Source organism: Pleurodeles waltl, chromosome 4_1, assembly GCF_031143425.1.
Source record: "Pleurodeles waltl isolate 20211129_DDA chromosome 4_1, aPleWal1.hap1.20221129, whole genome shotgun sequence".
NCBI classification, from domain to species: Eukaryota; Metazoa; Chordata; class Amphibia; order Caudata; family Salamandridae; genus Pleurodeles; species Pleurodeles waltl.
Window position 1 is genome coordinate 756313693 of NC_090442.1, and position 72089 is coordinate 756385781.

Genomic DNA, 72089 nt, shown 5'->3' on the forward strand with positions numbered 1-72089 from the left:
AATCTTAGGGGAAAGACAGGGGGACAGCCTGGCCCAATGAGCTGCAGGGTGCCACCCCAAAGCATAGCATCTTCCTCCAAAGTGTGGCATTTTCTTGTCCCCATAAAGCACTGCACTTTAACATTCCAAGATGGACAATTTTCTTCCAGAGGAGCAATACCTGGTTAAACCAACCCACTGATGTGGCTCATTTTTCATTAACACCCCCCTCTGGACATTTGCACATTTCTTTTTTGTGCCTGCTATCTATCTCTGAGGTACAGGGTAAGAGGACAGACTTGCTGGGATTCTTTTCTGACATGCTTCTTTTGAAGCCCATTTTGATTTACCCTGCCCCCTTCGTGGCCTGGCTTCAGCATCTGCAACCTTCCCACATCAGATAGCCTTTTATCAGTGCAGGCCATGTATCACTTCATCAAAGCAGCCTGGCTACTCTTGCTAAGGCTGACCAATCAGGCGATGCCACTAGCAGACTGGAATTTGGCTTACAGAAAAGGAAGCTGATGACTTATTTTCTGTATTAGTTTTGATAAATTCAACAATGGCAAGTACTTTGATTTATCATTACCGTTCATGTGAGTCCTTTCATGACATATTTAGTTCCCTCCTAGCCATACTTAGGCTTATGGAAAATATTCCCATTTTATCCTATGGAGCTAAGTATCTACAATGAGGAAAAATTTAAGGTGCAGTTTTTCCCTCACCAGGGCATATAAACATATTTTATAATGTCCCTATTTATAGTTGCATGGCACTCCACCCCTGGGGCATCTGAGGGAGACCTTAGGGGAGACATATGTAAAGATAAGGTAGATTATCTCCTTGGAAATACCTTACATTTCAAAGTTGAATTTGCACACATTTTACTTTCATGTTCAATCTGCAGGGCAGGGCTGTCTTTAAAAATGACAGCAGGCAACACAGTCGTACACACTCCAGTGCAGAAAATCTACTTGGCCTCTACATTTCCCTGCCCTATTATATACTAGAGACGTGTATGTAGTTTAAATCCCCCTTGCCCTATTATCTACTAGGGTACTTATAGGAGTCTGTCATTGCCAATTGTAATTGTGACACTTTGCCATCTAATTTTTATTCAGAGCACTGGCTGTGGGCCTGATTAGCAGACCCCAGGGCACAGGCAGGGTCAGTTACCACCAGTATCAGCCAACAAACATTGGGGTGAACTTGCTAAAAGGATAACATTCTCACATGGCTCCTTCCCAAATTAAATGTGATGGGTAACTAACCTACACCCTGATAGTCCTCATCAGCTAAATGGGAAAACCTGGGCATCCATCTGCATTAGCATGGGTAACCCCTTGTCTGTGTTCCACTGTGAAGTCAATCCACTCTAGGGAAATGGACCACCTCAACAATTTAGGATTCCCTCCCCCCATCTGCATGAGCCACCTGAGAGGTATATGGTCTGATTGAACATGAAAGTGAGTATCAAGCAAGTATGATCTCAGTTTTTTTAGTGACCAAACCACAGCAAAGTCTTCCCTCTTAATGGCACTCTATCTTTGCTCTCTGGGGAGCAGTCACCAGGTGATGAAGGAAAATGGCTCTTCATTTACCGTGCCAATATTGCCCAAATCCCATGCTCAGCAGCATATGTCTGAACCACAAATTCCTTTGTGTAATCAGGGGCCCCAACACTGATGCTGAACACATTGCATATTTCAGAGTGTCAAACGCCTTCTGGCACTCTGGGGTCAACATGACTCTCTTTGGCTTCTGTTTAGAAGTGAGTTCTGTCAGGGAGCTGCATTGGTTCCATGGTTCTGAACAAATCTTCTATAATACCCATTCAGACCAAGGAAGGCACTGACCTGTGTCTGGGTTGTAGGAGTAGTTCTATCCAAGATGGTTTGGTTTTTAGCCTGGAGAGGTTTTACATGGCCTCCGCCTTCAAGGTGACCCAGGTACATGACTGAACTCTTCCCTCCTTAACACTTCCTGGCCTTAATAGTCAAGCCTGCCTGCTGCAGGGCCTGAAACACTTCAGGTGGGACAGGTGATCCTCCCAAGTGGAACTGTAAACAGCTATGTCATCATGATAAATTGTACTAAACTGTTCTAGTCTAGACAGGACCCTGTTCACCAACCTTTGGAAGGTGAGAGGGGTATTCTCTAAGCAAAGGGGCATTACTTTAAATTGATACTGTCCCTCTGGTACGGAGAATACTGACCTCTCATTTGCTCCTTCACTTAGGGAAATCTGCCAGTAGTCTGATGACAAATCAGATGTACTCAGGTGCTCAATAACCCCTAACCTATCAATGAGCTCATTAGCTCTAGATATAGGGTGATCATCAGCCTGTGATTGCATTCAGTCCTCTGTAGTCCAAACAAAACCTAATTTCTTTCATTTCCCCCTGGGGATTAGGTTTAGATTCCAGCACCACTGGACTGGCCCATGGACTGCCAGAAGGCTAAATTACCAGCATCTTGGCTACCTCAGCTTTGATACTGGCTCTGACCTGGCCAGACAACTTGTACAGCTTGCTTTTGACAGGTAGGCTGTCACCAGTGTCAATGTCATAGACACACCAAGTGGGGAGTCCAGCGGTCAGGGAGAACAGACCAGCAAACTGTTCCAACATGTGCTTGTAGTCCCTGTGCTGTTGGTCTGTCAATTTGGGAGAAAGCACAACTCCCTCCACTGACCCATCTTGTACATTGTGGGAGAAGAGGTCTGGCAGTGGCTCAGTTTTATCTTCTCCACATTCATCTGTGACCATCAGCATGGCCATGTCTGCCCTGTCTTGGTGGGGTTTTAGTCTATTAATCCGTGGGAACCTGCGAGGGTTCCTGGGGGGTCTTAAAGTCTACCAGATAGGCAATGTTACCCTTTGTCTCTAGGACTGGATAGGGCCCAGTCCACGTATCCCGGAATGCTCTATGAGCCACAGACTCCAACACCCACACCAATTGTTCCGGTTTTTACTTAGGCATGGTAGTCTTCAGGTCATAACAGAGCTTCATGAGCTCATGGCTGGCCTCCAAATTCCTGTTATCTTTGTACATATGCTCTGCTATGTAAGATCTCAGGCCTAGTACACAGTCTAGCACATTGTCCTTGGCTTCCTTGGAAGGCTTATCCCAAGTCTCTTTCACCATGAACAATGGGCCTCTTACAGGATGCCCAAACAACGATTCTAAAGGACTAAAGCCAACCATTTTTTGTGGAACCTTCCTGTAGGCAAACTGTAGGCATGGTGGAAGAACATCCCATCTCCTCCTGAGATTGTCAGACAAACTATTGATTATGCCCTTCAAATTTTTACTGAACCTTTCCACCAGATCATTAGTCTGGGGGTGATATGGGATGGGACCACATTCATCCCACATTGCCTTCTAATAGCTGGACATGAAATTTGTGTCCATATCTGAAACGACCTCCTTTGGGAAACTTGCTCTATGACCCCGCCAAGTAGGGCCCTAGATACCGAAGGTGCAGTGACTCTTCTGAGGGGAATTGCTTCAGGGTACCTTGTGGCATGGTCCACTTCCACCAAGATATACCTGCTCCCAGATGCCATTGGTAGGTCTAGGGGACCAACAAAGTCTACCTCACCTTCTCAAAGGGTGTCCCAACCACTGGCAGTGGTATCAAGGGAGCCTTTAATTCCCCCCCCGTCTTGCCACTGGCTTGGCAGGTGGCACAGGAGCTACAAAACTCCTTCACTTTGGCAGACATGTTGGGTGAGCAGAAATGGTTCACCAACCAGCTCCACGTCTAATTCTGACCTAAATGACCTGGCGAGGGAATGTCATGGTTCAAACTGAGGTGGAATTCTCTATAGTTTTGAGGTACCACCAACCTCCTAGTGCCTCACTCCTTGATGTCTCTAGTCTCAGTGAGTAGTACTCCCTCTGTTGGACCTGGTCCTTTTTGCAGGGCCATCCCCAATCTTTTTGCCTCCTTCCTCCTGTTTTTTTCTGACAGGTTTTTGTTGGCTTTGGGACTTTGGGCACTTTACCACTGCTAACCAGTGATAAAGTACATGTGCTCTTTGTGTAAATTGTATTGGTGATTGGGTTTCCATGATTGGCATATTTGATTTATTAGTAAGTCCCTAGTAAAGTGCACTAGAGGTGCCCAGGGCCTGTACATCAAATGCTACTAGTGGGCCTGCAGCACTGGTTGTACCACCCACATGAGTAGCCCTGCAAACATGTCTCAGACCTGCCATTGCAGTGTCTGTGTGTGCAGTCTTGCACTGCCAATTCGACCTGGAAAGTGTACCCACTTGACAGGCCCAAACCTTCCCTTTTTATACATGTAAGGTTGCCAAGGTGACCCATGGGCAGGGTGCAGTGTATGTTAAGGTGGGACATGTACTGATGTGGTTTACATGTCCTAACAGTGAAATACTGCTAAATTTGGTTTTCACTGTTGCAAGGCATATCTCTCTCATAGGTTAACATAGGGGCTGCCTTTAAATAGCTTTAAAGTAGAGATTCCCTTCGAGAACATAAAAATATGGAGCTTGGTGTCTCTGAACTCACAATTTAAAAATACATCTTTTGGTAAAGTTGGTTTTCAAATTGTCAGTTTGAAATGCCACTTTTAGAAAGTAGGAATTTTCTTGCTTTAACCCTTCTGCGACTCTGCCTGTTTGTGGATTCCCTGTCTGGGTCAGTTTAACAGCTGGGCTGTTTGTGAATCCCCTCTAGACAGTGACACAAAGGGTGCTGGGGTGTAGCCTGCATATCCTGATGACCCATCTGTGCTAGAATGAACGGAAGAGTGGTCACTTATACCTGAATGGGCCGTGTCTCCCCTCTCACAATGCAATCTCCAACCACCTGGTGCATGTTTAGGGCCTGCCTGGGGAAGGCAGGATTTTGTGAACAACAGAGACGTATCTTTGAAGTTTGCCTACTTCAAAGGCAGAATGGGGCATAAGTAATAGACCCAAAGCCCCAGACTTTAGATTTCTTCAAGATCACTGTTGGATTCAAGAGGAACCTCTGCCAAGAAGAAGAGATGAAGAGCTGCCCCTTTGCCTGTGACTGTTCTTTAGTGGGTCGGACGGCAGTTGCTGCTTCTGCATGAAAGAGGACAAAGACTGGAATTTGTTGTGCATTCCTGCTTGAGAAGAATCTCCAAGGGCTTGAACTGAGCTTGCCTCCTGTTTTGAAGGCTCAGGTCCATCAAATCAATCAATCAATCAATCAATCACTTGTTAAGCGTGCTACTCACCTGTTAGGGTCTCAAGGCACTGGGTGGGGGGGTTGAGGGTTGCTACTGCTCGAATAGCCAGGTCTTGAGTCATTTCCTGAAGGTCAGGAGGTCCTGGGTCATACGTCGGTTGACGGGGAGGGAGTTCCAGGTTTTGGCGGTGAGGTGGGAAAAGGATCTGCCGCCGGTTATGGTACGATGGATGCGGGGGACGGAGGCGAGGGTGAGGTTGGTGGAGTGGAGCTGGCGGGTGGGAATGTGGAAGCTGAGACGCTCGTTGAGGTAGGCAGGGCCTGCATCATGGAGAGCCTTGTGAGCATGGATGAGGAGTTTGAAGGTGATCCTCTTGTTGACGGGGAACCAGTGAAGGTCTCTGAGGTAGGCTGTGATGTATTTGTGGCGTGGGAGGTTGAGGATGAGGCGTGTGGAGGCGTTCTGAATACGCTGAAGTTTCCTCTGGAACTTGGCCGTTGTTACTGCGTAGAGTGCGTTGCCATATTCCAGTCTGCTGCTGACGAGGGCGTGGGTGACTGTTTTTCTGTTTTCAATAGGGATCCATCTGAACGTCTTGTGAAGCATGCGGAGAGTGTTGAAACATGAGGATGAGATGGTGTTGACTTGCTGGGTAATGGTGAGCGATGAATCTAGTATGAAGCTGAGGTTGCGTGCGTGGGTGGTGGGAGTTGGTGCGGTTCCTAGTGTGGCAGGCCACCAGGAGTCATCCCATGCTGAGCGGTTGGAGCCGAGGATGAGGATCTCAGTCTTATCCGAGTTCAGTTTGAGGCAGCTTATCTCCATCCTGTTGACAATGGCATGAAGTCCGTTGTGGAGATTGATCTTGGTGGTGGTGGGGTCCTTAGTGAGTGAGAGGATCAGTTGGGTGACGTCCGCGTAGGAGACGATGTTGAGACCGTGGGATCGATGTTGGCGAGTGGCGCCATGTAGATGTTAAAAAGGGTTGGGCTGAGAGAGGATCCTTGGGGGACTCCACATTTGGTCTTGGTGGCTTTCGACTGGAACGGAGGCAGGCGGACTTTCTAAGTTCTACCAGAGAGGAAGGATGTGATCCAGTCCAGGGCCTTCAGGCAGTTCCCGGTGTTGTGGAGGCGTGCGCGGAGTGTATGGAGACAGACGGTATCAAAGGCTGTTGAGAGGTCAAGGAGGATGAGGGCCACGGTTTCACCTTTGTCTAACATGGTCCTGATGTCGTCGGTTGCGGCGATGAGAGCAGTCGGTGCTGTGGTTCTTGCGGAAGCCGGATTGGGAGATGTCGAGCGTGCTGTTGTCCTCCAGGAAGCGGGATAGTTGGCTGATGACTATCTTCTCTATGACCTTCGGTGGGAAGGGGAGAAGGAAGATGGGCCGGTAGTTCTTGAAGTCTTCAGGGTCTGCCTTGGATTTTTGAGCAGGGCGTTGACTTCGGCGTGTTTCCAGCTCTCCGGGAAGGTGGTGGTCTCAAAGGAGCTGTTGATGATAGCACGGAGTTGGGGGGGCGATGATTTGGCTGGCTTTGTTGAAGACATGGTGATGGCAGGGGTCGGCGGGTGATCCGGAGTGGATGGTGCTCATGGACTTGGTGGCGTCCTCGTCGTTGGTGTGGGGCCAGGCGCTCAGGAGGTTGGCATGGTTGGGTGGGTTGGGGTTTGTGGTGGACGTAGTGGTCATAGGGATCGTGGAGGTAGAAGCTGTAGTGGATGTCTGTGATCTTGCAGTGAAAAAAGGTGGCGAGGGAGTTGCAATGGTAACTCCGAACATGGCCATGTAACACGTCTAAGATCATGGAATTGTCCCCCCAATACCATTATGGTATTGGGGGGACAATTCCATGATCCCCCGGGTCTCTAGCACAGTACCCGGGTACTGCCAAACTGCCTTTCCGGGGTCTCCACTGCAGCTGCTGCTGCCAACCCCTCCAACAGGTTTCTGCCCTCCTGGGGTCCAGGCAGCCCTGGCCCAGGAAGGCAGTACAAAGGATTTCCTCTGAGAGAGGGTGTTACACCCTCTCCCTTTGGAAATAGGTGTGAAGGGCTGGGGAGGAGTAGCCTCCCCCAGCCTCTGGAAATGCTTTGATGGGCACAGATGGTGCCCATCTCTGCATAAGCCAGTCTACTCCGGTTCAGGGATCCCCTAGCCCTGCTCTGGCGTGAAACTGGACAAAGGAAAGGGGAGTGACCACTCCCCTGACCAGTACCTCCCAGGGGAGGTGCCCAGAGCTCCTCCAGTGTGTTCCAGACCTCTGCCATCATGGAAACAGAGGTGTTGGGGGCACTCTGGACTGCTCTGAGTGGCCAGTGCCAGCAGGTGACATCAGAGGCTCCTTCTGATAGGCTCTTACCTCTCTTGGTAGCCAATCCTCCTAACTTGGTAGCCAAACCTCCTTTTCTGGCTATTTAGGGTCTCTGCTTTGGGGAATTCTTCAGATAACGAATGCAAGAGCTCACCAGAGTTCCTCTACATCTCCGCTGACTGCTCCAGGACGCCTGCAAAACCGCAACAAAGTAGCAAGACGACTACCAGCAACATTGCAGCACCTAATCCTGCCGGCTTTCTCGACTGTTTCCTGGTGGTGCATGCTCTGGGGGTAGCCGGCCTTCACCCTGCACCAGAAGCTCCAAAGAAATCTCCCGTGGGTCGACAGAATCTTCCCCCTGCTAACACAGGCACCAAGAGACTGCAACACTGGTCCTCTGGGTCCCCTCTCAGCCTGACGAGCGTGGTCCCTGGAACACAGCAACTCTGTCCAAGTGACTCCCACAGTCTAGTGACTCTGCAGTCCAAGTTTGGTGGAGTTAAGTCCTTGCCTCCCCACGCTAGACTGCAAAGCTGTGTACCGCGTGATTTGCAGCTGCTCCGGCTCCTGTGCACTCTTCTAGGATTTCCTTCATGCACAGCCAAGCCTGGGTCCCTGACACTCCTTCCTGCAGTGCACAACCTTCTGAGTTGTCCTCCGGCGTCGTGGGACTCCCTTTTGTGACTTCGCGTGGACTCCATGTCACTTTTCTTCTAAGTGCCTGTTGGGGTACTTTTGTGGATGCTGCCTGCTTCTGTGAGGGCCCCCTGAGTTGCTGGGTGCCCCCTCTGTCTTCCCCTCCAAATGGGCGACATCCTGGTCCCTCCTGGGCCACAGCAGCACCCAAAAACCTCTACTGTGACCCTTGCAACTAGCAAGGCTTGTTTGCAGTCTTTATGCTTGGGAACACCTCTGCAAGCTTCATCGCAATGTGGGACATCTGTCTTCCAAAGGAGAAGTTCCTAGTCCTCTTCTTTCTTGCAGAACTCCAAGCTTCTTTCAACCGGTGGCAGCTTCCTTACATCTTCAGCTGGCATTTCCTGGGCTCCTGCCCACTCTCGACACTTTCGCGACTATTGGACTTGGTCCCCTTGTCTTACAGGTACTCAGGTCTGGAAATCCACTGTCATTGTATTTCTGGTGTTTGTTCTTCCTGCAGAATCCCCCTATCACGACTTCTGTGCTCTCTGGGGGTAGTAGGTGTACTTTACTCCTACTTTTCAGGGTCTTGGGGTGGGGTATTTTTCTAACCCTCACTGTTTTCTTACAGTCCCAGCGACCCTCTACAAGCTCACATAGGTTTGGGGTCCATTTGTGGTTCGCATTCCACTTTTGGAGTATACGGTTTGTGTTGCCCCTATACCTATGTGCTCCTATTACAATCTATTGTAATTTTACACTGTTTGCATTACTTTTCTTGCTAGTACTTACCTAATTTTGGTTTGTGTACATAGAACTTGTGTATATATCTCATCTTCTTACTGAGGATACTCACTGAGATACTTTTGGCATATTGTCATAAAAATAAAGTAAAAACAACAAGTGATGGACGGAATGCTGAACATTGTCAAACATTTACCCCCAATACAGTGATCTGGGCCTAAATCCATCGTTTTTTTGCTGCCCATGCCATTCCAGTTTGGACCCAGCCATATGCAAATCAGTCTTGACCCTGTTCCCCACGGGAACAGTCCAGCCCGAACTGCTAGGCCAGGTCTTCCCTGGACTGGAAACAAGCATCCTGGGACCGGTTTCGGGGTTTCACCCCTCATCAGCCAGGCTAGCTTGAATCCAGTGGCATGGGAAGCACGGGACCCACGTCTGGGCATACCCTTCCCACTTAGGGCGACAAAGCAAAAACAACAAGTGATGGACGGAATGCTGAACATTGTCAAACATTCACCCCCAGTACAGTGATCTGGGCCTAAATCCTTCATGTTTTTGCTGCCCATGCCATTCCAGTTTGGACCCAGCCATATGCAAATCAGTCTTGACCCTGTTCCCCACGGGAACAGTCCAGCCCGAACTGCTAGGCCAGGTCTTCCCTGGACTGGAAACAAGCATCCTGGGACCGGTTTCGGGGTTTCACCCCTCATCAGCCAGGCTAGCTTGAATCCAGTGGCATGGGAAGCACGGGACCCACGTCTGGGCATACCCTTCCCACTTAGTACCTTTATTTTGAGTAACTCTGGGGGTCATTATGACCCTGGCGGAAGGCTGGTGGTCTTTGTTTTCTGTATTATGACCATGGCGGTTACCGCCATGGTCATCCGCCGCTTCTCCGTTCCTCCCGCCAGGGCGGAGACGACTGCCGGGCTGGAGACCTGGGTCTCCAGCCAGGCGGCCGTCACTATTTCACCGGCGGTATTTTGACCCGGCTGGCGAGGGAGAGACTCACCTCTCACCCCAGTTCAATCCAAGGGCACAGAGCCTGGATTGAAGGGTCAGGTTCAGGGTGTCCCCCCTGACCTGGGGGAGAGTCTACTGCTAACAGTGGCCCTAACAAGTTGGAGTCTGAGGGGGTCACTCCTAATGGGGGATGCAGGACCCCAGAAGTTGGGGCAGGGGGAGGGAATCCTCAACCCTGACCCTGGTCCAACCTGAGGGTACAGACCCCAGTTTGGAAGACCAATTGCAGGTTAACATCCCTGCACTGGTGGGAGAATTGTGCAGGACTGCTTCCACAAGCAGCCTGACAATTCTTGACTCTGGGGGTGTCGCTCCTAGGGAGAGGGTACAGAGCCCCAGAGGGGAGGACCAGTGTCAGGCTGTCATCCTTGACCTGGAGGAAGGGAGAGTGGTCAAAGGGTACCAGGCACCTGGGCTACTGCCCCCCACTCTCCACAGTCACAGTGGTTGGAGAGCCTTGAAAGGCCTGGAGCCTGACTCTCATCCCTGACAGCTGTCAGTGGCCACTTTGGCTTGCTGTCCTGGTAGACAGAGTTGCCCCTGGGGGGGCATGAGTCACAACCTGGGTGTAGAGTGGACCACACCACTGTGTTGGTCATGGTGGTACTGTCTGCCCCCAGGATACAGCTGTGAGCAAAGTAAGGTTAGGTGCTGCACAGATGGTATCTGCAGATGAGGAGAAGGGTTCCCCATGGGTTAGCTTAGTAGGTCCTGAGAGTATGGACAGAGGGATCCAACTGGAGTCAGGAAGGCATAGAACTGGAACATGCCCCTGATGTAGCAGGACTGGGTCCCTGTTCTATTGCACCAATCAGGGATGTCCATCAAGGTATTGATTGATCTCCCCTGGCTTCAGGCTGGTGGGGGGTTGTATTGGACCTGGCCCTTTTTTCAGGGTCATCCTCCTATTTTTTCTGACAAGCTTTTGTTGGCTTTAGGATTCTGGGCACTTTACCACTGCTAACCAGTGCTAAAGTGCATATGCTCTCTCTGTAAATTGTATTGGTGAGTGGGTTTTCCATGACTGGCATTTTTGATTTACTAGTAAATCCCTAGTAAAGTGCACTGGAGGTGCCCAGGGCCTGTAAATCAAATGCTACTAGTGGGCCTGCAGAACTGGTTGCACCACCCACATGAGTAGCCCTGCAAACATGTCTCAGACCTGCCACTGCAGTGTCTATGTTTTCAGTCTTGTACTGCCAATTCGACCTGGAAAGTGTACCCACTTGACAGGCCCAAAGCTTACCTTTTTATACATGTAAGGTTGCCTAGGTAGCCCAGTGGACAGGGTTCAGTGTATGCTAAAGGTGGGACATGCACTGATGTGTTTTACATGTCCAAACATTAAAATACTGCTAAATTTGTTTTTCACTGTTGCAAGGCCTATCTCTCTCGTAGGTTAACATGGGGGCTGCCTTAAAATAACTTTAAAGTACTGATTCCCATTGGGAGCAGATAGAAATATGGAGTTTGTGGTTTCTGAACTCACAATTTATGTGATTCTGCCTGTTTGTGGATTCCCTGTCTGGGTCAGTTTGACAGTTGGGCTGTTTGTGAATCCCCTCTAGGCAGTGAGACAAAGGGTGCTGGGTGTAGCCTGCATATCCAGATGAGCCATCTGTGCAAGATTGGAGGACGGAGTGGTCACTTACACCTGAATGGGCTGTTTCTACCCTCTCACAATGCAGTCTCCAACCCCCTGGTGTGTGTCTGGGGCCTGGCCTGGGCAAGGCAGGATCTTGTGAACAACAGAGACTTTCCTTTGAAGTTTGCCTCCTTCAAAGGCTGAAAAGGGTATAAGTAGTGGACCCAAAACCCCAGACTGTTAGGTTCAAGAGGAACCTCTGCCAAGGAGAAGAGCTGAAGAGCTGAGGAGAAGTGTTTCCCCTACCTGTGACCGTGCTTTGTTGGGCTATCCTGCAGTTGCTGCTTCTGCCTGTAAAAGAGGACAAAGACTGGACTTTGTTGTGCATTCCTCCTTGAGAAGAATCTCCAAGAGCTTGAACTGAGCTTGCCTCCTGTTTTGAAGTCTCAGGACCATCAAAGACTTCCTCTACCAGCACCTGGACTCTCTGCTGAGACTCCTTCCCTGCCAAGTGGTGTCATATCCTGGCCCTGGGCCTTTGATGGGTGAAGTCGGAAGAAAAAAAGTTGAAATCCACACACAGAACGCCGTGGGGGGGAAATTTTCGACACACCATCTGCAACACAGCTGATAAATGACATGCCACCGGCTTTGCGGCTGAAATCGACTCTCCACCTGCATCACGGCTGGAAGAAACGATGAACAACACCTGCTTGCGGCTGCTGATAATGATTAAAACCCCATGCAGCGCGGTTTTCTAACACTGTGCGACCGCATTTCTCACTCATCGTCCTGGGGTGTCAAAGTCATCCCGAACCTGCGCGGATCCGAGGTGCTCCAACCGGAAACTGACTCATCGCTCTCTTGCGAGGGAGACAAACGACGCATCATTGACCTGACCAGAGAAGAAACGATGCACAACCTCACTTGCGAGTAAGGAATCAACACATCACTAACTTTTCTGATGCACGCTCGACCGTGCAGCTTTATTTTTGGCGCAAATCAGGTATTTTGTGTAAAATCAACGTTTCCATTGTTTTCTATTGAGTAAGACTCTTATTCTTTTGAAAATTCTTATCTTGACTGGTGTGTGTTGGATTTTTGTTGTTTTTGTCTTGTTTTAATTAGATAAATATTACTTGTTTTTCTAAATTTCTGTGGTGTCCATTTTGTAGTGTTTTCACTGTATTACTGTGTGTTGGTACAAATACTTTACACATTACACCTGGGTTTAGCCTTTCTGCTCATGCCAAACGACCAAGGGGGTGAGTGGGGGTCAACCAGGTGTGTTTCTCTTTTGCCCTGACTAGAGTGAGGGTCCTTGATTGGACAGGGGGTAACCTAACTGCCAACATAAGACCCCATTTTTAACACCCTCATCCAGTAAACTTTATGAGATCCACTAACATTATCCTCCTCCTGCCTAGAGACAGTCAGCCTCAAGCTCTCAGGACCGGGGCACTCTCCCTGTCTCTGGCAAAACTCCTCTGGTGAGTCCCCCAGCTCCTGTCAATTCTGCCAAGTCGGGCAGATCTTGCAGGAGTTGTCAACATCAGGGCAGAGCGTGCTCTACGGGTGACAAGAATGCAAAAACCCAACAGTTTCAAGCTAACATAATTTATGCATTGTGATGATATGACATTGTTTAACCTTTTGCATTGCAGAGTTTAATCTTAAAGACTTCAATCACATTTATAATCAATCAATCACATTTATAAAGCACGCTACTCACCCATAAGGGTCTCAAGGCGCTGGGGGGGAGGGGGTCAGTGCTCGAAGAGCCAGGTCTTGAGCTGCCTTCTGAAGGGGAGGTGTTCGGGTATGGCGCGAAGGTGACTGGGCAGGGAGTTCCAGGTCTTCGCTGCCAGAAAAGAGAAGGTATTTTCCTCCGGCGGTGGTTTTGCGGATGCGGGGAACGGCTGCCAAGGCCTGACCGGTGGAGCGCAGAGTGCGCGGAGGAGTGTAGAAGGAGACGCAGGAGTTGATGAGTTTGGGTCCGAGGTTGTAGAGGGCTTTGTGTGCGTGGGTGAGGAGTCTGAAGGTGATCCTCTTGTTGACCGGGAGCCAATGGAGTTTTCTCAGGTGTCCGGAGATGTGGTGGTGGCGAGGTATGTCCAGGATGAGTCGTGCTGCGGCGTTCTGGATCCGTTGAAGTTTCCTCTGCAGCTTGGTGGTGATGCTGGCGTACAGAGTGTTCCCGTAGTCCAGGCGGCTGGTGACGAGGGCGTGGGTGACGGTCTTCCTGGTGTCGATGGGGATCCAGCGGAAGATCTTGCGGAGCATGCGGAGGGTGTTGAAGCACGCTGAGGTCACCGAGTTGACCTGTCTGGTCATCGAGAGGGAGGAGTCCAGGATGAAGCCGAGGTTGCGTGCGTGGTTGGTCGGTTGGGGAGTGCTGCCTAGGGCGGGGGGCCACCAGGAGTCGTCCCATGCGGAGGGGGTAGGGCCGAGGATGAGGACCTCCGTTTTATCTGTGTTCAGTTTCAGTCGGCTGTCTGTCATCCAGGTCGCTACTTCCTTCATGCCGTCGTGCAGTCTGGTCCTTGCTGATGTGAGGTTGTTGGTGAGGGATAAGATGAGCTGGGTGTCGTCGGCGTAGGATATGATGACGAGTCCATGTTTGCGTGCGATGTTTGCCAGGGGGGTCATGTAGACGTTGAATAGGGTGGGGCTGAGGGAGGATCCTTGGGGTACTCCGCAGATGATCTCCGTGGCTGCGGATCTGAAGGGGGGGAGGCGGACTCTCTGGGTCCTTCCGGAGAGGAAGGAGATGACCCATTCCAGGGCCTTGCCTCTGATGCCGGTGCTGCAGAGGCGGTCTATCAGGGTGCGGTGGCAGACCATGTCGAAGGCTGCAGAGAGATCCAGGAGAATGAGGGCCACGGTTTCACCCTTGTCGGTCAGGGCTCGGATGTCGTCCGTGGCTGCGATGAGGGCGGTTTCGGTGCTGTGGTTGGCCCTGAATCCGAACTGAGTGGAGTCGGAGGTTTCCAGGGCGGCGGTGAGTTGAGCGTTGACGATTTTCTCAATCACTTTGGCGGGGAACGGTAGGAGGGAGATAGGCCGGAAGTTTTTGAGTTCGGTGGGGTCTGCTGTAGGTTTCTTTAAGAGGGCGTTGAGTTCTGCGTGTTTCCAGCTTTCAGGGAAGGTAGCAGTGGTGAGGGAGGCATTGATGACGTCTCGGAGGTGGGGTGCGATGATGTTGTCGGCCTTGTTGTAAATGTGGTGAGGACAGGGGTCGGAGGGTGATCCCGAGTGGATCGAGTTCATGACGCGGGTGGTTTCCTCGGTGGTGGTAGGGTTCCAGGCGAGGATGGTGGAGATGTCGTTTGCGGCTTCCGGGGGCGGGTTCATGTTGGTGGTCGTGAAGCTGTTGTAGATGTCGGCGATCTTACGGTGGAAGAAGGTCGCGAGGGAGTCGCAGAGGTCCTGTGAGGGAGGGATGGGGTTGGTTTCTGCGTCTGGGTTGGAGAGCTCTTTGACGATGCCAAATAGTTCCTTGCTGTTGTGGGCGTTGTTGTCAAGTCTGTTCTGGTAGGCTGTTTTTCGTGCGGTGCGGAGGCGTTGGTGGTGTTGGCGGGTGGTGTCCTTGAGAGCTGTCAGGTTTTCCTCTGTCGGGTTGAGGCGCCATGTCTTCTCGCGGAGGCGGCATTCTTTCTTGGAGTTTTTGAGTTCGGTGGTGAACCAGGAGTTTTTCTTGTGGTTGTTGGTGTTGGTTTGGGTCTTCAGAGGGGCTAGGAGGTTGGCGCAGTCGGAGATCCAGTTGGTGAGGTTGTTGGCGGCCTCGTTGGGGTTGCTGGTGGGTTGGTTCAGGGAGAGCGTTGCTGCGAGTTGTTCTGTGGTGATTCGTTTCCAGTGTCTTTTTGGTGGTTGCCGGGTGTGGTGATGCACGGTGGTTTTCTTGAAGCTGAAGTGGACGCAGCTGTGGTCCGACCATGTGAGTTCGGTGGTGTGGCTGAAGGTGATGTGTTTGCTTGAGGAGAAGATGGGGTCGAGCGTGTGTCCGGCGTAGTGGGTGGGGGTGTTGACCAGTTGTTTCAGTCCCAGGTTGGCGAGGTTGTCTAGAACGGCGGTGGTGTTGTTGTCGGTGTGGTTCTCCAGGTGAAAGTTGAGGTCTCCTAGGAGGATGTAGTCGGTGGATGAGAGTGCGTGGGGGTTGACGAAGTCTGCGATGTCTTCGCTGAACTTGGTGCGGGGTCCTGGTGGTCTGTACATGAGGGTGCCTCTTAGGGTTGTCTTGGGGTCGATGTGGATCGCGAAGTGGAGGTGTTCGGCGTGGGGAAGTGAGTTGTCGGTGTGGGTCGAGATGCTGATGGAGCTTTTGTGTGCGATGGCGATGCCTCCTCCGGTGCGGTTGAAGCGGTCTCTCCGGATGATTTTGTAGCAGTCGGGGATGGCTATGGCGATGTCGGGTGCCGAGGAGGGGTTCATCCAGGTCTCGGTGAGGAAGGCGATGTCTGGGTTCGTTGAGTTGATGAGGTTCCACAGTTCGATGGCGTGCCTGTGGACGGAGCGGGTGTTGACCAGGATGCATTCGAGGTTGCTTCCGGGGGCGTCGTTCTTGGTGGTGGCGGTGTGGGTACGTAGGCAGGTGAAGCGGCAGTTGCTGCAGGTGAAGGGTCCGTGGGTTCGTTTGGGGGTGGTGCGGTAGCAGCCCAGCGCGCGGCCGGGGTTGAGGTTGGCGAGGGTGGCGGAGTCATAGGTCAAGCGGGGGCGCGGGGGCCAGGGGTTCGGGCGCTGGGCGCGGTCCAGGCGCGGACGGGCGCAGGCGGGCTTGCCTTAGGCGCGCCCGCTGCGCGCAGCCGCCATTTAAGGGGTAGGTGGGGAGGCGGGGTCAGCTGGGAGGCGGGAGGTGGGCGGGCAGGGGAGCTGGAAGCGGGAAAAAAGAGCGGCAAAAAAGAGCGGCAAAAAACGGCGGGAAAAGCGCGGTAGGAGCGGCGGGAAAAGCGGCAAGACGGCGAAAAGGGAACAAGAGCCTACTAAAATCTACTAAAAAGGAGGGGCTGAGAGGGGAGGACGGCGCACGGCACTCGGGGGCACACGCACGGGATACAAGGAGAGAAAAGGGAATTTCAGTCACTCGGGGGCACACGCACGGGATACAAGGAGAGAAAAGGGATTTTTAGTCAGCACCAGCACAAGCACAAGCACTCGGGGTACACGGGCAAGAAGGGGGGAGCACACTCACAGGAGAGGAAGGCAGTCAGGGACTGGAGGCGCTGCGTGAGCAGGGGAGCGACCTACCCGAGGGTCAGTGGTCGCTACCTCTGCCTCGCAGCGGCCGCCATTTAAGGGGTAGGTGGGGAGGCGGGGTCAGCTGGGAGGCGGGAGGTGGGCGGGCAGGGGAGCTGGAAGCGGGAAAAAAGAGCGGCAAAAAAGAGCGGCAAAAAACGGCGGGAAAAGCGCGGTAGGAGCGGCGGGAAAAGCGGCAAGACGGCGAAAAGGGAACAAGAGCCTACTAAAATCTACTAAAAAGGAGGGGCTGAGAGGGGAGGACGGCGCACGGCACTCGGGGGCACACGCACGGGATACAAGGAGAGAAAAGGGAATTTCAGTCACTCGGGGGAACACGCACGGGATACAAGAAGAGAAAAGGGATTTTTAGTCAGCACCAGCACAAGCACAAGCACTCGGGGTACACGGGCAAGAAGGGGGGAGCACACTCACAGGAGAGGAAGGCAGTCAGGGACTGGAGGTGCTGCGTGAGCAGGGGAGCGACCTACCCGAGGAGGTAGACTTATGTTCAGCATGCATATAAATACTGTTCACATGCTATGTACTGCTGCAGGTTTCCAGACTGTGTCTCAGGGTGTGGTCCCTTTCCAGGGCCTTCTAGAAGCTTTCCCTGCAGCATGCCTGGGTGGGGTTTGTAGGCTGGGCCAAGACTCTATATAAGGGAGCCAGCCCAGCTCCACGTGCTCACTATTCAGAGGTCCCGGTGCAGAGCAGCAGCAACTTCCTGAGCTCCTGTTCCGGTGGCCTACATTGATCTTCCCTGCCTCTGCCCTTCATTTACATTGGTGATCCTTAATCAGGGCGATAAGACGGACGCTGGGCTGGGCCCCCGACCCCGTTATCGGGCCTAATTCTTGCATGATAAACCATTTAACTCTTGCGCATGTGAATGTGCGCTTGGGCGTTTTGTGGCATTTGCATGTTGATACTCGAATCAGCAAGACGCGCGATTCATGTTCTTGTGATATAACCCTTGATATTCATTGTGCGCTACCACTCCTTGACAGTCACATGGTGGCATTCGAATCGGCAAGACGCGCGATTCATGTTCTTGTGATTTAACCCTTGATATTCATTGTGCGCTACCATTCCTTGACAGTCACATGGTGGCATTCGAATCGGCAAGACGCACGATTCATGTTCTTGTGATTTAACCCTTGATATTCATTGTGCGCTACCAATCCTGGGCAGTTACATGGTGGTATTCGAATCGGCAAGACGCGCAATTTTTTCCTCGTGCTTAATTCATGTTATTCATTGTACGCTACCATTCCTTGGCTGTTACATGGTGGTATTCGAATCGGCAAGATGCGCAATTCTTTACTTGTGCTTAATTCATGTTATTCATTGTACTCTACCATTCCTTGGCAGTTACATGGTGGCATTCGAATCGGCAAGACACGCAATTCTTTCCTCGTGCTTTTAATTCATGTTATTCATTGTGAGCTACTGTTCCTTGGCAGTTACATGGTGGCACTCGAATCGGCAAGACGCGCGATTCTTTCATCATGCCTAATTCATGTTATTCATTGTGCGCTACCATTCCTTGGCAGTTACATGGTGGCATTCGAATCGGCAAGACGCGCAATTCTTTCATCGTGCTTAATTCATGTAATTCAGTGTGCGCTTCCTTTCTAAGGCATTTACTTGGAAGTTTTTGAGTTGACAAGTCACGTGATTTATTCCTCGAATCTACGTGGTGTTATTCATGGTGCACAATCCTTCTATGGTGTTTACTATCTATGTGAAAATCTGCAAAGTGCGCAAATTCATGTTCCGACAATTTGAGAAAACAAAAAGGCCAGAGTTCTAGATGTAATGTGGTGTGTTCCTAATATGTTTTCTCAAAAATGATTCATATGATGGTTTAAAATTATTCAGATTGTTTCCTGATTCTCATGCAAAGGAAAGTACTTGAATTTGAAAGTTTCAGTTAACCATTTCTTGATTCCCTCACAGGTATCCAGTCATCTTGAAGCCTAGTCATTTTAAGTCTATGTTTAGGTTGTTCATGTTTTCAGAATGACAATGCTTAGAGTCATTACCTAGTACTGATTTCTTGTGATGTAATTTTGATACTGTGTGTTTTAACTTTTGCTTCCTACAGGTCTCCTTCCCAGCTGTTCCCTTCCTAATCCCCTTTTCCCCACTTGGACTCTTTTAGACTCTGTGACAAATCTAATAAGAGTATTGGAGCTGTCTTGTGGTGGAAGTGTTGGGAACGTGCACAGACCTCGAGGATCTGGTGACTCTGACAGAAGTGGAATTCTACCCTCAGGGGTCAGATCCTCCTGCACCTCTGGAGTTTTCCAGGTTGTCTCATCAGACCCAGTGTCCTTTCTCTTGTCATTAGATACTTGACTCATTATGCCAGTGTCCAAGTGTCTATTCATTCCCTGCTGAACAGCCAGTGACCTGGTTACAGCACACATCCACTCTGGGGGACCCAGTATCCCTGCATGGTCCATTCTCTCCATCTCTGTCCAATCAAAAGCTTCAAGTTCATTTTGCAGTACACACGTCATTGGGGGTGCAGGAGACACAGCTACCTGCTTGGGGCCTGTCACACACCCTCATTCCAAACTCACCATTGCCATGGACTGGAGTTTGGTTTTGCTGTCTGCATAGGTTACCTGGTACGCACCCCAGGCATGAACTGCTCAGGAGAAACCAGCTTCTCTGTGACCATAGTCACACTTGCTCCTGCATCTCTCAGAGCCCCAAACTCAGTCCCATTGATTTTAGGTCTCTGCCTGTACCTCTCCACACTGGGATGCAAGGGGACCAGGGCTGCAATTTCCAACCCACCCATGGACACTAAGGTTGCCTCTGTTAACCTCTTCCCCATCTCTGGGACAATCCCCACCCCAGACCTAGGCAAGCAATTCCTGTGGAACTGCCCATCAATGAGGGGCTTCTTTATTCAAACAACACCTCCTCTTTTGTGTCCTGACTGACAACATTCGAAACACTGACCTGCCTTCCTCATGCCACAAAACTTTTCTGCCTTTGTACGATTAAAATTCTTCCCCAAATATCCTTTGAAATTAGCATGGCTGGGGGTCCCACCATCTTGTGCAGGTTTTTGTTTTTTGATCTTCTTTCCCCAAGGAGGGGATCTGTCCTCCTTTCTTTTGGTCACCTCCCTGGTGCTGATTAGAAACCCGGGTTCTCACCCACTCATCAGCTGTCTCCTCCAGTTCCCTGGGACCAGACAACTTTGACTCTACTAGATACTGGCATAACTTCTCTTGTAAACAGTGAGTTAGGATATGCTCTTTCAGAATCCAATAGTACAGCCCCTCATAGGTACTCACTCGGTTACCCTTAATACAGCCCTCTAGTGCCTTCACTGAGATAGCTTCAAAGTCCACCCATGACTGTGTGCTCACCTTCTGGGTGTCCCTGAATTCAACCTGTACTGTTCTGGGGTCAGACCAAATTTCTTGACTAAACATTACTTCATGTGGGAGTAAGATTTTGCCTCATACCCATGTAGGGTCAAGAGCCTATCCCTCCTAGCTATTAGAATCAATTCCCACAGGAGTTAACCTCAATACTTAGAGTGGACCTATTACACCTTAAGGGTCCTCTCAAAGCAGTCAACCATTTACCAGTATCATGTCCCTCAGTGCACATACGAAGTATTCCCATTTGGAAGACTGAGTTTACCCCCTAACCCCCTTGGGTATCTCAGCACTTTCTTCATTGTTGCTGCCACCATTTTTTCTCTCTTCATCACTTGCCCAACTCTTCTTCTCCAGCTCTAGCTTTTCCTTTTCTATAGCTAAGGCTTCCACTGAGCCTGAAGTCTTCTCTCTTCAAGAGACAGTTTTGGGTCCCCTCTGGGAAAGCCTTCCTTCTCTGCCCTAGCAGGGAGCACAAAACTAATACTAGACATTGTGGACAGGGTGTCATCCTCCACCTCCTGGTGAAGGTCGTTGGAGGGGCTACCATCCCTCTCATTCTCTGAAGCTGTCTGTGCCCAGGCCTTCAGGTACCTATTCAACTCAGCCTTCCTGATCTTGTTGCAATTTGATAACCCTCTACACCTACACTGAACCCTAAGCTCAGCCACTTTCAGCTTGTTCAGGTTAGCTGGATCGAGCTCCATGATATCCCTAGTTTTGGGTCAAACAAACTTCACAATCAGAAATAGATCAAATTTGAAAAAATCTAAACTATGGATTAAAATCAGTTTTAGTCTAAATTTTGAAAATCCAATATCAAAAGTTTTGTTCTAAGTCAATTTAGTGGATTTTTACTGATCATAGTGAATGGTGTAATTCAAACACAAGTCCACGTCAACACCGCTGAACACCAATTCTGTTGGAAGCTGGTTATTAGTAGAGGTAAGTACTCACCTACCACTGGCAATAATGCCCCCAGACAGTGTTAGGTCCTGTCAAGGTCTCAAATCATCAGCCCCTGGTTCAACCTCTGATAGCCTGGAACAAGCAGGCAGACTTAACTTAGGAGACAAGTATGTAAAGTTTTTAAATACACCAATACAGTGAATAAGTAAGACATAATGCCCAATAAAAAAACACAGCAATGTATAACAATAGTAAATATTTTTATCTTTAAAATGACACCAAAACAATAGAAATCCAGTATAGGGAACCAGAGATATGAATTTTTTAACAAAGAAGTTTAAAAAGTGTTTTCTAGTCCTTAGAAATCAGTAGCCCCAACCGTGGACATCTGGTCATGCTTGACTGGGACAAAGTCAAAGTTTGAGACTGACCACAATGGATCCCTGCTTGGATACAATGAGCAGGAGGCCTTGATCAACATTTTACCTCTGCACTTTTCTGGAGCTTTTCCCTCTTGACATTGTGTGGCCCTCTTCAGCAAGCCCATTTTGATTCAATGTCATCAGACTACTTTTCTGTGAGGCCCAGGACAAATCCTGGAAGTCTGGAGCTCCAGATCTTTCAGCTGGACAAACCTGAAATCCTTACTGGCTCACGGTTAAAGGTAGGCTTGAGTCACAACGGAGAGTTGGCCCACCTATGGAGCTTTTTCCAAAACGTTCTCCAAACTTCTCCAAACTTCTGGAACATCTTCCTAAAGTTTCTCTTCAGGGTTCAGAGTGTCCGAAACACGCATCCAAGGGTCTAGAAGTTCAGAGAGGGGCCTTGGAATTTAAAGACCACAATTTCCACAATGCACCTGGCCAAATCGCACTCCAGACTGGGGACCTTTGTGATAGTTGGTGCAGACAATGGGGGTTATTCTAACTTTGGAGGAGTGTTAATCTGTCCCAAAAGTGACGGTAAAGTGACGGATATACCACCAGCCGTATTACGAGTTCCATAGGATATAATGGACTCGTAATACGGCTGGTGGTAAATCCGTCACTTTTCCGTCACTTTTGGGACGGATTAACACCTCCTCCAAAGTTAGAATAACCCCCAATTTCTGTTAACCTATTGCTTTCAGGGACTCTACTCCTGAGTCCTTTTTGAAACAAGACAAAGTCCTTTGCCCTGTTGTTTCAATGTACAACAGGAGCAGTACTTTAGTGTGCAGTCCTCTGGGTTGCAGACCAGGTTTCCAGCAGGGCAGTGCTTATTCTTGTGATTTCAGGCAGCAGATCTGAGCTGCAATGCAGATCATCCACTTTTATTCAATCATCTTGTGGGACAGACAGGGGGCACCTGGCCCGATGAACTGCAGGGTGCCACCCGAAAGCATGACAGCTTCCTCCAAAGTGTGGCATTTTCTTGTCACATAAAGCTCTGCACTTTAACATTCCAAGACAAATGACTTTGCTCTGGAGGAGCAAGACCTGGTTAAACCAGCCCACAGGTGTGGCTCATTTTGATCAACACTCCTACTCTGGACATATTGCTTTCCTGGGCCTGCTATCTATCTCTGGGGTACAGGGTAAGAGGGCAGCCATGCTGTCATTCTTTTCTGTCATGCTTCCTTTAAAGCCCATTTTGATTTACCCAACCCCCTTCCTGGCCTGGCCTCAGCATCTGCCAACCTCCCCCATCGGATAACCTCTGCTTAGTGCAGGCCACTTGTCACCTCATCAAAGCAGCCTGGGTAATCCTGTTAGGACTGATCAATCAGGAGAGGCCACACGCAGGCTGGAATTCTGCTTACAGAAAATAAAGTTCCATAACTTATTTTCTGTACTAGGTATGACAAATTCTACAATTGCAAGTTGTTGGATTTATCATTACCATTCATGTGAGTCCTCTCATGACACATTTAGCTCGCTCCTAATCATACGTATGGAAAATATTCCCATTTTATCCTATTGAGATAAGTATCTACAGTGAGGAAAAATGAAAGGTGCTGTTTTTCCCTCACAAGGGCATATAAAAAATGTTTTACAATGTCCCTGCTTATACTTACATGCACCCCACCCCTGGACCATCTTGGGGAGACCTTGGGGATAACTTATATGTACAAATAAGGTAGATTATCACTTTGGAACTACCTTAAATTCCAAAGTCGATTATGCACACATTTTACTTTAAAAAGACAGTCTGTAAGGCAGGGCTGCCTTTAAAAATGACAGCAGGCACCACAGCAGTGCACACTCCAGTGTGGAAAATCTAATGGGACTCTAAACTTTCCTGACCTATTATACACTAACGGCTTATAGGTAGTTTGAATACCCCTTGCCCTATTATCTACTAGAGACTTATAGGGGTCTGTCACTGCCAATTGTAATTGTGACACTTTACCATATACTTTTTATTCAGAGCACTGGCCGTGGGCCTGTTTAGCAGTATCAGTGAGAAAATATTGGTGTGAGCATGCTAAAATTATAACTTTCTCACACCATTGCGATAGCCATTGTTAATAATATACTATAAATAAGACACTGAAATTCACATTATAATTAAATGTGTGTTTGAGTCTTTCTTGTACTATTTCAGGCCACTTAAAATGTAGCCATAGGACTAACCAACACGGGTCCCCGCACGGTCATGCCAAACAGCAGCAAACCTGACCTCCATGAGTAGCATTGCATCATGTGTCCTTTGAGCTTTTCCCTTTTTCCCTCATGATTGTTATGTATTTTTTGGGAGCTTTGTCCCATCTGGGTCACCAATAGCTCTGCAGGGGCAGTGCAGGGAGCCAACTCCTGTGCTTCCCTGCAAACTCCCCACCCGGTCAACACTGTGTGGTACTGGGATGACTGCCGGCATTCTCCTTCTCCAGCACATTGTCCATGAGGGTGGGATAATGCTGCAGCCTGGTAAACCCACCATTCCCGAGGCACAGGAATGGGGGCAGGACCAATGCCCAGGCTTTTCCTTGTTCTAGGTCTCAGGGATGGGGTCCCAGACCCTGAATATCTGCACAGGCCCGGAGTGGGCTTTTACTTTTTGCTCCAGGGCCCGGGGTCCCAGGGGCCACAGTGAGTATGAGAAGGAGGCTCTCCACACATGTTCCCATCTCCTGTGAAGATTTAAAATACTGGTGTGCCAACATCTGGACCCCGGCACACCTTTGTGGTAATTTAGGGAATTTGCAGTGGAACTCCATGTGCTCTCTCACTTGCAGGCCTATTTAAATTGGGAAATCTTCCAGGATACATAACTCTAGCCCAGTTGGGCTGATTTTCTTGATCTTGGTCTCATTTGCCCCTGGTGGTGAGCTCTTTGTATAATTGCAAAGAGAGAAAAGCTACGAATAAGAGGTGTCCTGGTGCTTAAAAGGCCAAATGTTTCTTTTTCTAAAAAAAATTCTGAATAACCAAGCTTTTAGTTGCTTCTTAAAAACCAGCAGAAGGTTATTTGACAAAGAGCTAGAGGTAGGGTATTTCAACTTTGGAGTCATAAAACACAGAGAATGCCTGCCAGATTTCAAATGAGCGATATGAGTGACAATACACAATGTGGAGCCTGGCTGATTGTAAATTGTGGGTAGAAAGATAGAAGGAAAGGTTCTTGTTAAGATAGGCAGGACCCATTTTGTGTAGAGCTTTATGTGTAAAGTAGAGGGTCTTAAATGAATCTAATTTCTGAATCAGGAGCCACTGAAGGTCTTTAAGATATATGAAAATGGGAGTTTGAAGCCAAATTGTGCAGCCATGTTCCATACCACCTGAAGATGGTGAATCAGGCACTGGAAAATGCAAAATTAAAGGGCATTCTCATCATCCAGTTGCAACATAGACAAAGCCTGCACTGTTGTTTGCCTGTCATATAAAAGAAGACAAGAGAACACTTTGAGCAGCATTTTTGGAAAGGCAAAACAAAAGGTAAAGATATGGTTAACCTGGGAGGGTTTACAGAGGTCCCTGTGACAAATGGAAAAGGGCCTGATTAAGAGATTGGTGGGTGTGAACGGCAAGCAAAAGCCATCTATTTACCAGTCAACAGCCATAGAGGTCCATCTGTCAGATTTAGTCTATGGTCGTTTCATGGATGAAAGTCCATCAGCCCTCCAAAGCCTTTGATCGCAAAGGAAAACCTCAACTTAGTCCACTGAATTTTACATGACTGTTCATTCTCCACACCTGTTTTGGTGGAAAAAGAGCATAAATAGCCTAACCCTACCCACAAAATATTTATTCTATAAACAATGTGCTGCTGCTTCTGGCACTCTATCTGGCAGTATTGGAGGAACAACAACAACATATAGCAGGTGACCACAATATTTTAAACTACTTAAAATGCACTATGTTACCTATCAATGAAACTAAACTTAACTGGTACATCAAACCATACCTAACATCAATATTCCCTGTAGCCCTATCTGATCATATTAAATACAAACTTAATACCATTTTATTACAACCCAACATCTCAAGTCAGTACTTGAATGCACATTTTTAACAAAGCTACATGGCCAGACAAACATATACTGCTCACACTGTATAACTAATCAGTTTTTAATATTTTACAAAATAAAAGTATACTGATGACATACAAATTAGACTGAAAGTTACATCTTTTATAATACATAATATTAATGGCAGGAAACTCACTCACATGCCAGATATTGCAATCCTGTACTTAACCTATGTGGAGGCATAAGAAATGTGTGGCATCAGCTATAGTAAACCACAATATTTGAAGCTATTCCTACATTTAACAACAAAAGACAATGGTGTTAAATATAGTTACACACATTACCACTCTCAATGCCAGACCCAAGGTCCTCCCAACAACACCTCCACTTCTTCTACCACAGAATGCAAAGGAAATAGCCACATCTCCCACAATGCAACATAGAGGAAATCATGAGACTTGAAAATGGAAGTAAATGGTTAAACAACACACAATCACATATGGCAAACATTATAATATTTAACAAAACTAAGTATAACTTCAAATATTCAACAGAATTATATATTTTTATGAATTACAAATAAAAAGAGGCAACAAAAATCTTCTTCCTTTGGGTCTTTAGCATAAAATATATAATCTAATCAACTAAAGAAAAGTCCTGTGTCAGGTAAAAATAGTGACCTATCACAGTCTGTATTAGTAGTACAAAATCTTTATTCGACTTTCAGCAAGTCATAAAAGACATAACAGTCATAAAAGAACTCCATTTATGGTGCATACATACAATTTCACTAATAAGAAAAAGTCAAGGAGATAAGATAAAAATGGTAAGAATAATAAAAAGATTTAAAAGCCTACAATAAAAACAGTCTAATATGTCAATAAATAAAAATAAAATAGAAGCCCTATCACAATGAGTTACAATTCGATCGCCTCCTCCATAGATTTCCTTATCTTTAATACAGAACATAAAAAATTAGCTAGGATTCCACACATCTCTAAAGAAGATAATGACTGGAGACAGGCATAAGCTGTGCGACACTGGGGTAGATTAATTGTCCTTAGAAGTGGAGCGACTAAACGCTTCCTCTGATAGGCGTAAAAATTACAGAATAAAACCACATGAATTGTAGATTGGGGTGTTTTTGCATCACAGGGACATGGATTTAACACAGTGGTCCAATCATTCATACTTGGAAATGAAACTAGACGGTGGAATGTGTCTAGTCTAAATCTTGTGAGAACGTAGCGGTAGCGAGGAGATACCATGTTTACCAAGTACGGCTGCATACCCTCAGCCGTCAAAATTATTTGATTATGAATGACTGAGGTTTTTTTTGATTCCCCCTCCCATCGTGTGTCTTCTAGATAGTTTAATGTCAGGATACTCAGGTCCTTCCTGGATATCTTCTGTAAGGAAACTGGGTTGGTATAATAGTCTTGCTTGCCCATTTTTTCGAAGAAGGTCATGATGTATTTTAGCCATGGTACCCTTGATGTATATAGTGATTTCGTACAATCGGTCAGGATAGCCTTATTAAAACTGGTGTGTTCCGAAGTCCAGACTTTATGCCATAATAGTAGTGGCTGGATCTTTATCACGTCTGTAATAAAGGGAACCCCGAGTTCGGAATGTGTGACATACGATGAGGTGCCTTTTGGTACCCTCAACAGATGCCGTAGGAAGTCATTTTCCACTGTCTGCACTAGATCACAGTTTGTATGTCCCCAAATTCCTGCCCCGTACGTAACGGCCGGAATACACTTGGCTTTATAGATCTTTATCATGTTGGGTGGTGTAATCCCCCCAAGCCTTTTGGAGAAGAGTCGAAGTGCCGTCGTTGTTTTGGTCAGGTGTACTCTCTTCATCTTCCTGCAGTTGGCCCAGGAACCCAGTTTATCAAATGTGATGCCTAGGTATGAAAAGGTTTGCGTCATTTCCACCTTGCTATCTAGAATGGTGGTGTTATAAGTCTTGCCATGCTTCCTTCCGCAGTTCATGATGAAGGTTTTAGAGCGATTAACGGTAAGTCCCAACTGTGTCATGTATGTAATACAGGTTGTTAGAAGTTTCTGGAGAGCTATTGGGGTTCTGGCCATTAATACTGCGTCATCTGCGTAAAGTAATACTGGGACAGGTTGCTTATCTATTTGTGGTACATCTTTACACCTAGTGGCCAATTCTTTGTCTAAATTGTTTATATACATTGAGAACAGAAACGGTGCAAGAACACAGCCTTGGCGCACTCCTCTGTGTAGACCAAAGAGGCGAGTACATTCCCCTTTTAGGCCGTACCTCACTCTTGCTCTGCACCCTGTGTACATTTCGCGAATAAATTGGATGAGGGCTGGTTCCACCCCCATGTTTTTTAAGATGTCCCACAATTTGTCATGGATTACACAATCGAAAGCTGATGATAGGTCAAGAAAAGCCAGGTACAGATTACCTGTTCTAATCTTGGTATACTTTGCGATGATGATGCTTAAGTTTAGGCTTTGTTCCACTGTTCCGATTCCTTTCCGGAATCCATACTGGACCGGGGATAGGACGTTCTTTTCCTCTGCCCATGATTGCAGTCTGTTCAGGATTATTCTCCCTGCTAGTTTAGCTGTTGTGTCCAGCAGGGAGATTGGCCTGTAGCACGCTGGATTAAGGCGGTCACCCTTTTTGTATATTGGAATTATGTTGGAGACTCTCCAGGATGGTGGGGGTCCGCATGTGCTGATGGCCCTCAACGTCTGCGTCAGTATAGGACCCCACAGCTCAATATTGGCCTTAAATATATCGATCGGAACGCCATCGGGGCCTGGGGCTTTCCCTGGTTTGCTGTCACTTATAGCTTCCTCTACTTCCTGGAGGCTAAATTGGGGGGTTAGGTCTAGGCGTGGGCCTTCCTGATGGTCGAGGTCATGTGTATGATCTAATGCAGCACTCGTCAGTGAATATATATTAGAGAAATGTGCTACCCACTCTTCCTCAGAGATGGCAATTTCCATTCTAGGAGTGTCTCTATCCCCTAGCACAGGGGAATTTATTGTCTTCCAGAAAAGTATATTAGCTTTCTCCTGGCTTGCTATATGGAGGGTTTCCCACAGGTTTGTTTTTATAGACAGTTTCCTTTCCTTTATTGCTGACTTATATTCCTGTCTGCGTTTGCGTATGTCACTCATGCATCTTTTTGGGGCATTTAGGGCCTTTTTCAATCTCTTGTGTGCTTGAGTGCAGTTATGGTCAAACCATCCGTACATCCTTTTTTTCCCTATCTTGTCGCTTCTAATAGTGAGGGCTTCTTTGATGGTTTGGGTGATCCTCGTAAACGCACTTAGACATTGTTCAGGATGTGGGTTTTCTCTTAGGCAATCTGCGAAAGCATGTTTACATTGGCATATAACCTGTTTTAATAGAGACTTGGGATCTGTCTGAGACCACTTCATAGTGTATCCATTGCACGGCACCAGTGAAATGTCATCTATCAGTGTGATGCTGTCTTCCCTATCTACTAAAGGGAGGGATAGTAGGAGATTTATGCTCTGGGGGTAGTGATCACTAATTGCGATGTCGTGCAAAGTATAGTTTGTAAGATGGTGTGCGAAGTGGGTGGACATTAGGACATAATCGATCACTGTGTTTGCGCCCCTTCCATTGTACGTTGGTTTGAAGTGTGGTTCGTCCGAGAGTAGTTCATTTACAAAGGATAGGTTATAGGTTTGAGCTAGCAAATTCATTTCATATCCTTGGATGTTATGAGAGAAGTGAAGGCTTGAACCTATACCTTCCGAGTCCCATCCACATATCTTATCTGAATTTACTTTACTCGGATGGACATTAAAATCACCACCCCATATCAGTAGGATCTCACGGTTATTTTTTTCACCTATTTTTTTTAAGTCATTTCCCATTTTCACGAGAGTATTGGAAAATTCTCCAGGAGGAGCATTGTTATAAAAGTTAATAATGACCAGGTGGGTATTGCGATCTAAGTCACTCTCTATCATTTGGTAATATGGACTCATAAATTTCATTGCTAGGTTCTGTAGGGGCAGCTTGTTGGAGATATATGTACACAGTCCCCCTTTAGGTCTGCCTTGCCTTGACTGCTCAGCAGGGGTGTGGAATGTTTTATATCCATTTAGATGGACAGGGGTTAGAAGCCACGTCTCTTGTAGGCAGGCACATAGATAGTCTTCTAGAAAATTAACCCAGATCTCGTTGCCTAATTTGTTAGCTAGACCTGCGATGTTCCAGAATAATAGGGCTATTTCAGGTTTCTGGTTAGGATTCTGTTGAAGCTTGCAGGACCGGTTCTTTGGGGGAAGAGGGGGAAGGTTGCCCATAGTGGTATTTGGTATAATACTAAGTTCATCATTGCCCTGGCTTAAACGAGGTAACATCTCATTCCTTATAGGAACCGATTTATGTGATGTATCTTCCTTTTGTAGTTCCAACCCTGATCTATGTTTTATCTGTACTTCTCTATCCTGGAGTGCTAGCTGTTTCATGTCCAGTCAGTCTATATTTTCCATCGTTGAGAGGGGATAAAATCTGTTGCACATTTTAGACAAGTCGGGACTAGATAAGGATGCTACAGCTCTCTGTGAGCAGATGGAGTTGTTCCCCTCTGGTCTTTGATAAAAATATCCCAAGGGTAATAGCGAAATTCCTTGTGAATTAGGATTTCTGGCTCCCAGGTCAAGAATAATCCTATTCACTAAATGTGGTGAGCCAAAAGAAAGGACCACGCAGTCTCCGAGCAGTGCTTTCCTGCTGGTTCCTATCCATTTAATTCTTCTGACCATTTTTATATCATCAAAAAGAGTCCTCACCATTCCAGGGCTCATACGGGCCCCGATCCAATTAAGGGCCTTATTTCTTAAGGCTGTCCAAGTTTCTCGTTGTTGGCCATCTATAGGTGGGACATTTGCCAGGACCACTACATATGGTGTAGCCTCCGGGGGAAGATGTAATAGGTCACTAGGGAGATAAGCAAGATTCGCTGATCTAGGCCAGCTATTTGTGTTTCTCCCCGGTTCTAAGTGGGGATTTGTATTTGCTGTCCTGCGCGTAGCACTACTGGCTATCTTGCATAAGGTGGGATTCAGTAGTTTTTTATCTGAGGGAAAGTTATGAGGTGGAAGTGAGGGTTGGTTATGCTGGTTCGTAGAGGAAGCATTTGGGTGAAGTTGAGGCTCCTTCTGGGAGTCAGCGTTTCGATGTGTACTACTTGGCCTGTTAAATGGAATAGATTGTGTGTTGTTCTCGTGTTCTAAGGACCGCAATGTGTTTCCGGGATCCTTACTTGTAGGATACATGACTTCCTGTTGTAAGGACTTTATTGTTTCAAGGCCTGCCTCAAGACTAGACTCCACCCCCTTAAGGCGCTCCGACATTGAGTCCAGAGTGACGCCGATAGATAATTTCAGTGAGTTTACTGTCTCCTGAAGTTTTATAAGGAGTGATCGAACAGTGTCTCCTGCTAAGGTTTGGGGCTTCTTCCGGGTTAATCTTTTAGAAGTTTTTTTAGTAGGGGTAATTATTAAGTCTATCACTGGCGTTTTCTTTAAGGTCTTGTCCCCCAAGCCCGTCTCCGGTTTCCTTGGTCGCTTAGCAACAGGGGATATTTCGTCCATTGAGTAGATTATATTCGAAGAGTCTTTAATGCAACCATTTGTAAGCCTTGGTTTTGATTTACCGTCCCCAGGTTCACTAGATGGAGAGTTATGTTGCAGTAGTGCAGACCCTGATGAGTCATGAGATTGATCTTTGGATAATGACAATTTCCCTTCAACAGTAGCAATTTGCTTATCTATCATTCCCATCGCCCCAGAGATTTATTTTAATATAGATGAACTGTCTTTTAAATTTGTTGAAATGTTTGGTTTCGAGTGCTTCCTTTTACCCATAATTAAAGTAGTAGGCGGTAGCTCGAAGAGCTATATTCGTGTATCTAAGGCAGAGTACTTTGATATTAAGGGAAAAAGGGAAAAAGAGGGCTCTAGTCTCTAGGGGACCGGGTTGAAACACAAAGGTACAGGGGTACAGAGGGGGGGGCCCAGAACAAATCTCTACCCGTTGGTGACAGCGGGGGACAGAGGGTTCCTTCGTGGAATGGGCCTTATGGCCAGTCCGGATAAACAGTTGGATTTGGAGGGCTCCTGCCCCCTCAGCAAACGCAGCGCGACAGTAACAGGGACGGCTTGAGAGGCAAGGAGAACAGTCTGTATTAGGTTCTAGACCTTTATCCTGCCTCCACATCCCAGTAGTTTCCTCTTCATGAGATTCTCCATCCTCCAAGAACAGGTTGATGTATTGGCATTTCTGTTTGGTATGGGGTGGGGTTTTGAAGATTTTATTGAGGGATCGGGCCAGTAGGGATAGAAACTGGAGTTGTGCGGTTTTGTGGTATGGAAGTGTGTGGAAGTATGGGAATGTTTTGAGGTATAGGGTGTTTTGGGGACAGGTGGATTGGTGGCAAGAATTGGAGGTGCTGGGTCAAAAGCAGAAATTGGGGTGGGCTTTGGAATGCGGTCATGTGGTATAATGGGGTTAGAGCTTTGAATGAGGGCAGGTGATGGAATGGTGTCAGAGTTAGAATAGGGGATGAAGGAAGAATGGGAACAGGTGTCAGCAGCAGAACTAGCAGAGACAGAAACTCTTTATAAGGCAAACAGAGCAAGGTGCATGTCATCCGGGATGTCATTCACTTGTGAGAGCCGCTGACTGACACCATGGGCAGCATGCAATAATGCCATCTGCCCTACGGAGAACTTTCAGTGTCTCCTCTGATATCAGTGCTGCCGAGATGGGGTTAGTGTGAGAGGTGCCAGGGACGAAGGAATCCCAGCCAGTTTAAAAACTGAGTTCTAGTTTTATTGCTTGGGGAAAGGAATGAGGTTGGTGCTGGTGGTAGTGAGCAGAACTGAGACAGAGGCCTCAGAATCTAATGTGCTATTGGCCTTCTGGCTATTCCCTTTATCAGCATTGCCACTGGGTCCCTTAGTGTCAGAGGATCCACCTTCCCATTCCCAGCGGCTCTACTGCTGGTCTCCCAAATTCTGGTCAGCATCTCCCTCACTTATTCCAGAGGAAGCAGAAAGCAGATATATGCACACATGAGTTACATACTACAGTGGTCAATAGCAAAAGGTGCACACATCAAAGGGTGCCAAATGATGAAAAGGTTACCCTAAGAATATTAAAAAGAGCACACATCATAAAGGGCCAGATTTTGATTCATGGCCGGGTATGGTGGCTTACTGGACTAATGCGTCCACTATAGGGGCCTGTGTTTGACCTCATGGTCACAGGTTCAAATCCCGGCAAGTTCACTCAGCCTTTCATCCAAAATTCTGAGGTCGATAAAATGAGTACCATTGAGTTGGGTAACAATAAACATCTGTTATTCAGTGCCAAGATGCCTGCGGGTGAACGTGTGCTTTACAAATACACATGTTATGTTATGATTCTGGAATAAACACAAATACGATGGATATTCTGTCTGCTTTATTGCAAGTGCACTATACTATCTAGTACTTGTCATAAGTGGATGAAATATCTGTCACTTTTGTGACAGATTACTCATCTACAGAACTGAAAATCAAGCACTCCCTCTGTTACTGAATTAATGTCAAGTAAAGATAAAGGCCCTCATTATGTCTTTCGCGGGAAAAAGAAGCCTACCACTGTGGCGACGGCTGCCAAAAGACCGTCGCCGAAGTTACCATCCGTTCGCCAAATTATGACCACAGCCGGACTTCTGCCACAAGAAGGGAAGAAATTTGGCTGTGGCCATGCTGGCGGATGGTGGTAAGGTGGCGCTGCTACCACCAGCAGCGCCACACCAGTAGACCGCCATCAGCCGTATTATGAAAAATAATACAGCCTGGTGGTGTTCTGCTTGCGGACGCTGCTGGCGGTAGCAGTGCCCCATCCCGTCCCCTGCTGGAAGACCCCCTGGATGCTGGTAAGTCGGGTTTCCGACAGGGAAGAGGGGTGGGTGGTGTTGTGTGAGGGTGTGGGGGTGTGTGCATGTATGTGTGTGTGTGTGTGTGTGTGTGTGCGTGCGTGCATGCGAGTGTGTGTGTAGTGTTGTTTGTGTGCATGTATGTATGTGTGTGAGTGCATGTAAGAATGGAAATGTGAATGTGTGTCTGCGTGTCAGTGTGAATGTGTGTACGGATGTGTGCATGAATGAATGGATGCATGCATGTATGTATGCGTGTCTGTCTGTGTGAATGAGTGTGTGTCTGCATGTGTGTGTGTGTATGGGGGATGTTCAAAGGGAGGGGGAGCGTGGATGAAGGGGGCTGGGGGCGTCTGGGGAGTGTTGGGGGCCTCCTATCAGTGACAGCGTTACGAATGCCATGGAAACCATGGGGGTAGGCAGGGTCATGATACCGCCTGCTACCGACATGCCAGTCGGAGTGGTACATTGGCGGGTTGGCATAACTACTGCCAAATTATCTCCGACCGCCAGAGTCATAATGACCCCCAAAATTTCGTAAATTGTAGTCCAATCTCTATCCATACAGATAGGTGTAGAGGACACTCTGTCACAAATGTGACATACATTTGGGTCAATGCATTACAAGTTAGATACACGTTAATGCACTGGGAAAATGATGTATGGGTGTTGTGCCATGTGTTTTAAGTACTATCCCATCTGCCAAATTCATACTCAGGAACATTTTGGTATCTTTTCACTTTGAAATACTGCTTACAGCAATGTTTCGCACATGGTGTATACTCATGGTCTATGCCCAGCATTCACAGTTGTTCATATCTGATATTACATCTGCATGACTATAAGGATCTAAGCTCAAACTAAACTTGTGTGTCTGTCAAGGCCTAGTATGTTCAAAACTTTGACAAGGACCTGGACATCCTATACCAAATATAGCCTGGGAAAAATGGCCAAGGGATACTATCCATGTCACAAAAAAGAATTAACAGCACAGTAGTGACAATACATCTCTTTTAATATAGATTTGAGCATGTCCTAAATTGTTTATGTGCACCACAGAAGTTTAAGTCACAGTAACCACTTGATGAAAGGGTAGGCTGCAAGTTTTTGTGAGGGTAAATTTCATCACTAACAAGTATTTCATCAGCAACGTTTACAAATCCAGGATTAACAATGTAATTCATTTATAGGTTGACATTACTGCATCACAAATGTGAAAAATATCTCATCAGCTTTAATAAACTAAATGCAATTGACTTGCATTAAAGTGGACAGCATTTCTGTCATGTTTGTGAGACAGAGATACCTCTAAATCTGGCCCAAACACAATTCTATCCTATGACATTTGTAATAGGAACGTCATTATTTCTTTAACCTGTGATTATATTGCAACTTGAAAATTGTAAATAACGGTTATGAACAACATACATATTTTATTCACGAATAAACTAACCCACCTCATCACTGCTCCGTAGTCTTCAGCTTCCTGTTCTAATCAGGGTAGGCCACTGCAAGAATGCACTGCATCAAGGGAGGGGGTGTCACCAAGCACTGCACCACCTTTTTTGCTGAGAGGACTTTCCCAGTTTGTCAAGCACAATGAGAATCAGAATTTCTATTCTCATTATATTGAAAGAGTGTTTGTTTTTTAAATGTGGTTTCGAACTACAATAGTATATTGGACTTGGGAAAATTCAAACTAACCGGACGTAATTGTAGTCATTTTGGAAATTTTACATGGAAGTACCGAAATTACACCATTATGCCACCTTGCGTAACTATGCGCTATCAGCTATAGAAATTTACCATGAATAGTGCATTAAAGTGCAGAAACAACAGAACAAAAGCAACTGTTGTTTGCAATGCTCTTGTGTAAATGCATCCTCACACCAAAAATTGATAGGAGGTTGCATTTAAGGCTACAACATTGGGCAAAATGACTGATGTGCATTTTGCGTAAATAAATGTACATTTGCTTACCTTTGCATAGTTACGTGACAGCAAATTACGCAAGTTTTGCACACCCTAATGCTATATTGCCAGTTTCTTACATATAATAATGAGCTTGCTATATAAGAATTTATTTTTTAAGGGCAGTTGATGTTTAATTATCAGAAAATGGTTAAAAGTGTAAAATAACAATGGAATGTTAGTCAGAAACGTAATAATATTTTGCCTTAACCCGTCCTAGGACATGTTTTCCTGCCATCTCCTGAGGCATTAGAAAGTCATAGATGGATAATTCGGAGTGTTGCTCAGATACTGGTCAAGAGATCTGCAGTGCAGTTTTCATGAAAAAAAGAGATACTGTTTGTCTCAGTGATGACAATGTAAATGAGTTTCACCTCAGCTGCCTGAACATGTGTTGTGTATGCATCAAAGACTAGAGTTCGGACTTGGGGGCATATTTATACTCCGTTTGCGCCGAATTAGCGTCGTTTTTTTCGACGCAAATTCGGCGCAAAACTAACGCCATATTTATACTTTGGCATTAGACGCGTCTAGCGCCAAAGTAGGAGTAAAGAGCGTAATTTTTTTGCGTGAACGCCTTCCTTGCGTTAATGAGATGCAAGGTAGGCGTTCCCGTCCCAAAAAATGTCTGCAACGCAAATGCGTCGTATTTATACTCCCGGGCAAAAATCACGCCCGGGAGTGGTCGGGTCAAAAAACCCCGCATTTGCGCCTCTTTTTAACGCCTGGATCAGGGCAGGCGTTAAGGGACCTGTGGGCTCAAAATGAGCCCACAGCTGCCCTCCCATGCCCCCAGGGACCCCCCCTGCCACCCTTGCCCACCCCAGGAGGACACCCAAGGATGGAGGGACCCACCCCAGGGACATTCAGGTAAGTTCAGGTAAGTATAAAAAAAAAAAAAATTATATATTTTTTTTGGCATAGGGGGGCCTGATTTGTGCCCCCCTACATGCCACAATGCCCAATGACCATGCCCAGGGGACATAAGTCCCCTGGGCATGGCCATTGGGCAAGGGGGCATGACTCCTGTCTTTACTAAGACAGGAGTCATGTAAATGGCGTCTGGGCGTCGTTAAAAATGGCGCAAATCGGGTGGAGGCGATTTTTTGCGTCAACCTGACTTGCACCATTTTTAAGACGCCATTTTTCCCAACGCCGGCGCTGCCTGGTGTACGTGTTTTTTTTCCACGCACACCGGGCAGCGCCGGTCTGCTTGAGCCGGCTAACGCCATTCAATAAATACGGTGCCCGCATGGCGCTTCAGAATGACGTTAGCCGGAGCAAAATTTTTTGACGCTAAACTGCGTTAGCGCAGTTTAGCGTCAAAAAGTATAAATACGGGCCTTGATGTCAACTGTAGCATATGGGCGTGTGACAAGTCCTAAACATGAGGACAGCCCAATGTGTGGATAAAGGCTAGCATTTGTATTGCTAATGGATTAATAGTTGCTTACAGAATGTAACACTGACTTTGGGGGTCATTCTGACCCCGGCGGATGGCGGGCACCGCCCGCCGGGCGGAAACCGCCCAAACACCGCCCCGCGGTCAAATGACCGCGGGGAGCATTCTGACTTTCCCGCTGGGCCGGCGGGCGATCTTCAAAAGATCGCCCGCCGGCCCAGCGGGAAAGCCCCAGCAAAGATGAAGCCGGCTCCGAATGGAGGCGGCGGATTTGCTGGTGTGCGACGGGTGCAGTTGCACCCATCGCGATTTTCAGTGTCTGCCAAGCAGACACTGAAAATCTTAATGGGGCCCTGTTAGGGGGCCCCACGACACCCGTTCCCACCAGCCTCTTCCTGGCGGTGTAAACCGCCAGGAACAGGCTGGCGGGAAAGGGGTCGGAATCCCCATGGCGGCGCTGCTTGCAGCGCCGCCGTGGAGAATTCCCTGGGGCAGGGGAAAACCGGCGGAAAACCGCCGGTTCCCCTTTTCTGACCGCGGCAGCAGAATTGCCCCGGAAGCACCGCCAGCCTGTTGGCGGTGCTTCCTCTGCCCTCTGCCCTGGCGGTTACAAAGCGCCAGGGTCAGAATGAGGGCCTTTATATGTTAATGGGTGGACTTCATTCTTTGTCATTATGCCTGATACTACATTTTGGGGGTGATTCTGACCCCGGCGGTCAAGGACCGCCGGGGCCAGGGTCGGCGGGAGCACCGACAACAGGCTGGCGGTGCCCCGCAGGGCATTCTGACCGCGGCGGTTTGGCCGCGGTCAGAACAGGAAAACCGGTGGTCTCCCGCCGGTTTTCCGCTGCCCTATGGAATCCTCCATGGCGGCGCAGCTTGCTGCGCCGCCATGGGGATTCTGACACCCCATACCGCCATCCTGTTCCTGGCGGTTCGCCCGCCAGGAACAGGATGGCGGTATGGGGTGTCGTGGGGCCGGCTTCCTCGTGGGAAGGGGTTTCCCGCTGGGCTGGCGGGCGGCCTTCTGGCGGTCGCCCGCCAGCCCAGCGGGAAACACAGAATCACCGCAGCGGTCTTTAGACCGCGGAGCGGTGTTCTGTCGGGGGAACTCTGGCGGGCGGCCTCCGCCGCCCGCCAGAGTTAGAGTGACCCCCTTTGTGTTTGCATCTGTACATTTAAATGTTGTGTCTTCTCTACATATTTCTATGTAGAAAAGTGTTTGTACACATTGCTAATGTAACTTTGCCCCTTGTTTTCCTTTTGTATTATATCACTTTTACAATACAATGCAAATGTAACAAACGACCATATGTTGTACATTTGGAGATTATAGATTTTAGAGTATAAAGTTAAGGCTGTACCTACTTTGTCCGGTGGCTGCAGTTCAGAATTGGTTAAACTGGTCCATAATTGACAGAATCTGTTGCCAGCCGTGTAAGTATGGATTGGGGAAAAATTGCCTGTTAACCACCATCTGTAGCAGACAGCCTTCACCAGTTCTTTCCAATAATTTCTTCCTGGACTCACCACTGCGGAAAGTGAGAGTAACATGACCCCTAACTTCACTCCAGAAGAGTTAGACATTCCTGTGTAGAGGGGCCTGGCCACCTTCAGCTAGCCATGTTGCCATGTAGAGAGTCAGGTAAGCTACATACATGCAGTGTAATTACATTTTTAGATAAATTTGAATAAATGATATTTTGATTGACCAGACACACTGACCCCAATGTTTAAATGTTGCATTCACTTTAGTAAAGTGGTTCCAGCCATCAGATCCCCAAAGTTGTGCTTTAAACACCAGATACTGTCTACAAAACAAATGTTTTGCAATGCCCTGTGTATTAAACATTTGAGTTTGGTAACTTTATTTTACAGTTGATTTACCTTGGAACATTCAAATGACAGTGCCCTGGGAGACTGTCCAATTATCGCAAGTCAAAGCTACTGCCTGTCCACAGACCCACAGGGCATTACGTTTTACAGATATGCATGGGACACTACTTTGAACCTGATTTTGAATTTGTCATTACGTGTAATGTCAGGGTTTTTGATGTAATGGAGTCCCCAACCATTACTAGTTGAAAAAGAGCCACAAAGCACAAAAACAGGGCCAAAAAACTTTCCATGCTATTTCCAGACAATTAACTGTAACATGTAGACCATGATTAAGGCAATACAGAACCTTCCTTTGGTTAGAGGATGTCGGGTCGCCAACCAAGGCAACACCAATATAAGGGACATATTGAGGAACATTAGAAGTGTCATATTATGTTTAACATGAAATGCTATAGGGGTGGCATTAGTGATTTAGCACATGGCACTGTCTGAGCCAAGGCAGGCTATTGCTGTGGAAGTAGGTTTTCCAAGCTACCAGGGACTGTGCTGTTAGAAAGATCACAGTGCACTTGACTCTAAAGATAGGTTTGATACTATCATTTTTGTCCATTCACTACTCCATCTTATTTTAGAAGGAGCACTTTTACTATAAAATACAAAGACCCTGAGTTTTCTGTTTGATAGAAGGGTTACTCCATCACAATGTGATATCTTGTACAGCTCATTACAAATTCCATAGCATATAATATATATACAATTCCAAAGGTCGAGGAAGAGGCATCTCCACATGTAGCTTCTCTTACACCTGAAAGCAATGACTCTCTTCTCATTCCCCTCGATCACACAGCACCTGTCGGGAACATCTACAACAATGTTTCCCCAACTGACAAACATAAGATCAGTGGGTGTTGAATATTATTGAACATGGTTATTTCCTGAAGCTCATAACCACACTTACAAACATAACACAGAGAAAGCACACAATCTTTCTAGAACATGCAAGAAAAGTACAGTCTCTCTTTCACAAAGGAGCAATAGAGTTAGTTCTCAACCATGAAAAAGGAACAGGAGTTAATTCTCTGTATTTTCTTGTAGGAAGCTGGCTCTGTATATACCATATCAAAATGAGATTTACGGCCTCATTACGACCCTGGCGGCCGGTGGTAAGCTGGCGGTAACACCGCCAACAGGCTGGTGGTGTTCCACCAGCTTTTATGACCGTGGCGCAATAGCCACAGCCATACCGCTGGCCCCTCCACTATACCATCAGGCTTTTGCCTGGTGGTCATAATCCCCAGGGCAGTGGTGCAAGCACCGCTGCCTTGGGGATTATGAGTCCCCGACCACCAGCCTGGCCATGGCGGTAAACACCACCGTGGAAAGGCTGCCGGTAAGGGGGACTTGGGGTGCCCCTGGGGGCCCCTGCACTGCCCATGCTATGCTATGCATGGGCAGTGCAGGGGCCCCCAGGCACAGCCCCATCGCGCATTTCACTGCCCGAATTTTGGGCAGTGAAGTGCGCAACAGGTGCTACTGCACCCGCTGCACATCAGCATTGCCGCCAGCTCTATTACGAGCCGGCAGCAATGTTGATGTGACTTTTTTCCGCTGGGCCAGCGGACGGTAACACTGTTGCCGTCCGCTGGCCCAGTGGAAAAGTCCAAATAGGGAGCCAGAAATACCGCCGGTATACTGGCGCCAGCTGCTTCGGTGGGTCTTCTGTGAAGACCGCCGAAGTTGTACTGAGGGCCATAGTGTGCACAGATTCCAAGGGTTTCCCATGAGGCTTAACAGAGGCTAAAGTAGATAATACTAATGCTCTCTTTTGTGGTAGTGTGGTCGAGCAGTTACGCTTATCAGAGGGTAGTGCAAAGCATTTGTTGTACATACACAGACAATAGAAGAAGCAAACACTCAATGACTTAACTCCAGACCAATGGTTTTTATATAGCAAAAATATATTTTCTTTATTTTTAGAACCACAAGATTCAAGTTGCAGGTAAGTGCTTCAATAGATTCGTATTTCACACATGTATCAACAGTACTTGGCTCGAAATCGATAAGTTATACAGTTTCAGAAATATTGGCAATTATCTGTTTTAAAAATGGACACTGCAATTTTCAGAACAGTTCCTTGGGGTAGGAAATGTTAGTTCAATTTGCATTGTACAACCCTTACAGTTTCAGTTTCTGGATTTTAGTAAGTCCACCGGTTGGGGTTCAAGTTAATTCCAAACACCCACCATCAGCAACACGGGGCCGGCTGGGTGCAGTGGTCAAAGATGAGCAAATGGAACGTGGGCTCCTATGGAGACAGGGGGTACTCGGACTCAGGCCTGCCTGCAGGTAAGTACCCGCGGCTTGGAGGGCAGACCAGGGGGGATTGGAGGAGTACTGGAGGGGCCACAAGTAGGCACCAAACACACACCCTCAGCGGCACAGGGGCGGCTGGGAGCAACATGCAAACAGGATGCCGGGCTTCCAGTGCTGTTCTAAGCGGGGACCCCACGGGTCACTCAGAGGCTTCAGTCGAGGTCCAGCGGGGTGTCTCGGGCACATCACCAGCTGGACAGGAAGGAGGGCTGCCTGCTGAACGTTGCTGCACCGGGTATCGGTTTCTCTAAGGCCTGAGGGCTGCGGGTGCAGTGGGTCCTTTGGCATCGGATATCTTCAACCTGAGCTTTCGCGGTCAGGGGGGTCCTCTGGATTCCCTCACGAGGTGTCGTTGTGGATGGGTGGAGAGGTCAGCCCAGGGTGGACACTTGCTTGGAATCGCCTGGGGATCCTCTCTAGCTGGTTGGGCCACCTGGACACAGGCCATGGGCGTCGGGTGCATAGTGTTTAGGACTAGCGCATTCAGAGTGAGTTGGGAGTCCTTGGTTGTTGGTTTCTTCTTGGACAGGACTGCCGTCCATTGGCGTTCATGTTCCTTTTGGGTGCAGGGCTGCCCTCTGGAGCTTGTGAGAGGTCGTTGGTCCAGCTGGATGCATCACTGTTTTTTTGCAGGTTCTTTGAAGCTGGAGACAGGCCAGTAGGGCTGAGGCCAAACCAGTTGTCATCTTCCTTCTTCTCTGCTGGAGGTTTCAGCTTAGCAGTCCTTCTTCTTGTAGGTCGCCAGGAATCTGGTGAACTGGGTTCAAGGAGGCCCTTAAATCCTAGATTTAGGGGCATTTTAGGGGTCAGAGGGTAGTAGCCAGTGGCTACTGTCCCTGAGGGTGGCTACACCCTCCTTGTGCCCACTCCCTTTGGGGAAAGGGGCACAAACCTAATTCTATTGGTCCCTGTCCTCCAAACCAAGATCGAGGATTCAGCAGAGAGGGGGTCACCTCATCTCTGGACACCGTAGGGGTGGTCCTGGCTGGGGTGGTCACTACTCTTTGTTTTCCCTAATTTTCCCGCCCGACTTGCTGACAAAAGTGGGGCTTTGTCCCGGTGTTGGGGGAGGAGGTGTGGGGCAAATATCATAGCTGGAGTGCCCCGGGTCACTGTAATCCGAGGCTTGAGCCTTTGAGGCTCACCGCCAGTTGTTAGTTTCGGGGTGGAGGGAGGTGTGAGTTGTGAAACACCTCCACCCAGGACAGGCTTGTTTCTGACCACAGAGTGCACAAAGGCACTCACCCCATGTGGTCAGAAACTTGTCTGAAAGTGGCAGGCTGGCACAGACCAGTCAGACCTACACTAGCAGTTTGGGTTATATACAGGGGGCATCTCTAAGATGCCCTCTGTGTGCATTTTGCAATATATCCCACACTGGCATCAGTGTGGGTTTATTGTGCTGAGAAGTTTGGTATCAAACTTCCCAGTACTCAGTGAAGCCCTTATGGAGCTGTGGAGTTCGTTTTGACAAACTCCCAGACCATATACTCAATATGGGTACACTGCACTTACAATGTCTACGAAGGGACATATTGCTCATGCAGCTATGCCCTCATCTGTGGTATGGTGCACCCTGGCTTAGGGCTGTAAGGCCTGCTAGAGAGGTGACTTACCTATGCCACAGGTAGTGGTTTGTGGACATGTTACCCTGAGAGGGGTGCCATGTCGACTTTGCCTTTTTATCCCCACCAGCACACACAAGCTGCAAGGGCAGTGTACATGTGCTTGGTGAGGGGTCCCCTGGGGTGGCATAATACATGCTGCAACCCTGGGTGAACTTCCCTGGACACAGGGCCCTTGGTACCATGGGTACCTTTTGCAAGGGATTTACCCGTGTGCCAGTGGTTTGCAAATTGTGGGAACAAAGGTACAGATTTTGGGAAAGAACACTGGTGCTGGGGCCTGGTTAGCAGGGTTCCAGCACACTTTCAATCAAAGTTGGCATCAACACGAGGCAAAAAGTCGGGGGTTGGTGGGTTGGTTAACCATGCCAACAGTGGTACTTTCCTACATTTGTCATTCCCAAAGAAGATGAGTCGCTTTGTTCAATTCTAGACTACTAAGTCAATATTTCCTATCAGAACATTTTTATATGGACACTCTACAAGATGTAATAGCACTATTAGAACAAGGAGATTTCATGTGCGTGCTAGCTCTAAAGGATGCTTATTTCCACTTCCCAGTATATCCAGCATTCTGCAAATATCTCAGATTCGTCATACAAGACAGACAAAGTACTCCCATTCGGAGTAATAACTGCACCTTGTGTATTCCCAAAATGCCTCACAGTAGTCTCAGTGCATCTACGCAGATAAAGCATTCATGTCTTCCCATATGTGGACGATTGGCTTATCAAATCCAGTTCACTTCAGCAATGTCTTCAGCACACACAGATAACCATTCATTTCCTACACCAGTTAGGGTTTACCATCAACATTCCAAAATCACACCGACAACCATCTCAAATACAGCCCTTGCTAGGAGCTGTTCTAAACCCTCACTTAGGATTATCTTACCCCAATACCATTGGGATTCAGAATATAACAACTCTGTTGAGTCAAGGACTCCCCTATCAAGGTATTCCAGTACAAACAGTCCATAGACTTCTAGGGATGATGGCATCTTGTTTTCCAATAGTGCCATATGCACAACCACACATGCGTCCGCTGCAGGAGTGTCTGGCAAATCAGTGGTCTCAAGCACAGGGTCAGTTACACTATCTAGTGTTTGGTAGACAGCTGCACACACTCTTCTCTGCAGTGGTGGAACACACAAAATCTGAAAAAAGTGCGGCCATTTCTAGACCCTGTTCTCCAGATCACTCTCAGCCGGCGCATTCCTTACAGGTTGGGGTGCTCATCTTCACAATCTCTCAATACAAGGGTTGTGGGACACCAAACCTCAACCTCTACACATAAATTAGTTGGAGCTTCAAACCATTCAACTAGCACTCAAAGCCTTTCTGGTTAATGGCCAAGGCAAGACGGTGCGAGTCCAGATGGACAATACAACAGCCACGTTTTATTTACAGAAACACAGGAGGGGCACACTCTACACTTGTCTTGACTAGCTCAGACAATCTGGCATTGGCCAGTTCACCATCGAATTTAGTTGTTAGCAAAATACCTCCTAGGGATGGACAACAATCTTACCGACCTACTCAGGAGGATGTGGCAACAAGTCCCCGAGTGAGACTCCACTCTCAAGTCGTACAAAAGTACTTCTATCGGTGGGGGGTTTCCACACATAGTCTTGTTCGCAACCTCAAACAACTCAAAATGCCCAAACGTCACCCCCATACCCTCTCTCCAATGGCAATGCTCTATGGATGAGTTGGTCAGGAATATTTGCTTACACTTTTCCACCTCTCTTTCCCTTTGTGGTGAAGAAGCTCAGACAATCCTCTCTCACCCTCGTTGTGGTGGCTTGGATACAGAGTTGGCAGGACTTGCGGATCCGGGACACTTCTGGTGTCCTTGTTGGAGTTTCTTGTGGTCAGGGTCGCTATCCTTGGGAGTTCTTGATCCTCTGATGGGCAGGCAGTCCTCTGGGCGTTTGGAGAGGTTGCTGGTCCTGCAGGATGCATTGCCTTTTTGTAGTAGGGCTTCTGAAGTTGCAGACAGGCCGGTAGGGCTGGGGCCAAGTCAGTTGGTGTCTAGAGTCTTCTCTGGTGGGGGGGGTAGACTTAGCAGTCCTTCTTCTCTCTTCTTTCTTGAGGTCGCCAGGAATCTGATGAGCTAGGTTCAGGGGAGCCCTTAAATGCTAGATTTAGGGGTGTTACAGGGGTCAGAGGGCAGTAGCCAATGGCTACTGTCCCTGTGGGGGACTACACCCTTCTGGTGTCCACTCCCTGTGAGGAGGGGACACAAATGTAACACTATTGGTCCATGTCCTCCAAACCAAGATGGTTGGTTCTGAAGGGAGGGGGATCACTTCAGCTCTGGACACCTTAGGGGTGATCCCACCTGGAGAGGTCACTCCGGCCTGTTGTACCTAATTTTCCCACCGAACTTGCCGCCAAAAATGGGACTTTGTCTGGGCATACCCACTAGCTGGAATGCTCTGGGGCACTGTAACAGGAGGCCTGAGCCTTTGAGGCTCACCGCTAAGTGTTACAGTTCCTGCAGGAAGGAGGTTTGAAGCACCTATACCCAGAGCAGACTTGTTTTCTGGCCTGAGAGAGGACAAAGGCTCTCCCTCGCCCCATGAGGCCAGAAACCTGTCTGTTAGTAGCAGGCTGGCGCAGACTGGTCAGTTTTGCACTAAAGAGTTGCTTAAAAATAGTGGGCATCTCCAAGATGGCCACTGGGTGCATTTTAGAATAAATCCAACACTGGTATCAGTGTGGGTTTACTGTGCTGAGAAGTTTGATACCAAACTTCCCAGACCTCAGTGAAGCCATTGTGGGTCTAGATGTTCGTAATGACCAACTCCCAGCGCATGTACTCAATATGGCCACACTGCACGTACAATATCTAAGAATAGACAGACACTGTAGGGGCATATTGTCATGCAGCTATGCCCTTACCTGTGGTATAGTGGACCCTGCCTTAGGGCTGTGAGGCCTGCTAGAGGGGTGACTTACCTATGCCACAGACAGTGGTTTGTGGACATGGTACCCTGAGAGGGATGCCATGTCCACTATAACTTTTTCTCCCCAACAACACACAAAAGCTCCAATTGCAGTGTGCTTGTGTTTGGGGAGGGGTCCCTTAGGGCGGTACAATACATGCTGCAGCCTTTGGGGACCCTCCCTGGCCACAAAGCCCTTGGTATCATAGGTACCTTTTACAAGGGACATAGCTGTGTGCCAGGAAAGTGTGCCAATTGTGGAAACAATGGTACAGTTTTGGGAAAGAACACTGGTACTGGGGCCTGGTTAGCCGTCAAGTCAGCATCAATATCCGCCAAAACGTAAGCGGGGGGAGTAACCATGTCAAAAGGAACACTTCGCTGCAGACATTTAACATTATTCAAAATTCCAGTTATTAAAGCATTTCTCTATCAATCTATCCTCCATTCCCACTCTGACTCATCCCAAATCCATTCTACTACTTTAATCTCCTAAATAACTCTGCCTAAGCTCTTCCCTCCGCTTCCACATCTAACTCACCAAACCTCACCTTACTTCCATGACCTCCCAAACAACCCTACTAAATTTGCCCTTATTTATCTCACCCTGTTACTATGTTCTCCCTAACCCCTTCCACAGACTCTTCCCTCCTCCATTCTCCTTTACCCATCCCAAGCCTAAATCCTATTACCATATACTCCCAATTAACACTTCTGGATTCTTTCCTCCTCCACCCAGCCATTACTCCACTAACTAACAAACTCTCATATCACAGTTCAAATTAACTCATAATAATACTAAAACTGTACTCATATTTCCCGATACTAATCCATCACTAATTCTTGTTGGGTTCCGGAGTAGCGTGCTACTCGCCGAAAAGCGCTTCAACGCCTCGTCAGAGGTAGTAAGCGCTATATAAATACTATTACAATACAATACAATACAATACAATAATTCACCTAATAAGGTAGATGTGATATCTGTTGTGTTGTGATGGAGTAACTTGTCTACCAACCACAAAATCAGACCTAGATTATGTTACTTAATACATCACACAACACTTAGGGCCACATTACGAGTGTGGCAGTCTTATGACCGCCACACTCACGGTGGAAGTCTGGATTGCCGCCTATGCGGTGGTCCAACCATCACATAACAACCCTGGTGGTCCAACCACCAGGAAACCGCCAGCTCTGCCAGGATCTTGGATCTCAGTGGTTTAACAGGGGCATAGATCCTAATCTGCCAGGGCACCATTGCATGCAGCGCTGCCCTGCAGATTACGATCTCATTCTCTGCCAGCCCTTTCATGGCTGTAACACCACCATGAAAAGGCTGGCGGGGAACAGGTGCAGGGGGCACTTGGCATGGCCCCCTTGCCCAGCACCTTTGTAATGTTCACTGTCTGCTTTGCTCGTAATGACGTAGCAGCGGCCACCCTGTCACAAGTTTGGTGGATGCGCTTTTCTGTCCGCCAAACTCGAATTGAAGCCCTTAGTGATGATCTTAATAAAAGTAAAATAATATTTTTCACCAATGTGAAATCCGAACAATTTATGTTATGCCAGTTTCACATTTCTCCATAATGTTTGTCAAAACACTTTGATGTTTCCAATTACATGTTCATTAATAGCAATTTATTTTGTTTTCTCATCTCCTTCCCTATAGGTCAGTCCCATAAAAACATGAAGCTCTGGAGGACCATTGCAAAGAGAGTGCACCTTCAGGCCTTGCAGCATTCACTGCTGCAAATGTTGGGAGTACCTTCAGTAATGGTCCTCTTAACAGAAAAAGCATAGGCAGTGATCTCTGACCCCTATGATGTGGTGCATTCTGGCAGTGGCCTATCCCACCTTGGATGGGGGAGCTAAGGGCCGTGGAGCAGCAACAAGGGGCAATGCTTACACATACAAAACAATTATTAATGTTGCTCATACCCTTTCATTTCAGTTTTCAGTCTAGAATAGTATATCAAAAATGTGATAGACATACTTTTCTCCACATGACAAATGCCAAACGGCATAACAGATTTTAATTTAGCAGATAAAAAAAGAGGAAAATCAGGAGCAGGGGCATAGGAGGCACTCCCATTGTGAAATAAAGATATGACAAAGATGTAAATAAATGCATAAATGTGAGGAGTTAAACATAAACACCAAATGAATGTGGTTTGCTGACGTTGTAAAAAAGAAAAACATCTGGGTGTGGCCTGCCCCAATCAAGAGATTCAAAACACGGGTGCAGTGATGTTCCTCTTCAAAGTCATTGAAGAAAGAGAAGAGGGGCATGAAAAGAGATCACAAAGGGGAAAAGGGAACTACATGCACAGACAGTGAGTAAACCAGACCAAATCCAGTAAATCAAGCCGAAGGTGTCTAGATAATGGTTTCTGTGTCAATACTAACAATTCATACCTAATTTTCTGCCTATAACTTTGCATGTTAACAACCTGTTTGCAATTAATATGTGTACTGACACATGAATAGGTAGGCTACCGAACAAGTATGAATTAAAAAGAATAAAATATTGTTAATTTATTTTTTAGAATATGTTTCTCCATTGTAAACATGATTAGTATGCCATTATGCTGTATTAGAAGTAACCTAGGCAATAATGCGATTGTAACATGGCAGATGGGATAACTGTCACATTCCTGATGGAATATCCCATCCACCAAATTGGAAAATAGTGCCTCATGGATCCTCGTTAAAGGATTTAAAGTGTACTCATTCCAATTACAGGGCCTCAAAGGAGTCCTGTATTGTTATTTTTCGTCACTACCTCCCCGAGTTGGGAGTGGGTAATTTGCGCGCCTGCTGCCTTCCTTGGATGTGGTAGCCATTTCTCAGACTCCCTCTCTGGAATCGAACCCTGATTCCCCGTGGTCACCATGGTAGGCACAAAAAATACCATCGAAAGTTGATAGGCCAGACATCAGAATGTATCGTCGCCATCACGGGGACGTGCAATCGGCCCGAGGTTATCTAGAGTCACCATAGCGGCCGGGCGAGCCTGAATTGGTCTTGGTCTGATAAATCCACGCATCCTTGGAGGTCAGCGCTCGTTGGCATGTATTAGCTCTAGAATTACCACAGTTATCCAAGTAACAGATGGAGCGATCAAAGGAACCATAACTGATTAAATGAGCCATTCGCAGTTTCACTGTACCGGCTGTGTGTACTTACACGTGCATGGCTTAATCTTTGAGACAAGCATATGCTTCTGGCAGGATCAACCAGGTAGCCGCACCTGGATGGGAAGGGGGGATCCGCATGCCTGTCTTGGACCAACCTTCACACCCCACCGGGGAGGAAAGGAAGGAAGCCCCTGCTTGGGGCTTGCTGGGGCGGACAGGACAGTCACACGGGCACCGGCAGGCACCAGCCACGTCTGCGGGAGAGAGGCAGCTGGGCCAAGGTGCAGCCTGAGTGGGGCACAGGGGTGCCTGCCAGCCTGGGCCAGCAGAGACACCCCACGGAACAGTTATTCTGAGCTGCAGCGGAAATGCGCTGGGTGGAACAGCATGCAGGTGCCTGGGCCACTGGGGCAGCTTCTCAGGATCTGGACCCACCTGACCCCCTTCCATTCTGGTGAGACCGCTGGAGGGGCACAAGCTGCCGGTCTGCTTGACCTTCGCGCTGCCTCGGAGGACGGCCATCTGGATGCAATCTGACTTAACGCCTGAAGCCTGGGGAGGGGGGGACCATGATAGCCCAGCCGGTGGGCCCCTGAACCCGAACTCCCCTGAACCGGAAGCCTCCCGGGCCTGCCTGACACCCAGGCCCGACCCAATCGGGGCACGGCAGGCTGGAGGAAGGGAGGGCCCGGCCCTGGGCTGGGTCGGGCCTCTCTGAACACGCCCAACCAGGGGAGGCCTCCCTAGACCCCGTCCCAGGTGCCTTGCCACACAGCAGGCTGGAGGACAAAGCCTAGGATGGGAAGGGGGGCCCCAGAGACTTGGCCCGGGGCCCTGCTGGAGGCCCTGAACTCGAACCAGAAGGGAAAGCCTCCCCAGGCCCGGCAGACTCCGAGGCCTGGGTCGCTCAGGGTACGGCTGGCTGGAGGAAGGGAGCGCCCACCCCAAGGCTCGCCAGGGGCCCGGTGTCTGATCAGGGCTCTCTGAACACGGCAAACCTCAAATTTAGCTAAAAGAATCAAGCTTTTCTCACATTTCTGGCTGAGATCACCGCGCCAGCACCAATTTCCCCTCGTCTCCAGAGTAAAATGATACCTCAATTGTGTGGGTGGGCCAAGTACCTGCAACAGGGAAAGGCCAAAAAACGTGTAGAGATTGAGAGGATACCACAGCGAGTTGATAAGCACAATTTTTCAAATGTTTTTAGGCTGACACTGCTTTAGGCACCCACACATGCTAAACGACCTGCTCTATGACATAGATATCATACCTTGGCCATTTTTTCAGGGGACACTTTTGGTGGAACTCCAGGTCCTAGGCAAGTGTATGAACAGAATATTGTCTTGAGCACATGATAGGCATTCACCCCCACACACACATGGTTTTGTTTCAATGTAGGTCCTTATAATACAAAGTGGGAGAGCACATGATTACAAATGTGAATGCAGGGAATGGACAAGCAGTATATACCATGTAGGGAACATTCATCTCACCAAAATTTAAAATATTTAAGGTAACACTATGTACCTGAATTTGCTGATCTTGAGTTTGGCAGATGGGATACTTCTTCACAAACTTGGCAGAACACACATTCGCCAACTTACAAGAACAGTAAAGCATATGGCACTTGGACCACACAATAATGTCACATTTGTGATAGAGTGTCCTGCTCATCAAACTCTCTTGTGGTGTGGAACTTCTGATATTTCTGAAAACTGAAAAATTGATTAAAGTTTCTGGTGCTACGTGGAATGTAGCTTGTCCTTGTATTACTTCTAATAAAAAAAGACTATCTTTAACAGCAGTTGTGCTTCAGCTCTTGATGTTGATAACATTGATTTTTATGAACTAAAATAAATAACATGAATTAGTATTCCGTTACCTTGTTGATTACAGTAAATAGGGCCCTGTGTGTTCAAACATCTCATTTGCAAGGGTTTTTCTTTGCCATTATTCTGCTGGCAGGACTTCCAGTAGCAGACAAAGAAGAGTAGCAAGTCATACCAGCTGAGTAGAACTAACCCCATCCCACTCCAGCATGAAATATAATTTCAGTGGTCCTTATAGCAAGCTATGGTGGAATGCAGATGTTCATTACATATACTGCATGCAGTGATTCTGGTAAAAAATGTGAGTGGCTGACAGTAGTTAAAACAACATTACCCCATCGCCTCTCTCACTGTGATGACTCACTCAGTGAGGCCACTGTGTCTCATATCACAACACTTCCCAAATATATTATTCCCGTCCCCTTCTTATTTCCTGTTTCCGTTTGTGCCAATTCAATCTTGACAGCTGTGGTGTGCATGCTCCAGCAATGTATGGGCAGCTACTTCCTTGCTGTTCAGTGTCAGTGGGGTCAGGAGGCTGCAGAGACCTGTTACGGCATACTGGTTCCATATGGCCCACAGTGCAGCTGAGATATGGTGTATTCAGGAGCTGGTACAGTGTTTGGTAAGTCGAGGATGTGGTGTCTGCCTGTGATGTGGCAGATTCTGCTCCCCCTTCCTTCCTTCATACTTCCAGGAATAAGGGAGTTAGCAGTGTTTGATAGGTGTGGAAAGGGGTGTCTGCCTAGGGTGTGGCAGGTTTTGCCCCCCCTTCCTTATCTCTTCAGGTGCACCTGGGCCCAGTATTTATTGGGTGAAATGAGCACAGGCAGACAAACAACTCCAAATTGTGTGTGAAAAAGGTTGCTTTATTGAAGCAGGTGCTCATCCAATACTGCCCCTGGCATACCACCTTACAAACTATAGGCCTCACTGTACATTAGCAGCTGCCTACCCCCCTTAAAATGTCACCATCACCTTCAGCCTTGCAAAACTACCCCATGAACTACTAACTTATATTACTCATAACACTTGAACTTCCCCACCTTAAGTTTAAACTTGTGAACATTACAAAATACAGTAACCTTAATATCTGCTCTCTTTCTGTTTAGAATTTGTTGGTACTCCTCTCTTAGGGCCTGGTTCCCCTTTCTAAATTCCACTCACCTAGTGTAAAGGCCCTTCAAACGATCTGGGCATCCACCTACCCCACACCTGTTTCAAGCGAAAACCAAAATACATCCTCTTGTACCACTACACACCTGTTCCTACAATGCCACCTTGAACCAAATGAAGCCTTATCTCCTAACTTTAAACGTTGGGGATGGGGGGGAAGGGAACAAAATTTAAACCCCTGACTAGCTGAAGGACTGGCACTGTACATGTCACTTATGAAATGGTTCCTAGCTAAAATGGCAGATTATAAACCCATTGGGCCACATCTTCTTATGGATGTAGCCCAGTCATCTAGACTATGCTACTGCCCCCAAAACCCCCACAGGACAGACCACCTGATGGATGGCTGTACCCAAAAGCCCTATTGGGTGAAATGAGAACAAGCAGATAACCAAATTCAATTTGTGTGTGAAAAAGGCTACTTTATTGAAACAGGTGCACATCACAATACTGCCACTGGTATACCACCTTTCAAAACTATGGGCCTCACTATCCACTCAACATCTGCCTACTATCAAACCCCTAAAATGTCACCCTCCACTTTAACCTTACAAAACTACCTCATGAACTACTAACTTCTATTACTAATAATACTTGAACTTTTCCCTGCTTAACGTCAAACTCTTGAACATTACGAAATGCAACTTCCTGTGGAAATAACCTTAATACCTTATCTCTTTCTGTTTAGAATTTGTTGAACTCCTCTCTTAGGGCCTGGTTCCCCTTTGTAAATTCCACTGACCTTGTGTATAGGCCCATCCAACCTTCTGGGCATCTGTCACCAGTAAAAACGGGCATCCCAGATAATGTTCCTGCCCCTTCCCTGTCAAGCACTATCCTTTTTGTCCCATGAAGACACAATGTTGACCAAGTTGCTTATTCCCAATTCCTCCTAGACATTATGTGCCTCCCACTTAAATGCACATGATTGGCATCGGAACGCCCTGGGGGAAAGGGGATGGATGAAAGAGAGAAAGAGACACTGGAGCCACACGTCCGGAACCGGACAACTAGTGATGGTCCTTGAAGTGCCGCAATTTCCTACAATAAATTACATATCAGTTGAACAGCTCATAACTTGCATGTATTCTAGTCTCCGACTTCTAAGTGCAAGCTAGGTGTGCCTGTCATGTTCACCTTTCTTGCTTTAGCTGGCTCTCCCTCTCTCTAGGAATTTTCAGGAAATTATGTGAATTACCTGTAATCAAATAAGAACCTTGCACCTCCTATAATATCTATGACTACTCCCACTGTGACCCCAGATTGGTCCCATTTCACCTTAATTAATGCCTACCTAAGTGTATGTGAAGTTCCATGGATATCTTGTTTGATGATCTTGCTGAGATTTCCTAACATGCTGATTCACTCAACTACATAGACATTTAAATAGGTAACAAATAATGACAACAATTTCTCAGGTAATTATGTTTGCAGGCATTCGTGGGTTAATTTACGCACTGTACTTAGAATTTCAAGGAACACACATTTGATATCTTTTGATCATACTGAAAACATAGGGTTAATATCAAAAGATTAGAGTGCAACGTTTGCATCACTCTGAAAGCATAGGGTTAATACCAAAAGATCACAGTGCAATGTTTGCACCACTCTGGGAACACTGGGTTAAGATCAAAAGATCACAGTACATTGTTTGTAACACTATGGGAACATAGGGTTAATATCGAATGATCGCAGTGCAATGTTTATAACATTCTGGGAACATAGGGTTAATATCAATAACTCAAGCGATTGTTTTTTCAGGCCACTCACAAAATGTTCTGTACGGCCAGCACCAATTATGCAAATGTCATATTAAACTTAGCAATAACAAACATATTCACAATACATAATTTTTATGATTATTGCAGGAAAGAATTTCCTTTCTGATATATATAGCAAGCAACAACGATAAGTGTTATCATGCGTCTAGCGGCGAACATCCCAATGACCTTAAAGGCCAATGATGTGCCTTCGAGGTGCATCGCACTCCAAAATATCCGACTTTCAAATATCAAGTGAGCAAGTGTCACGTTTTCATAAATAAATGCTTTTCAAGCGTGAAAAGTGCATTTACCACCTTTTTAGTAGTCCTATCTTGATCTCTTCAACTCCTCATAAGCGGCATCCAGGATACAGGACTGAACACGAAGATCAAACGTGGAGAAGCAGAGACTCCTTCTCTGCAGCCGGTGACCTTTACAGCAAGCAATTCACTCAGGCTGGGTCTGGTTTAAATTCCTGCTGCATAAAGGCACACCTAGTCTGAGTTAGAGGGAGCCACACCCAGTTTGAGTCATAGGGATGCTGGAGAATTGAGCAACACATGCCCTAAACAAGCATTGGTTTCAACAAGCATTGGTCTTTGTAAACAAGTATTGGTATATGTAAAACATTCTTATGGGGTTACTACAAACATTGGCCCCTGCAAAGGCAGATGATTGGCTTAAGAGTTCTTTACTGGAGCATATCCAGGTTTGCAGGTCCGACACTCCCTCACCCCCCAGACTCTCCCCACACTGTACCTTTAAGAGTCTGTGACACAAAATCTCTAATCTCCAGTAGGTAAAACCTTGTGCCAATTCTCGATAAGTGCACCCCATCTGCAGGAAATAACTCTGCCCTATCATAATGCAGATCTGTCTGCGCTATGCAACCAATAGTCCATTCCCTGCAAAAATGCCTCATTTTCCTGTTGAGCTTTCTACAAGCTCTATTTATGGCCGCTGGTTTGTAATCACCCTTCCAAACCCTCCTAGGTACAAACTCAGTCCATACGGGAAAAGAACCAGACTACTGACCTTTAATCTCTGACAAATCTTGTTTCATAAATTTCACTAATGCCAAACCTTTCTCTTGCACCAAAACATTTTCCCCTAGATGAATGATCAATATATCTGGGCACCAAGAACCCTGTTTCAATTTATTTCAAAACGGCAACAATTCTTTCCATTTCATGCCCCCTTTCCCGTGCCACAGCCCATACCAGATGCTTTGTCTAACCCCAAATTAGCTACATTCGATGTCCTGGCTTCTTTTGCTGCCCGTCTGATGAATGAGTGTCCCACCACCCACACATTTAGGCCCTCATTACAACATTGGCAGTAAATGCCGCTTACCGCCGTGCTGACGGCCACCAACATACCATGACTGTGGCGGTATACCGCAAGGTGTTTTATGACCCAGACAGAGAAACTTGCCACTATACAGACACCCACACAAGACTGCCAGACTAAAGGTGAGTGATAAAGTGGCGGTACCAATACCTACACCGTTACTCCAACAGAAATACGCCCACAGCATCATGACCCACGAATCACCGCAGTGGACATTCAATTGCAGTAATCCATTGGCGGTACACACCACTGCTCTAAAAATGCACACACACTAACAAAACTAGACCACATTGGACAATTCAAACTACACACACCTGACACACATACACACACTGCACCCACACACGCAACCCAATATAAAACACATACCCCCAACACCCGCAACCCCTTACAATGAAAATAAATATTGCCAACTGAGAGAGAGACAAGCCAGGAGCACCCACTGAATCTGAGCCACATAACACCATCACCCATATACCATCCACGCACCTCACAGCACACACCCCAACTCATCAACCCACACACCCTCACATACACCACTCATACTACACCCAGGGCACCACAAACACACCCCAGGTTCTCAAAGGAGGAGCTAAGGGTCATGGTGGAGGAAATCATCCGGGTAGAGCCACAGCTATTCGGATCACAGGTGCAGCAGACGTCCATTGCAAGGAAGATGGAGCTATGACAGAGAGTCGTGGACAAGGTCAACGCTGTGGACAGCACCCAAGAACAAGGGATGACATTAGGAAGAGGTGGAACGACCTATGGGGGAAGGTGCGTTCCGTGGTTGCAAGACCCCAGGTAGCTGTACAGAGGACTTGCAGTGGCCCCCCACCTCCTCTCCCACAACTAACAACATGGGAGGAGCAAGTCTTGGCGATCATACATCCTGAGGGCCTCGCAGGAGTAGCAGGAGGACTGGACTCTGGTAAGTCAAATCTTTACTACTTTCACCCCCACCCTACCTGCATGCCATCACAAACAACAACCCCTACCCTCACCCCTATCACCCCACCATCTCACATATACCCCGCTATCACAACCCACCCATCCCAATTCCATGCCCTGCATGCAACACCAATGCATGGACCCCCATCACAGACCAGCATGGACACCCATCACCACAGCATGCACACTAGTGACAATCACTTTGCCAAACCAAGCACAACTCGCACAAGCCAAAGCTGCCTAGCTAATAACAACCATAGAGGGAAACATCCATGCACAAGATGGCACACGCAGACACATTAACATTGCATTTACATCCCCATTGGACCCCCACTCGACGTCACAGGAGAGGAGGTACCAGCCACATCCAGTCCCCCCCCGAAGAGGCCCACAATGATGACAGAAGCTCTGCACGCCTGGATCACAATGACCAACCTGGCCCATCAGGGACCTCTGGACAGTCGGTGACCCAGCCACAGTCCCAAACCACCACAGAGCCTCCCCCTCAGGAAACACCACCACAGCACCCACCCAGTGGGCCCATACCAATGTCCCCAGGACATGTCAATCAGCAGTGTGTCCATCACTACAGGGACCCCAGGCAAACCCACAAACACAGGACGATCAGGGACCTGGGATCAGTGGCAGTGGGCACACGGTCCAGGGGACAGAGGCACAGGACAACAGGGAAGCTGGGAGGACTTCTGTGCAACAGGGGGAGGACAGGCCAAGGGAACCGACACTCCACGAGGCACTCCCCAACATCCTGGGAACATACCACCATTCCCAGTAGACCATGGGACAGATACTGTATAAGTTGCAGGAGACCCAGCGGCTGCAGGAGGGACAGTACTTGGGGATCAGGGAGCACTTGAAAGACATCCACACCACCCTGGTCACCATTGCAAGGGTGCTGGCTGACATGGCCAACACCATGAGGGAGGCAGTGGCACACCAACGGGCCCCTGACACTAGCCACACCGAAGAATAGCCCTCCACCTCTGCCGGTGCTAGTGGACAGTAGGCCCTGCCACAGGACCAACAGGCCACCAGAACCCCACCCCCTGCAGATGGAGAATGACCCTGCAAATGGTCCCTGTGATCCAGGCAGAAGCCAGAGAACATTGCCAAGACCCTGCCAGGAAATAGGACTCTCCTGATTGTCACCCTTCTGGCCCACTCTGTCACCCTCTCCACCTTGAACTGTCATTGCTCCACTTCCTATGCCCCTTTGGACAATGCACCTGTGATACAAATAGAATGGACTCTACCCTGGACTTTCCTCCATCAGCAACCCAGCCCATTGCAATACCCTCTACACCTATTAGCACATAAATAAACACCCTTGGAACAAATTCAAGTATGAAGTCTGTGAATTCTATGACAAATGTATTATTTTCACAAACTGTAAACATTGCAATTCAAATGTACTGTAATATTAACATAGGTATGACCGGTAGTGGGCAGCAGTAAACACACCATGAGCCAGAGTGGGGCACAGAGATCTGAAAATAGAGAAGGCAAAGGGTACAGTAAGTCGCCATAGAAATAGGGAAATCAGGCTGCCATATTCAATGTCCAACAGAAAACTGCAATGGAAGGTGAAGTTGCAGTGTCTTACCTGTGTGTCACTGGAAGTACTGTTGAATGAGTGTACATCTGTTGTCCACATTCCTCTTCCTCACTGTCCACAGGCTCCACTGCTGCCACATGACCATCTCCAGGCTCATCCTCCTGCAGAAAAGGCACCTGGCGTCTCAAGGCCAGGTTGTGCAGCATGCAACATGCAACAATGATCTGGCAGACCTTCTTGGGTGAGTAGTACAGGGATCCACCTGTCAGATGGAGGCACCGGAATCTGGCTTTCAGGAGGCCAAAGGTTCTTTCAATGATCCTCCTTGTTTGCTCATGTGCCTCATTGTAATGTTCCTCTGCACTTGTCCTGGTATTCTTCACTGGAGTCAGTAACCATGAGAGGTTGGGGTAACCAGAGTCATCTGCAAATATTCGAGGGATACCTGTTAGCCACACACTCACCCTTAGGGCCAAACCCACACCCATATACCTACATCACCTTGGTGGGGACCATTGGGCTCACCTATTAGCCACACCCGGTGCCTCTGGAGTTCAGACATCACATATGGAATGCTGCTATTCCTCAAGAAAAAGGCATCATGCACAGAGCCAGGATACTTGGCATTGACATGGGAGATGTACTGGTCCGCCAAACACACCATCTGCACATTCAGAGAGTAAAAGCTTTTCCTATTTCTGAAACGTGTTCATTTCTCCAGGGGAGGGGCAAATGCAATAAGTGTACCATCAATGGCACCAATGATGTTGGGGATATGTCCCAGTGCATAGAAGTCAGCCTTCACTGTGGCCAAATCGTAAACCTGGGGGAATACGATGTAGCTGCGCATGTGTGTCAGCAGGGCAGACAACACTCTGGTCACCACGTTTGAGAACATTGGCTGAGACATCCCTGATGCCATGGCCACTGTCGCTTGGAAGGAACCACTTGCCAGGAAATGGAGCACTGACAGGACCTGCACTAGAGGGGGGATACCTATGGGCTGGCGGATAGCTGAAATCAGGTCTGGCTCCAATTGGGCACACAGTTCTTGGATTGTGGACCAACAAGTCTGTAGGTCAGGATAATGTGCCTGTCCTCCATTGTCGCCAAGTCCACCAGGGGTCTGTACACGGGGGATGTCTCCATCTCCTATTCATCCTCAGCGGTTAAACTCTAGGTTGAAAAACGGTGAGCAGAGGGTCATATTCACACATATGTCAAAATTATTATGCATTTCTTCCTTTGCAGAAACAGTATGTGAACTCGAGAGTCAGTTGATGTGCCAACATCTGCTGTGACGCAGTTAGGTGCCATGGCCTGTGCCACCCTGAAATGGCGGCTGCCTGACCTATGAGGAGAGACAAGTGGAAATTAGGTAATTCCACTGGCGTTGTGCGCCGTTGAGACCGCTGCGCAACATTGCATTGGTTATCATTGGGCCCTATGGGTTCCAGGAGCCAATGGCGATGTACGCCGGTGGTGACGGTATGCACCGCCGTGGACGTGACCGCCATTTTCTATCTGTTCACTCACTTGCAACCTGACCTTCAACAGGAGAGGACCTAAACTGCAAGTGCTGCTGTGACCTGTGTCTGGAAAGGACAATGGCTCGAGTGTCTGGGGAATGGGCCCCCGCCTTCACTTCGGAGGAGTTGGAGAGACTGCTGGATGGGGTCCTACCCCAGTACACTTTACTCTATGGTCCTCCAGACAAACAGTTGAGTACACTGTGAACATGATGCGTGGGTCATGAATTTATGGATGCTGAGTGTGTAAGCCCCATGTAGGTCGGGGGGTCTGTGGGGTCCTGGTCAGAGTGCTGCATGTATGGCGGGGAATGTATTTGCGTAAGGGGATGGGAGGGATATGGTGGGCCATGAGTGTGACAGTCCGGACGGTATGACTAATCCCTTTTCTGCTGTATTTTTTCTGCAGGTAAGCGCCCATCAGAAAAAGGGTATTTGGTGTGCCATCGCCAAGGAGGTGCGGACCCTGGGGGTCATTGACAGGCGGAGCACCCACTGCAGCAAACGGTGGGAGGACCTACGCCGCTCGGCAAGGAAGATGGCGGAGGCCCAGCTGGGGCTGGCCTCTTAACGAGGAAGGGATGCCCATCGTACCCTGACCCCCCTGATGTTCCGCATCCTGGCAGTGGCCTTTCCGGAGTTGGATAGGCGCTTGAAGGCAGCACAGCAACCACAAGGGGGTGAGTACAGATTCAGAATCATGACTTTGCGCGCATTAAGGTTTCACCTGGGCGGGGGATGTGGGCTGTGGGTGCCCCTAAGCCAGGACAAACATGGCAGGGTATGTTCAATGATGGGCAAGCTCGGATGCACTCCAACCCCAATAGTGTTAGTGGGCATATACTAATGGGCAGGGTCCCATGGGTTTCAGGTGTGCAGCTAATGGTGTTAGGCATTGTACCCCATGGGCTGGTGACTAGCATCGTAACTGGTAGTGCATGGCCTAGTGCATAGGGCTGTCCCCTGTGTGTTGTGTATGCCAACGGTAGTGCTGTTGCTGGCATTGACCAAGTGTATCCTCTGTCTCTCCCCGCCTTTTTGTTTTGTCACCCTGCCCTTGTGTTCATTACCATCATCTGGCGGAGGCACACTGGCACCGGCGACGGAGGCAGCTGCATTCCACATGGGCCTTGAGGCCGAATCCACCGACGGTGAGGGCACCAGTTGGATGGAGGGCGAGGGAAGTACCACGACGGAGACAGGAGTGGACACTACCGACAGCGACTCTTGCTCCGATGGAAGCTCCCTGGAGGTGGCAGACACCTCTGTGCCCACCCCAACAACAGGTACAGCCACCATCCCCGTACCAGCCCCGCCCTCCCAGCAGCCCGTCAGTGTGTTTCCAGTGCCCGCTCATCCAGGAGGGTGGGCATCTCCTTCGCCCCAGGCACCTCATGCCCTGCCCCAGTCAGCCCTGCTGCCCTCAGCGAGGAGGCTATTGACTCCTGAGATCCCTGTCTGTTGGGCAGTCAACGATACTGAATGCCATCCAGGGTGTAGCAGGACATTTGCAACAAACAAATGCATACCTGGAGGGCATGCACTCTGGTGTGGGGGCCCAACAGAGTGCATTTCAGGCTCTGGCCTCCGCACTGATGGCAGCCATTGTCCCTGTCTCCAGCACCCCCCCTCCAACTTCCTCTACCCAGTCCCAATCCCCTCAGCCCCAGCCTATCCCAAGCACACCTTCAGACCAGCAATCACCCAAATCAACACACAGAAGTGGTTCAGGCAAACAGAAGCACCACACTTCATCTAACAGGCACTCACACAAGCACCATCCCCATGCAGACACACCAACATCCACTGCATCCACTGTGTCCCCCTCCTCCTCCTCCTCGTCCACCTCCCTCCCAGTAGCGTCTCCACTCACACCTGCATGTACTACATCCTCATCCACTACCTCCATCCCCAGCACGCCTATCACTACATGCCACTCACTGGCAGTCACCACCCCCACATCCATGCACTTGTCCCCTGTGTCCTCTCCCACTGTGTCTGTGACCCCCTTCTCCCAAAGTACACAAACACAAGCACACACACACACCCAACAGCCATCCACCTCACAACAGCATCCAGCCCATGCACCTGCATCCAAACCCAGCAGACTGACACCTCCTACAACCACTCCCTCTTCCTCCACTCCCAAACCTTCACCCTCTTCCCACCCCAGTGTCCCTAAAAAGGTTTTCCTCACCAACATTGACCTATTCCCTACCCCTCCCTCCATCCTTCACCTCGGGCCAGGGTGGCCAGAACCCAGCACCTCAGCCACCCAGTCCATGGCCACTGTGGTTTCTGCAGCTGTGAGAGGCTCCAAGGAGGCACCCGTCAGCCCAGCCAGTGTGCCAGAAACACATGCCAAGGCCAAGAAGGGTCCACCACCTGGCAAGGGCAAGAAGGGGACAACAGCCAGTAAGAGGGAAGGAGGCAGAAGAAGCCAGCAAGGGCAAGTCAAAGATTCCAGCTGGCAGAAACAAGAAGGCACCACCATCTGCCAAGGGCAGGAAGGGGCACAGAACACGGCACTTCAGGCGTCCGAGGCTGCAGGTGAAGGCCTGGAGGCTACCACCACCACTGCCTGTACCACCACCTGCACTGCGGCCAGCACTGCCACCTGCCCCACCGCCAGCAGCACCACTTCCCAGGACCAAGCAGTGGGCAAACCACCCACTTGAGAGACTGTGCTTTGGACTCCCCAGGACCAAGCAGTGGGCAAACCACCCACTTGAGAGACTGTGGCTTTGCACTCCCCAGGACCCAAGCAGTGGGCATGGAGCCCCCTCCAAGCCAGTGGCGTTGTACCATCTTCCGGCTGAGGTGCCCCCATTCCCTTTTCACCTGGAGGAGCCTGTGGGTTTTCGACCTGATGCCCCTGCAGTGTTCTCTCTGTATTGAGGCAGGAGTCAAGTATGGCCTTGGCCTATGTGTTTTGGCCCAGTGGGCCACGGACATTTTGGAGTGGGCATTGTCCCTCCTTTTGTATATATTGTATATATTGTACATACTGTTTATTTCTTTCTGAATGTATTTCTCAAAATTACTAATATTTCACTCATTTTACTCCATTCCTTTTGTCCTTGTGTTATTCCTGAGGGTTACGGTATGTATATGTAATGTTGTTTCATGTGTTTGTGTGTATAGTGTTGGGGGTGAGGGTGGGGGTGTGGTGTTGCCTGTTGCATGTGTATGTCACTCTCTGTATCCCCCCTCCCCTGTGTGCTAGGTGCAGTACTCACCGTGGACGTCTTCACCAGCGTACATGTTCCTGGTGTATGAGAAGGTATGCCAGCATGGGGAAGATCTGCAGTTCGGGCTCCATGGCATTGTGGTTCTTCTTTGATTGTCGAGAGGTGAGTCGTTTCCCTTTAGTGTTCTGTTTCCACCGTGCTTTTGATGGCGTTGGTACTGCCCCAGAAAAGCTGGCGGATTGACTTGTTGTAATAGTGTGGACGATACATTGCCTTCCGCCTGGCTGTTGGCGGTTACCGCCGCGGTGTTTGTTGCTACCGCCATGGCGATCGGAGTGTTAAAGTGGCTGTCTGTGTTGGCGGTTTCCGCCTTGGTCATTATTCATTTTTTTTTACTGCCGGCCTGTTGGCGGTATTACCGCCGCTTTATTATCGACCGCCAGGGTTGAAATGAGGGCCTTAATTTTCCTGATAAAGGACCCGGCACTGAACCTACAAAAGAAAAAGATGTTAGCACCATGTAATGTGTTCAAAATGTTAAAACCTTCCCCCCTAATATTACCCCACTTATCTCTGAAAGGACTCTGAAGACCACCTTTCTAGCTGCTTTATGCCCTCCCTCGACCACCCTCTCTGCCCTGCCTATGTAGCTGCCCCTATTCTAAATGAATGAGTTCACAAATCCTGTTCATCAATTCCAAGGCATGTCAATGCCTTCCTCAAAACATGTAATAACTAAAAGACTGAGACTACTCTGCCATTCATGTGCCAATAGAATAAACCCGCACTCATGAACTGCAGCACCTCCAATCGCAACCCCCAGTGTAAAAGGCCAATTTTTCTTGTCTTTCTGTACCGGTAACAACACATATACTCCTTGCGCTCTCTGATCCATCTTGGAACAAAGCAAAAATATATATACAGCCCTTGTGACTGCAGCGAAACATCCTCCCATGACAAGCTCTTTCCCTGCTTGGTGCCCAACATTCCCAACACCCTAAAAGCTCCCAAAAAAACATCCACACCACTAAAGTCACAAAAATAAGGGTCTCCTGTGGTGAATGACAAATCTGTGGCAGTGCTGCCAGCACTCTCAATAATAAGTCCAGAGTCACTGGCTTCCTTGCCTGCTTTGAACAGCCCTGCTCCCTTACCCATCTGTCCAATATGCGGGCACCCAGTTCTCCCACTGATGGCGCATAGCCCCACAATAGTTTGCCCATGAATGTTACACCCACTAATTTACCTGCTATTGTCACCCTTGACTGTCCCTTTGCCATAAGACTTAAATATAAATTGAACTACATCTTCAACCCTATCTCTTCCTGTCACCCTCCTGACTGTCCGACCCAATGAATTCCAACCAAGCTTGTTCATAAGCTTTCCTTGTGGACACCGCCACAAATCCTACTACCAGCTGCAGTATCCTTTTTTACCTACAACCCAAAACTGTTGTGGCATGGAGGTCTGCTGCCCTTTGGCCTCCTTGGCAAGCACATGGACTCTCTCCCACTGTGAATGAGACAAACCATCCACAATGTAATTGTTCACACCGGGAATGTCTTGAGCTTTGAACATGATATTGTAGCACAGACATGCTAGCGCAAACACTCACAGTAGCTTATGCACCTGTGGTTCTCTTGCCAATTGCCTATTAACAACCTGTACCACTGACATATTGTCCACATGAAACAAGACTCTTTTGTGTTGCAGTAAGTGACTCCACAAATATACCGCCACCACTAAAGGAAAGAGCTCTGAAAAAGGCAATGCTGTGTCCTCTTCCCTTCCACCCTGGTGGCCACTCCTCTGCACATCATTTTCCTTGCCAATAAATGCCAAAGTCAAATCCTTCTGCGGCGTCAGAAAAAAATATGGGCCCCCACTCCATTTGTAATGGAGTGCATACAGGAATGCCATTGAATGAATCAAGGAATACGTGCCATATGTGCAAGTCTTCCCTCACACCTACTGATAGTCTTACGTGATGATGAGGCAAGAAACGTCCTGACAGTGCTAAGCCCAGACTCGTACAAAAAGATTGCCCCATCCTACAATTAAAATTCAGGTGGCCCAAAAGGACTTGCACCTCTCTGACTGTGACCTTCTGTCTTGTCAGCACATTGTGCAACAACAATCACATTGCCACTTTATTCTCAATTGGCAAGTGGGCTCCCATGCTCAATAAGTCCAGCTGAATCCCTAAAAAGGAAATCGAGGTAGTGGGACCCACTGTCTTTTCCAATGCCAGAGTCACCCCCACACCCTTCATGAGTTCCTGAAAACGAAACAGTAAGTTCTGACAGTCCACAGAACTGGAAGGTGTGACAAAGAAAAGTCATCCAAACAATGTGTTACCAGCTCATGGCCAGTACTTTATGTGAAAAGCTATTCCAAAAATTAGCTGAAGTACTACAAAAGTGCACACAATATGGCACAACCCATAGGTAGGGCTTTGCTGACATACCAAAGTCCCTCAAACTGTATGCCCAGCACCTGAAAGTCATCTGGATAAACAGGTAGTAACTGAAATGCAGACTTGATGTCATACTATGCCATGCGGGCACCTTGGCCAGCTTATTCCACTAAAGCCATACCAGTCATGGATATGTCTTTGCCAATTTAAGATTCTCACCCCAACGTCTGCCTTGGCCCCTCGTATCTCCACTTGAAACCCTGTGTGAAACCCCTGGCCAACTAAGGTGCATCCTTTTTTTTTAAAGATATAGCCGCAACCAATAAAGAAGCCTGTTCACATTAACCGGTGTATGATCCCTTCCCTCCAGACCCTCATCCTCCCATCCCCTCTCTGACATTCCCCTGCTGTTCATGTTGCCACCCTTGTGTACCTGGTTTCTGTTGCCCCCGCCATTATACTGACCTGCTTGCCCCCCTTCTGTTCCTCTCTGGTTACTGTAGCATTGTACCAAAGCGTGCCGTCCTCTGCATTTTGAGCACTTTGGGCAGAACTTAAAATACTCCCGCAAGCAGAGTTCCTTATTAAAGTCCCAGCATGCTCCCAAAGTCCCTCCCTGCTTTTTGGTTGCTGATCCCACCTCTCCCAGAGTGGGACATGTTTGAAAGAGCTAGCACAGTATTGGTAGACCACTGGCCGAAAAAGGCTGTCTTGCTAAACTTTGCCCATTCCATAGTCTGCTGCCATAGGTTGGTGTCTATTTCCCCCCTTCTGCTTCTGGATCTGCTGCCATGCGTGCTCTAAACTCCTCCATTACCACTGAAGGAAAGCCAAGCCTTTCTGATTACATCTATATATTTAAGCAATGCCACGCTCCGCTCTGGATATTTCTCACAATACACGCTTGCGTAAATTAGGGAAGCCGATGTAGTTGCTGGCACCCTTGGGCATTTAGCCAGCTCATATTCCCCCTATTTTGACTCTTCTTTTGGCCGCTGCTCTCTGTGTAATAATTTAATAATCTCCATGTACTCACCTTTCCAAATCTCTTCTTTAGTTATGATCATCAAATGCACTCCCAAGGGCTTAGCAACTCCCATGTATGGATGTTTTTTTGACCTTTAGCTCCTTGCTCTCTTTACAATCCCATACTTTGTCATTGCCCCCTTCTTCTTTTCCTGACTCCTCTACCCTCTGCCCCTGTGCGTAGGATACGTCCCTTTCTCCTCGTTCATTCTGACCTGAGCCTCCGTGTCCTTCACCTGTGGAATTTCACTGCATTGGTCTCCCTGTTCAGGGCCAACTCCCACATCTTTAACATATTAGTCTTTCATGAGACATATCTCATTCATGCTTCCACCGCATCAAGCTTCAACCCCTTTATCCTCCCAAGTCCAACTGTGTTTATGCTTACTTTGCATTTAGGTCTGCTCCTGCACAAAAGCCTGCCGCCTTGCCAGTGTTCAGTGTCCCCGATGAGGTCATCTCCTTGGTCTGGTGCTGCCACTGTTTATCCTGCAAAACATTACTGCGAGAACCATTAGGTGCCACCTCTCAACTCCAGGCTCCCACACATCCCTTTGACCATCCTCCCTCTCACTCTCCACCTCCACTATTTCCCCCCTCTCTGGACTATCTTCATTATACTCTAACTCCATGTACTCCACCCAATTCACCTGGGCCACAGCTCTACCACTAGTGACCACTTAGAGTACTTCACGGTCCCCTTTAGGTTTCTTCAAACTTGCGCCACTTGTACCAGTCACACCACGTGGCACCCCCAGGTCCACTCGGGGAGTAATCATCCATTTATCTGGAGGGGCCGTACCATACCCACTCACACTGCTGTGCTTTACTCATGACTCACTGCTCCAGCAGAACGCGCTCGTTCATGTTCCGCTACTCCACCCTGCGAGGCTGTTGCCAGCATATGCAGGGTGCTCACTGCTGGGTCCCATATTGCCTGCCGACTGGCCACCCTATGCCAAGCGGACTCTTCCCCTTGGGGTTATTGAGCAAAAAAATGCTCTCCAAACTCTGCAACTTCCTCCTCGTGAGTGACCTGCAAAAAACCTGGTGAGACCGTTGTGCAGCCCTCTCGGCCCCTGACATGACAATAAAAGTGTCTGCCCTTCCTTTCTCGCCCTCCCTGCAGCACCTGCCCCTGGGCCATGCTCCCATTATTCTTTGAGTATATTTGCCTGGGAGGCCACCTACTGCCCACTATCATATTTGCCTCATCCTCATCATCACTCCATGGGAGCTCACCCACTAGAGCTGCCATGGAGGCACTGGGCCTGTTGGAGTGGATCCTGTTTAGTTTTAATGGGAATCAGGAGTTTAACTTAGCCTTCTGGCTTGCAGGCTTTTGCCCCCGTCACCTAGTGACTTTTAACGTACTTAGCTTGCTCTGTTTTAGCACATTTATTAAATTATTTCTTTCAAGATGGCTGCTATGTTTATAGTTAGGAAGATGTTTTAGTTTCATGTTTTCACTGCCACTCTGTAAAGGTGTCACTATTAGCATAAAATGAGATACGTAGGTATTCACGTCATGTACTTTACCATTTTCGTGTGACAGTAACATATTGTACCTTTTCAGGGAATTGTTGATATACTGTAATTGCCGCCCAAAGCATGCTTTCTTATCTATTGTTTGGGAACATACCTGCATCAGGGGTCCTACAAGATCAGTATAAATACATCTCAGACAGACAAGATTATCAGAGGGATTCCTACCCGAAGCCATCAACGCTATCTATGCTACACGTCGCCTTGAAGCAGACCCAGCCTTCGTGTCCCCATCAGGCTAGGATATTAGGGTTTATTTCACACCTGCTTTACAGCTTATGTTATTGCAAGATGGTGGGGGGCTTAGTGTTCATGACTCTTGTTTTTGCCATTCTGTTTCTTGCATTGTTCATTTTCCTAATCATTGCAGCCCATGCAATTTACAGTAGATTGCAGTCTTGTTAATAAAACCTATTGAAAACTTTACTGCATCTCCTTCATTGCCTGTGCGTGACTGCGACTTGTTGCTCATGTGAGAAAAGGGTAACCTCCATTTAATCACAACTCCCCTGAGATGTTGCACTCTTGAGTCCATGCGTAAAGGCTGCCACAAATCACCTTTTACTATTTTGGGTTTTTGGTGAAGTACTGCTTGTGAGCTGGGAGGGTTGGGCCGACAGTTGCGACTTGTAGGATAGTCACCTACAAACAAAAGTGCTGTCATCCCTAAACCAGCAGTCTTGCATAGAGCAAGAGTCAAACTGCAGCACTGTCTCCCCACTCTTCCCTCCTCCCTACATGATGTGACCCTCCCCAGAACTCTGTCTCTGTCCTCGCTGCCCCTAACTATGTAGTGGGCCCCATGCCCTTCCCATAACATCTCAAATGGCCCTTCCTCCAGTGGGTTCCCAGACACTTCCCAACCTAGGCAATCCGCACTCTGGCCACCCAGATATATTATTCCTCCCAACTCCCCCCACCCTTGGTTGTCTACCCCTCCCTTCCTGCATTCTCCCTCCTTTGCTTGGTGCCCACTATTCCTTGTATACCAAAGCCTACCCTGCCATTCTTTTCTACCTTTTTCTTTAGCCATAATTTGGGGGAGGAGCAGGCACGCTTTGTGTCATCGTATTTGCATGTTTTTCCTGCCGCTCCTCCCCCTCAGCCTCAGATGGCCCTTGTACAGGCACTTTGATGCCTGCCATAACGCTCTTTTTGTCGCTGAGCCACTACGGTGCCTTCTCTGCCTTCTCATGACGTCTTCCGCCCATCTCAGCCTCCCTGCCCACCATGGCAGGAAACCCCACCCCTCCTCCCATGCTGCTTATTTCCTGCGGCTGCCCCTAACCTCGCTCCATGTTCTCCCTTTGGCTTTGACTGCACCCCACACATGCGGGCGGCCTCTGCCACCTACCTGCACTTCCTCGTAAGTGAGGTTTGCGAGCAATAGAGACCGCCGTTGCCACTCCACTCGAGGCGTGCCTTGCTGGTCGAGGTTGCGCACCCCCTCCGCACCAATAAATAGAGGCCAGCAGTCTCTTGGCCTCCTTAACTTTTTCATCTGCCGATGCCATCATACACCCCACAGCACCTACCAGCGAAACCTTCTCAGCACACCACATGCGGTAAGTGTATGCTGCATTATGTTCCTACCCGATGGGAGACAGATCACCAATAGCACTTATGTCAACTACAATTTGATACTCCTGACTAGCTAAAGGAATAAAATTTAACCCCCTGACTAGCTGAAGGGCTGCCACTGTGCACCTCACCTATAAAATGGTGGCTAGCCCCTTGAAATGGCCGATTATAAACCCATTGGGCTACATCCTTTAATGGATGAAGCCCAACTGTAGCCCAGTCATCTAGACTGTGCTACCTCCCCCCAATACCCATTGAGCACAGACCAGCTGACAGACGGATGTCCCGCAAAACCCTATTGTGACTGTCTCCAGCCACCTGGGCCATGTCTTGGTTGCCGAGGAGATGAGGACTTCTCCGCAATTGGCGACAGGAGATGATGATGCTTCACAGTGGCGACTGCATCTTTGTATATTTCAGGTTTTGTTGGCAGGGCAGTGCATGAGAAATGGGAGCAGCTTCCTCGTGGACCTGTAGTCATTGCTAAGTGCCTCCCTGTTCCTGCTTGCAGTGTGGTGAGTTATGGAGATGTGCTTTCAAGCGTCTCACAGGCTGCTGTGTGCCTGTGGGGATCGTCAACATCAGCAGAGATCTCTGGCCTGTCCTACGTTGCCTTGCCTCTGAAATTTCTGCCTGGTGACTGCAGCAGTGGTGGTTGCTTGTGGGATGTCTCTGAGGGAGGTTCAACAGCTGTAGGGGACTTTGTTGTGTGCACCTTTGCTGGACAGTGTGTGATATGGGTGCTATTGTATACTTCATAATGCAGTGCACAAGTGTGTGGAATTGCCAGTCAGCAGGCAGCCCAGAGCTTAGGCTCAATGGTGCTGTTGCTTGTCTGTGGTTTTGGCTTTGCCTTCCGGACTGGGGATCAAGTCCTACCTGGGTAATCCCTGCTGTCTTAACTAGGATAATAGTTGTAGAGATTTTGATTTTGGATTTTTATGATGTGTTCAAATGCATCCTTGCCCGTCTTGAGTTTTCGGTCCCCTTGTTTCTGATTCAGTTATTCCGAATGTTGTTTTGCTGCAGCTCGAGTTTGGGCTTCCTGAACATATTTCAGTGTGTTCTTCTTATGTTTGCTACTTGATGTACGTACTGATGTGGGGACCACAGCTGTTTCTGTGGCTTTTCTCCTACACATGAGGATATGTTGTTTGTACCAGCAAACCCATTGAAATATGTGAATTTGGCCTGGTGACACCATTCTCTGTGCCAGTACTGTTGGATGTTCACTTGTTACTTGGGCCTGAGTGCTCAGGTGGCTGAAGGTTAGTGCATGCATGCGCTGTTGGCTACTTTCTTCTTGCAGGCCTTCTGCCATGCCACCCTGACTGTTTCTGCTCTTGGAGGTTCAACTGGGTCTAACCTGGTTGGTGCCTGGATGTAAGACTGCAATGGCATATGTGCCACTATTGGCGATTCATCTCTTTCCCTCCTATTTTGCAATTGTCTATTTGCTGCTTGTGTGAGTGATTTCAGGGCCTTCTGCGGCACAGTCTGGACTTCTCTACTGTCAAGCCAGGGTTCATTTTCCAGCACCTCAGCAGATTAGGGGGCATTCCTGCCTTCCAGGTTGCTGTCCTTGCAGCTCATTTTGCTGATGTCACCAGGGATCATTGGTTGTAGGTTCTGATGGCCTGCTGTGCTGTGCTGTGCTGTCCTCGCCACAGGTTTTTGATGTCTTGCTCCCTGTCCTCCTGTGGTGAGGGTTCCACTGTCGAGCTGTGTTGTGCTGCACTGTCCTACCTGTCATTTTCTGGTGCTTTACTCCCAGGACTGTCTTTGTATTGGCGCTCCTGGTGGCTGTTTTCGCTTGGTATCTGTTTGGTCGGAGTAGCGTTTCTCTTCCAGGCTTGTTTTCAAGTGTAGTCGATGCTGGCTCATCTTTTGCTTCTTGGCCTCTTTGGTCTGTGACATTGTCAGAGCTGGCTCATTCCGCTGGGGTCCTCGGGTGGCTTCATGGCTGCACTTGGTCTTTTGGATGCATGGATCCACATTTCCGTTAGTCCCCTTCACCAGGCTTTTCTGGGGTTCGCAGTGGGGTCACGGCATTTCCACTTACGGGATCTGCAGTTCAATCTGTAGCCTCCTCCCTGGATGTTACGTGTGTCTTGGCACCACTGTCCACTGTTCTTTATCTGCAGGGGAATTCTGTCTTCCCTCTTGGGTTGTCTTTTTGGTCTAAGGACTCTCTTCCTCTGCCCTGTTTCCTGGTGGAGCTGCTGTTGGCTCTTCTGCCCTTTCATAGTGTGTAGGTACCTGCCTCAGAGGTGATCATGATTAGTCTCATCTGGGTTCTGTTATCAGCCCCTTTCTGGGTGGTGTCTCTCTGGCTGAGGGTTCAGGCAGCTGATTCTGTCCATGGAAGTCATATGGTGCCTGGTGGGAAATTTGCTTTTGGACTTCCTGTCTCAATTCAGGGCCATTCTGGCCAACCTCTGGTTGGGCGGCTTCTGGAGCTCTTTTTCCACACTTTGCTATGCATGCGGCACTCGCTTTGCCTTTGTCTTGGATGTTCAAAGAGGTGCTCTTTAGTTCTTGTAGATTGCCTGAGCATAGCCAGGTTTCCCACTTTCTTCTACAGTTCTCTGCTTTGGAAGATGGGGGCCTGCTGTTGCCACTTTCCCTTCAGTTGCTTCTAGGTCGGCACCTCGTGTTGGCGGGTTCTCCTTGAATAGTGTTGTTTGCTTGTCTTTGGCTCCTGTGAGTCTCACAGTGGTTGGTGGCGAGTTGCAATCTGTTGTTGCATGTACTCTGATGCTCTCAGCTGCCTTGTATGGGACCTTGTCAGCTCCATACTTAGTGGTGGATTTTGAGGCTTTGGCGGAAGCCATGCCTGCGGGGTCCAGTTTGTCGAATGTCCTGGTATTGGCGACAACAATTGATTTCCTGGTTGTTGTCTGTTGCTGTAATGAAGGTGGTGCCTCTAGTCTCCTTATCTGCTCTCATGGCCTGATGACCCGTTGCGGGGCTGGGAGGTGGTTCGGGCTGAGGAGTCTTCTTTTCTTCATATGCCATGTGAGGATGGCACACTATGCTGTTGTGTCCTTGGCAAAGTATAATGTTTGCTTTCCCTCTATTTCCTTGATTCTGTAGTTGCTGTTTGAAGCTCGTTAGGAGAGGGCTCTAGTTGTTTAGGTGGTACCAGCGTGGCCCGCGCCGTGTGTCTCCTCCTCTGGTGGCTCCATTGGTTTCGTCTCCCCTGTGGTTTCCTTGTCTCCAGGGTCAGTCATTGGTGCACCTCGGTCTGATTGCTTGGGGTTTGCGAGGAGTGGTTGGATGGTGCTGGGTCTCTCAGCTTCTGTGTCTTCTGTGCAGATGTCCCTTTGGTTGTTGGCTGGGTCTTCTTCTGCTGGCAATCGGATGTCCTTTTCAGCCAGGGGGATAGGCCAGCTGTGAAGGTGTTTCGATCCCCTAGGAGTG